Source organism: Suncus etruscus, chromosome 1, assembly GCF_024139225.1.
Source record: "Suncus etruscus isolate mSunEtr1 chromosome 1, mSunEtr1.pri.cur, whole genome shotgun sequence".
Taxonomy (NCBI): Eukaryota; Metazoa; Chordata; class Mammalia; order Eulipotyphla; family Soricidae; genus Suncus; species Suncus etruscus.
In genome coordinates, this window is record NC_064848.1 from 60,593,253 (window position 1) to 60,653,060 (window position 59,808).

Below are 59,808 nucleotides of genomic sequence, written 5' to 3' on the forward strand. Positions count from 1 at the left end.
TCCAGATGCTGTCAGGCCCTGAAGATGCCCAGGGAGCCTCCTCCCACTCCAGGAGAGCAGTAATGAAGGTCAGGAGAATGGCCGGCCGAGAGGGGGCAGCAGAAGCCAGGACAGCCCCAAAGTGGGGGCGCTGGGGTCTCGAGCAGGGTAGGACCCCTCGAAATCAAGACACAAAACAGAGACCGACTCTAACATAAAAATGAACACACAGAGATAAACAGGTAGTAAGACAGGAAAGAGGGAGCGAGGGGAACAGAGACAGAATTGGAGGAAGAGACAAAGCAATGAGCAGAGATGGAAGCAAGAAAACATACAAAACCACAAAGTTGGACCCAACACATGACAGGGACCTGCTCAGAGAGGAAGGGGGAGGAGAGAAGAAAATCGGGTTGGTGCAGAGACAAGCAGGAGGAGGAAGTGGGGACATCTCAGTTGCATCAGAGATTGCACAGAGAACTAGTGAAGACTGGGGATCCAAACCTTCCCAGGCGCCCATTGGAAGCCCAGACCAAATTCCCATCATAGATCAAATTCTCTGGGGTCTGATTTATCTGCCAGAACTGATCTGTGCTTGTTCCCAGCTCCTCAGAACCACCACGGGGGAATAACAGATGTGAGGACAGTCCTCAGGGAGGCAGCAGCAGCAGCAGCCAAGACCCTCGGAGGTGAGCAGCTTCCGGGAGGTCAAGCTCCAGGGCTCCAAGATTAGAGCCTTCCTTGGATGGCTCAGTATAAACCCTGAGTGAAAGATAGTATCCTCAACACATCCCCAAGCTCAGCCCCTCCTGGGGGTGGGGGCAGGGCTAGGCCCATCCTCTCTCCCTCAGCCTCTGAGGTTCCAGTAGGCCCCCTCCCCTTCTCCCCAGACCCCCGTAATTGCTTTCCTCTGTTGCTAATGGAGGCCAGATTGCTGATGCCCAAGCCCTGGGTGGGCGGCAGTGGGTCAGAGCTGACCAAGGCTCTCAAGGCAGTAAGGCGGCAGACAGGCCAGAGAGACACTCAACCCTTGCCCCCCAGCCCCAAGGGAGCTCAGATCTGTCCCAAAAGAAGTCCTGGGTGACCCCTCCAGGCCCTCCAGCCCTATTGGATCTAGTACATAAGGGTACAGGATGCAAGGGTGGATTCCCCAGCCATGTCTTGAGATGTGTAGAGGAGCCATACATTCCCCAAGCACAGCCAGCGGGTACAGCCATGCCCCCTCCACCCACCACCAGCCCTTTGCTTCATCATGAGGGAGCTCCTGCCTGGACTCCTTCTTGCTGGCAGAGCAGCAGCACTTTCCCTGGAGTCCCCCATTGCTCTGACTCCTGACCTTGGCTGGGCTCAGCAGTGGGGCCAGCACTGTGAGCCTCTGAGGAACTGCCACCTTCTGGAGCCCGAGAAGGAAAATCGGATGCAGGTGTGACTTTGGGGGATCAGGGGCTTTCTGAGGGTCATGTTTGCAAGATGCCCTCCCCATGCACAGGACATGTTCCTGGGTCATCTGGTCTACCTGTCGTCTTACTCTGGCCACCCAGAACAAGGCCAAGCCTGACCCCCTGGGTAGGGAGTCTCACCCTTGCCCCAGACCAGAGCTAGACATTGTAGGGCAGGGGTCTCAAACTCAATTTACCTGGGGGCCGCAGGACGCAAAGTCGGGGTGATCCTTGAGTGCAAAGTCAGTAGTAAGCCTTGAACATTGGGGGTGTGAACCAAACAACTAAAACAAAACAAAACAAAACAAAACAAAACAAAGATTCCTCTAGGGCAGGGCCACAAAATGTTGTACGGAGGGCCGCAAACGGCCCGCAGGCTGCGAGTTTGAGACTCCTGTTCTAGGGGTTTTCAGCTCAGGAGCCACTCAGAAGTGGTTGTAAAGGGGGGACTATATGCAAGCACGCTGGGATCTCAGCCTGATTTTGAGGGGGAAAGCAGGGCTCAGGATTGAGCAAAGAGCCCGTTCCCACCTGCACACACAGCCCTGTAACACACACCAAGCTGATGCCAGCTCTTCCTAGCACATTCCATCAGCCCAGGACTAATCTACTGGAACCCCTGGACTCTGCATTCTGAGTTACAGGGACCCCTCATTTCCCACATCTCCTCCCCAGGCTCCCAGGAAGCGCCCCCAACCAAAGTAGCCACATCCCAGACACATAGCAGAGTGCAGAAATATCTTTCCCCACCCACAGCCAGTTTCCTTCAGTTCTCAGATGGGATCCATGGAGGCATGGAGGAGCCTCTCCAAAAGTGTGTCTCTTTCAAGGAATCATGAAATGGTGACGTTTAATGAGAATCCCCTCCCCGACCCCCCCCCACCCCTGTATATACAATTATAAAAAATTCAAATACAGCAAGTTACCACTGAGTCGGACAGAGGGAATGGATGGGCATTAAATACTGTGGGGCGGGAGCTGAGAGAAGAGAAGGATGTACAAAACAGGGGCAGGGGCACTGAAAAGTGTGGGTACTGGGGGGAAGGGGTGGCTGGGCCCCCCCAGCATCAGGAGCTTATAATCTGATGGTGGCAACAGAGACCCTGGGGCAGATAGGAAGCTGGGGCAAGGGGAGAAACTAGATGGGGGGGCTCCCCTCAGGCCCCCCATGGGCTCCTTGGAGTCGCTGGCATTGGAGGGTCCAGCCCGAGAGGAATGGGAGGTGGTCTTTGGTGGGTGGGTTAGCTGCATGGTCCCCCTCTCCCGAGGGAGGGGTGAGGGCCCGTGGGGTAAGGAAAGGTGGGAATACGGCAGGCCCGGGCCCGCCGGGGTCTCTACAAATTGTGTCTGAAGAGATGCAGAAAGGCCCTCCTGCCCGTGTGCAAAATAGAAACGGGGTCTGTGGGCTCAGCTCCGACTTCAGCTCCTCCTCAGGTACGTTGGCCTCTGGCCTGTCCTGGTGGGGAAGCTGGCTCTGTGGAAACAGGGAGCCAGACATGAGGGAGGGTGAGGTAGGGATGATCTCTCTCTCTCTCTCTCTCTCTCTCTCTCTCTCTCTCTCTCTCTCTCTCTCTCTCTCTCTCTTTTGCTCTCTCTCTCTTGTTCTCTCTTGCTCTCTCTCTCTCTTGTTCTCTCTTGCTCGCTCTCTCTCTCTCTCTCTCCCCTTCTCTCTCTCTCTCTCTCTCTCTCTCACTCTCTCTCTCTCTCTCTCCCCCCTCCCTTCCTCTTTCCCCCCACCCATGTGACTACTGTCTCACTCCACTGACCAGATCAGGAGACTGCTGGCGGTGGTGATGGCAGCGGCGGCAGCAGCCAAAACCAGAGTGATCGGGATGCTCATGCCGATGGGCGCTGAGGGATCTCCACCGCTGCCCAGCTCCTTGGAATCACAGTTCTTCGTGGTGGGTGGGGGTGCCAGGGAGCTGCTGGTGCTGGTCGTGGTCTCTGGGGAGCATGGGGAAAACTCAGGGCAGGTCTGGGGCTGGATTCCCCACCCCCATCTGGAGGTATCTTTCTGCTGCCTCTCCTATTGCCCACCCCAGCTCCTCTCTCAGACCAATTTGGCCTCCCCCCTCAAACAGGCTCTGATTCCACCCCACCCAATTGCCTCTACCATCTGGAGAGGTACACTTCCTGCATCTAACCCTACTGCCTTTTCTCTTCCACCCCCCACCCCTCTTCTGCCTCATCTTTCAAATCAGCTTAGCCTCCCCCCTTGGACTAGCTTGCAGATGCTATTTCCATCCAGTTGCACAGAGTGTGTGGACAGCAGGGTCCACCCCTGAAACCTCCAAATCCCAGGCAATAGGAGGTGGGAGGAGAGCCCTGAGCACACAGGCCAGGGTAGGGAAGGGCTCACCGGGGGCCTGGGCCTCAGTGGTGAGGTGTCTTGGCTCCTCTGTCCAGGGAGTGGCATGAGCAGCCACGCTCCAGTCGCTCCACGTCCCAATCTCGTTGTCCTTGGCTGCCACTTGGATGATGTACTCCTTCCCCGCGTAGGCGTCCGTGATGGTGTGCGCTGTGCCGTCTGACAGCTCCACCTGCGGCCAGGGTGGGGGGGGGGGTAAGCAAGGACACCCCTGGGGAGCAGTAGCGTGGGGAAGTGCTGGGGAGAGTGAAGACAGCCTGGAGGGAGGAGACTTGCCTGGGACAGAGGGAGGCTGAATAATCCTGCTGGAGAGAGAACAGAAAAGAGACAACCAACCAACACACACACACACATATGACAGGTAGTGTAGCCTCTGAGGGAAAGCAAGTATATTTTATTTTTTGGAAGTTGTTTTGTTTATGTGTTTGGGGGCCACATCCAGCAATGCTCAGGGGTTACTCCTGGTACTGCACTCAAAATTTCTCCTGAAGGTGCTTGGGGACCATAGGGGATACTGGGGGATTGAACCCGGGTGAGCCATGTGCAAGGCAAGTACCCTACCCAGTCTACTATCACCCCCCCCCCAAGTAAGAACAACTTTAAGGAGTCTAGGAGCACCCTTGAAACAAGCAGAAGGACAGAAGGAAGGCTAAGTTCAGTCCTAAGCTCCAGGGAGACACATGAGTGGAGGTATACTATGGAAAGTGGGCTTGGAGCTGCTCTGCCCTCACCCCAGCTACAGGTTTGGAGGTTCTTCCAAGAAACAGAGCAAGCCCCTTTAGTCCTCTCTGGTTCCAGCCTCGCCTGAGCCAGGATACCAAGGCACTGAGCCCCCACATGCTGGCAGACTGCCCCATAAAATAGTGTTAACGATCCCTCTCTCGGGGCCATAACAAGGACACACGGTCAGCACCAAGGGGGTTTAGACCGCTCTACCCATGTCGGCCCACTCAAAGCCAGGGATCTCGACTGCCCAGGGCACTCCTCCACACGGCCCCAGCAGGGCCTTCCCAGGGTATCGTGGACTTGATACCCTGACTGAGGTAGAAAGGGGTGATGGGAGTGGGCAGCAGGACACCCAGACAGCTACTCTCTTTCTTCCTGGAGGTATCTCCAGCCCGCCCCCACCCTGGCCAGCCTCATCCTGCTGGTCTCCTTGCTCCAGGCTGGCTTGCCTGTCCGGCGCCCCTCCAGGCCCAAGCTGGGCTCTGGTTCATCTCAGCAGCACCCACTGCCTCATTAAGCCGCCTCGTAAACAGGGGCAGCCGGCAGGGGTGGAGTTGGTTCCCCCCCCCCATCTGCTCTGGGCCACGTCTGGCTTTGGGGCTTTTTTGGTCCCTGTTCCAATTCACCCTCCCCCCAGAAAAGCAGGATCTGGGTTACCTGATCGGACGGGTTTTGAGCACATGCACACTTGATTCCGGGTGCTCCTAATTGTGCAGCTGTGTCTGTGTGTGTGGCCCCTCCAGTTACCCCTGCATCAGAGCCCTGGGGTCATTCGCAAAGGTCAGCATCAAGGTCAGCATCAAGGCAAGAGTCACTGGGTTTGGTTGATCCTACTTCTGGGTGGACCCAGTGACCTCAAGGACCTCAAGGAATCGAATCCCAGTCCCACCTCTGGTGCCACCATTTGTTGGGGTATCCCCAGCATCTTTCCCTCCTTCTCCCTCTTGCCCCAGACCATTCCTTCTGGTCCCCAGACTCCACACCTGTCATTCTCTGGAGGGAAAGGGCTTTGGGGAGCAGAACCAAATACTACCTTATTGATAGGCTGTTGAGGGTCCCCAAATCTCTAGAAACATGACCTGGGAGCCTTGGATAGCTGCCCGAGGCCAGGCCTTTCTTGCTCATTTATCACTGATCCTTTAATCCCCCTCCTTGAGAGAAAGGCTCCTCTACTGGCAAGAATTGCCAGGTGGCTGGCATGCACCTCGCCGCAGTGCCATCCACTGGGCCTGCTGCGGCTAAAGCGCAGCACTCCCTAAGCAGGCACTCCCTAAGCAGGAAGGAGGAACAGAACAGAGTACAAGACACAGCAGGAAGCCCAAACTGGGTACCTGTACCTGCTTATCCCTTATCCAGATGAAGATAGTCCCTATCAGACCTCAGGGCAGCCATTCATGTACAATTCCTACCTCAGCTTCTCTCTCATTTTCTGAAACCAAATGGTCTTCCCCTGTCTTCCCTTTTGCCCCCTCACCTCCATAGAGTACCTGCCTCTCTTCAAGGTCAGGGCTCAGGGAGGCTGAGACTATTCCAGGCAAAAGCCAAACTCCAGAGAGCTTGAGTTGGAGCCAGCCACGATGCCCATGAAGCCAAGCAGGGCCTTGCTGCGAAGCCCGCAGATTCCCTTCAGTAGGGCGGAGTCAGACTGGCTGCGGTGGGTATGTGGCCCGCATGAAGAGAGCGTGGTTCCTGTGGGGAACCACATGTGTGCATGCATGTTCCATGTGGGCGGTGGGCCAGGCCCACGGCATGGCGTGTGCACGAGACTGCTGCCTGTAGCTCGTTAGCGGGGGAGGGGGGCTTATGAAACTAGACCCCAGTTATTAGCGATACATTAGGCGCGGGCAGCTGGCCAGGCAGGAGGGACTCCGGACTCTGTCAGAGAACATGTGAGCTTGAGAGCAGCCTTTGTGGGGGCCAGGCCTGCCAACCTGGACAGGCGCCCTGGAATCGAATTACGCACTTTAAAGGCCAGCCAGGGTGGGGGGCTGGAGTCTGGTGGATGTGGTGAGGGAGTCTCAGTGACCCCAGGGAGCCAGCCTTCTTTCCCCAGGGGGCTTTACTCCAGCCTGCTTTACCCCAAGGCTGAGACCTCCCCTAGCATCCACAGCTCTCAAGAAGAATTGCCCCTCAAACCTTCAGCTATGCCACAGAGCCCCTGTCTTGACCCCATCCTGACCTGTGACCTCAAGGTAACCCACTTGGTGAGATCTGTCTCTGATGGCTGACACCACCCACCTAAGCTCAAAGCCTACCCGGGATTTTTGATTCCACTGCCTGACCTCATGTGTGAGGCCCTGAGGACATGGACAGTCCTTCCCCTTCCCCTTGGGCCAGCACAGGCCCAGAGTCCAGGCAAGAGTGTGAAAGGAGTTTCCTGGGCTGGGGAGATGGTGCCAAGGGCATGAGTACAGACAGGCTTTGCATGCTCGAATCCCACATTCTATCTGTGGCATCATATGGTCCCGTGAGCACTGGTGGGAATAGTCACCCAGTACCACCAGGTTCATCTCAGAAATCAAAATCAAACACAGAGAAGAGATGCCTGGGAGGGTTGAAAGGCTCAGCCATTTGCTCTCTTCAGGTCTCCTCCCCACTAAACCCCAGTGCTCCCACTGCACCAACAGAAAAACCAACAGGGAACCTAAGGGACATGGAATAGGCCATACACACTGGCTCCACCTGTCACACCTGCCTCTCTCTTTCACACACACACATCAAGCCTCCCCGTCCCTCAGGCCTCCTTTAGGGGTAGCTACCACCCATAACTCATGGCTTGGGTTCCAGGTCTATCCATGGGCACACGGGAGAGCTGGGGCACTTACGTGCTGCCACTGGTCCAGGATGAGGGGTCGGTAGCGCAGAAAAAACTTGAGTGGGAAGGACTCGGGGTCGGGCCAGGTTGAGGGATTCTGCCATGTCACCTCTAGCCGTCGAGGGTTGCTAGGCACTGGCCGAGCCACCACGTTCTCTGGAGGATCCGGCTTTACTGTGGAGGGGATGGAGCTTTCTGACCATACATCCTCTGAGCTTGCTGCATCTCCTCAGCCCGACACCAGGGCTACCATCTCAGCTGAGACCCCTCACAGTGGCCAGCCCTCTCCATGAGCCACTTGGTGGCCACCACCAGGATCAAGTCTCACTGCCTCCCCCACCCCCAACCCATCGCTGCAGATGTCATCCCACCTCCACCCTAAGCACCTGCACCCCCCACTGTGAACCCTCTTAAGCCAGCCTCTCACACTCCCCCCCCCCAAGCCTGGCTTTCACTTCAGCCCTTAACTCGCTTCCTTTGGCAGAATCTGGGGTGAAAGCACAGTCCACAGTGAAGCAGAGGGAGCTGGGCTATGAGGTGCAGGAGGCTGGAGACCTGACGGGCATGTCAAAGGGTCCAGTTCGGAGAGAACAGGGTGGTGGGGGGCAGGAGGTTTGGGGCCTGGCTAGGATAGGGTGAGAGCAGGCTTCAGGCCTGGCTGGGGTGGGGCAGAGGCAGGCAGAGGGTCTGTGTGGGAGGGGGCTGGGTGAGGGCAGTCTCTGTCCCAGTCCTGTCTCCTGTTCTGACACCTCATTCATCACAGGCCGTAAGGAAGCCATTAACATGGGGGTGGGGGGTTGCAGCTGCATGGGGCCTGGTCCAGCCTGCTGCCTCCCCCTCCTGCGGGGCTCTGGGAGCCAGACAGATGACAGGAAGAGCTGCCGAAGTGTCCCCCGACCCCGCAGGTAAGGACTGCCTGCTTGCATGGGGTCAGGTATACATTTGCGGAATACATCTGAGCACCCACATCCTGAGCACCCAACCCCACCCACAGCTACACCTCATCCTGGGCTCAGTGGCTTATGTGTGCTCTGGAGAGGCCATGGGGAGCCCCAGCCCCCTGCCACGCACCAATGGTGAACTCGTCAAAGGTGATGGCTGTAGCATTGTGGCCCAGTGCGTTGCCAACACTGATGGAGACCTTGTACTTGACAGTGGAGAACAGGTGCACGTAGCGGATATGGCAGCGGTTCTTAAGGGTCGGGTCCTTCTCACAGGCCATAGTCTTGGAGCCATGCCTGGGAGAGGGAAGCCCATATATACCATTACTCACACCCTGGCATTAGGTGTGGCGAAGGTCAACCCACTTCCTGGTGCCCCCCCCAAACTTGGGTGACTGGGGGATCAGAGGTCAGGGTGGCTACTCACAGCACAGTCACGTTGAAGGCGCTGGGGATGTAGGTGGGTGCTGGCAAGTGCCAGCTGCAGTAGAAGCCCTTGGGGTAAGTGTTGGAACGGCAGCTGAGCACGGGTTCCCGTGGGGGTACTGTGGACAAGGATAGCTTGGTCATGTATACCCAGAGCCCTAGTCCGTGAGGCTCCTGTGGGGACAGGTGGGCCCCAGAACTTGTACTTTTCTCCCACCATAACCTATTAGCAATTCCAGAGACTGAGAAGTCGCTGTCAGTGAGGGTCTAGACTTCAGGCCACAGAGAACCAGATGTTTCATTAAGGGAAAAGGAGCCCTACAAGGAGCAGGACCGCCCCATGTGCACACCTGTTCCATTGAGGCAGGAACTTTGGGGAGCAAAGGGGCTGCAGGGCCCAGCTCATCTATCACAGGATGGGGGTGATGTAGGGGGAAGCAACCCTAACCCCACAGCTAATACCACATTGTGTCTGCTCCTGGCTGGGTACTGGATTGAGTGAAGTGGGACCATACCTGGTAGTAATTGAGGATAACTCATGGTCCAGTGTTCAGGGGGTGACTCCCTGTACTGCAAAGCCTGCATTTAGCCCATCTCCCCAAACACTGAAGAGGAATCAGTGTGCCCTCTTGGAGACGAGATACCTCAGGCCCCTGTCTATAGGTTGAGAAGTAAAAGAACAGGCCTAGAAGCTCCATAGCACTAAAATGCCTGCATGTGTGTGCATGTGCATGGCAGGTTACATGTATGTGTGGTGTGCAGTGTATGTGGCGTGTCACAAGTCTCTGTGTGGTCTGAACAAGGCCCTCAGGAGCTGTGACAGAGGCAGGAGGGCCCCCAGTGACTCTCAAGTGTGCATCTCCCTGCATGGCTGGAGGTTACTGCCTTTGCCCTGGTGTGGCCCAGTTCCAGCCCTCACCCTGCTTCTCCATTACAGCCCTCTGCAAAACCCTTCCCAGTATCTCCAGCAGCCATCTGCAATCCAGGTGGGTGCCAGAGGGCACTGTTCAGGGTCGCTCAGCAAAGCCTGCACTGGCACTGACCCCCCAAACTGGGATTATGACCTACATGATACTCCCACACACACACAAACACTCTGGAAGTCCTTCTGTTGTCTAACCGCACTTTTTGCTGTGGTGAGCACTTCTCCCAGCTGTCCCGTTCTCAGGCATGGGGTATGGTGTGAGGGCAGCCGGCTCAGGTTCCTGGAAGGAGGCAGATTCTGGGATCTGACCCAGGCAAGGAATGTCCATCCAGGGCTCCGGGGACACTGACACCTCCCTCCTGTTCCCGCCCCCCTCCACCCCCTGCCTGACAGGTGGACAGAAAACCAGAGGGAGGGGCACTCAAGAACCAGCCAAGGGCATGAAAGGATTGTGGGTCTATGCTTGCCAAGTGGCCATGGAGACAAGGGGGCCACTAACTGTGGGCTTGTACTCTGCAGCACCACGTCCTTCTGTCCTTGTTTGCCTTGTGTGTGGGGTGGGAGGCCCAGGGTTCTATCTGGCTTCACAGCAGGGGAGCAGATAGGGTCTGGATGTGCCACAGAGAATGGACTCTGTGGGGGCAGAAGTAATTCTAGAGCCTGAATCTAGAGAAGATGTCGAAGTGGGGGGGAAACTGAGTTCCCACCCCAGGGATAGTTGCCTTTTGCCTACAGCTACCTGTCCTCACAGGAAACATTTCCAAACTCATGCCTATCTGTTTCTCCGCCACACTCTTCCTGTGTGTCCCTCATCTCCCCTTCCCCATCTCTCAGGGGACACAGTGGTGTGGGGTGTTTCGGGTGGCGGCCGAGGACACAGGAAGTGCCTGTGGGGGCCTGTGGGCCAGGCCAGAGTTGGCAACAACCCCAGGAGAAAGGACACTCTGAGGACGGCCAGCCGAGAAGTCTCTACTACCCGTTCCTGCTGTTGCCAACCCTCCTTTACACCCAGCTTCAAAGGAGAAGGGTGCAGGCTGAGTCAGCGCCCTGCCACCTGGGTTCTTCCCGGGGCAGCGAGGGCCATGGCTTTCTCCCTGCCCTGGCCCTGCCATTCCTGCCTTCCCTCTTCCCCCTCCTCCTCATAGAGCCCCCCTCTCTCAGGTCACAGGGCAGGAGGACCAGGCAGGACTTTGTCATCTGGCTACTCCTGCCTGGCCCTGGGCCCTGAGCAGAGACGGGTTTGGGTTTCCTGACAGGGACCAGGTTTCTGCGAAGGAAAAGGAGGAAAGAAAAACAAAGAAGAGGGAAGTTAAGGAGAGACTCGCTGCAGCTGGAGCCCAGCTGAAGGGCTGGGTGGGCGGAGGTGGGGTGCAGTGAGAGAGCGCTCTAGGCTGAGGGACAGGGCAATGGGGGACCCCGTGGAAGGGGCGGCAGGCTGTGCTGAAGACCCTGTGTTTTGAGGCAGTGGGGTGGGAGGTTGTTGCATTTGCTGTTTGCATGTTTTTCGAAAACCATGCTGTTTTGTGACATAGTGGTGGAGGTGGTGGTGGTGTTTTATAAAGCCCAGGTGTTCTGACAGCCCGCAGATACACACAGCATCATGGCTGTGATACTACTCCATGGCTAGACCACAGTCAGCATCTCCAGGACTGAGGGTTCTCGGGGTACCCCACTTGTCACTGTTCAACCGGATGAGCTTGTGTTCCAGAGGAGCGCGAGTGTGGCGCCAATGAGGAGGCTCCTGGAGACCCCACTCTGGGCAGGCGGGCTGCCCCTCCATGCCCCGTTCCGGAGTCTCCTGTGGAAATGGGGGCTCTGGGATGTCCGGAGCAAGCTGCAGCAGCAGCGCCCCTGGACTCCATGCGGGGCTGTGCACGCAAGAGCCTCAGTGCGTGCATGCGCCCCCGCTGGCCCGGGTTTTGTTTGTTTTCCTCCTAATTGGCTTGTTTTTCCATGTCCAGCCCACCAAACCGCATGTTTTTCCTCTCATCTCGCCAGCCTGCCTGGGCTGGAGCCCCCGGCACGCAGGAGGCCTGCCTTCAGGCCCAGTGCAGAGGAGGGGCGGGCTGCCCACACCCCAGGGCTGGCCAGATCAGGCGGGGCGGGACGCAGTGACCCTTCCAACTCCAGCCCTGCCCAAACCCCACCCTCGTTCCTCCCGCAGCCTCTGGAGCGCTCAAAGCCCAGAGCAGCCCTTGTAATACCACTCAGGCACCCCCAGTTATTCAGACGTTCCCCCCCCCCCCACACACACACACAACTACTCTCCACGTTTTTCTCCTCAGACATCTTCAACTACACACTGTTCCTTCCTTCCCAGCTAAACAGGGCTGAGGGGAGAGTTGAGTGCTCCAAGTTTGGACTTGACCATCAAAGAAGACGAAGATGTAGAAATCAGACAATCAGCGGATTAAGGCCTGGCCCAGACTCAGCATTAGAGAACAGGCCTTGAATGTGTGAGGCCCTAGGTTCAACAGTGGCACTGCAAAGAGGAAAGGAAAAGGAGGAGATGGAAGAGAAGAAAGAAGGAGAATGGAAAAGAAGAGAAAAATAATAGCATCCATTTATCCGACTTGCTTTAGCTGGAATCAGAAGGGCCCTGGATAAAGCAGTGGATAAAGCGCAGCTGTGACCTACTTGCTCATGGGCTCCTGTCATGGCAGGGGGACCCCCTGAGAGGTGTGGCCCCCTCTCCAGCTGAGGCAGGAGGGTAAGTCAGGAGAAGGCAGGTCAGGGATTAATCTAAGGGAACTTTCAACAGAATAGTTTTGTGATTAGGTACCTTGGAAGCAGAGACAGGAAAATCTCTGATGTTCATGATAAATATTAATTGTTGGTTCGAAAGGTCCACACTCTGCCCTATTCTCTAAAGAGGGCAGGAAGGATAATTTGATGGTGCATGTTGAGAAGCTAGTCTTCTGTTACTAATATTGAGAGGGTGAAACCATTATGATGAATGCGCCTGCTCCCCAGGCCACATGTTAGAGGGCAATAATGCAACGAGAGGCGAGTACCTGTTACTTCTGACAACCAGAGCCTAGTCAACAGGGGCCGACAGGCAGGTGTCAGGGAGTGGGCTACATCTTAAAAAAGGTCTCTGAGCACCCCAGAGCAGCTGTGAGTCTATCCCAGGGGTACAAACTATTGATATATGGCAGGTTGGAGAGATTCTGAAGAGGAATTAAGCTGTTTGCCTTTCACATGTTTAACTCTGGTTCCATCCCCTGTGTTGCAGACGGTCCCCTGAGCATGCCAGAAGTGATTGAGCACAGAACCAGGAAAAGCCCTAAGGAACCTTGGATGTGACCCCAACTGCCCCCTCAACAAACAAACATACACATAACTTCAATGTGCAATTCCCCTGTAGGGCACTCTCAGAGTCAGACCTGCACATTCAGAAGTTTGCAGATTCAAAATTCAGTGCATGTGTACAATGGGTGTCAATCTGGCCTCATCCCTCATCCCTCATCCCTCCTTCTGTGGCACTTAGACCAAGGCTGGGGAGGGCATCAGTTAGCTGCTCCTGTGGGCTCACATTGCCCACAAAGGTCGTTCCAGCCTTTGGCTTGCAACTAAGACACTTGGCTAGAAGTTCCATCTCTTCCATTTAAATGCATACAAGGTATTTTATTTGGTTGGTTGGTTTGGGGGCCACACCTGGCAATGATCAAATACTTAGAAATCACTCCTGGCAGGCTCGAAGGACCATATGGGATGCTGAGGATCAAACCCCGGTCAGCCACATACGAATAAACACCCGCTGTACTACTACTCTGGCCCAACATACAAGATTTTTATGTGGGTAAAGGATCATCTTCACTAGACCATCAATTTTTCTTAGTGTACTTAGCAGTGTTCAGGGGCTACTTCCAGTTCAGAGTTCAGAAATCACTCGGGGGGAGAGGGACTGGAGAGATAGCATAGCAGCAGAGTGCTTCCCTTGCAAGCAACCAACCCAGTTTTGATCCTTGGCATCCTCTATGGTGCCCCAAGCTCCACTGGGAGTGATTCCTCAGTTCAGAAACAGGAGTAACCCCTGAGTATTATCAAGTGTGGCCCCAAAGCAAAATTAAGAAAAAAAATTAGAAAAAGAAAGAAAGAAAGGAGGAAGAAAGAAAAAAAGGAAAGGGAGGAAGGGAGGAAGAAGGGGTTGGAGAGATAGCACAATGGGTAGGACATTTGCCTTGCACGTGGCTGACCCAGGTTTGATCCTCAGCATCCCATATGATCCTTCATGCTTCCTAAGAGTAACGCCTGAGTGCCACCAGGTGTGGCCCAAACACAAACAAAAGGACATATGTGGTCAGGAATACATGTAAATGAAAGAAAGAAAAGAAAAAATAATTGTTCCTGGGATGGAGGGATAGTTTAGAAGTACTTGCCTTCCTTCTGGCTAGTAACCCCAGTTCAAAGTCCCTGAGTACCACCAGGGGTCACTCCTGAGCAGAGCCAAAAACAGCCCCTGAGCACTAACCAGTTGCCCCAAACCCTCCACTCCCCAAACACTTCTGGTGACGTGAGAAGGTGGGAGAATGCAAGCAGTGCTAGGGATCAAACCTGGGCCTCCAGCCTACAAAGCATGCTCTCCAGCCCTTTGAACTATCTCCCCAGATAAAATATATCCATATTTCAGGTGGGCTGTGTCAGCGGAGTGTGAATACAGTCTCACTGAGCAGGTTCCACCACTGCTCAATATTGTAACTCTGCCCCTATCAAATCCCACCTCTAACCCTCCTGAAGCACCAAAATCAGTGATTTCTTTTTTTTTTTTTTTAAAGTTTTTGGGCCACACCCAGTGATGCTCAGGGGCTACTCCTGTTGGTTATGCGCTCAGAAATACCTCCTGGCTCAGAGGACCATATGGGATGACAAAGACTGAACCCAGGTCCCTCCTGGGCCGACGCATGCAAGGCAAATGCTCTATCACTGTGCTATCGCTCCAGCCCCCAGAATCAATGATTTCTATAGGGAACACTGGACCAGAGCCTGCTCCCCTCCCCGGTGCTTTAAGTGTCCCTATTAGCAGTACCTGGGAATCAAAGAGCTTCATCAGCTGTTCAGTTCTCTACCTCTCAGAATGAGGCCAGAATCTCTGGCTCAAGGAGAGAAGTAAACTACTATCACTAATTTGGTCTTTGAGAATTTGCCTACTAATGCTGACTTCCCCACACCCATAATCTTACCATGTCCATGGGTGGACCCCCTTCCTGAAGCATGCCTCCCCCATACTCCCAACTCTCCCCCATTGCTCTTTCTTAATTCTTTCTTTGCAGGGGAAGTGACACCTAATGGTGCTTACTCCAGGATTCACTCCTGGCAGAGCTTGGGGACCTATATGTGGTGCTGGGGACCAAATCTCAGGTTGGCTGCGTGCAAGACAAGTGTCCTCCCTGCTGTACATTTTCTCTGTCAGTCCCTTATCTAGTGATATTCTCTGGAACATCACTGTCTTCTCAACCCCACAACCTCTCCTTCCACATCATCCCTCTTACCCCAGTATTGCTGCTGACAATCTCTCAGCTGAGTCTTTGAGTGCTCCATCTCCACCCCAGATCCATTGTCCCCGTCCCCCCAGCCAACCATCAATTCTCAGTTGTCTCCCAGGGCCCCTCCCAAGTCTGCTGCAGATGGGGGTGCCAGCGCTCTGGTCTGCACTGGCTGCCCACTCCTGCAGTTATCTATCTGCCTAAGAGCTTTGGCCACCAGAACCTGCATAGCTTGCCCAGGCACCAGGCCAAAGGCACTAGGGAATGTAAGTAGCCCCGCCCCCACTCAGACTGAATCCACGACCAGGCTCCAGCTCAATTCCTGAGGCACATGTTCAAGTGTTCTGCTGTGGCTTCTGGAATTCCCTCAGTGAGTTAAGCTCCATGTCCCATGGGAACTTCCACCTTCCCTTCCTTTTCTATCATTCCCCCCCCCCCCCCACTGCTTCAGCTGTATCTGTCACTAACCAAATGAATCCCTTGCATATGAATTCCCATCTTGGGCTCTAAATTCTTAGGAAATCCAAACTACATGAAATCCACTACATCTTTTGCCCCCCCCCCCCAAATTATGCTGCTGGGACAGCCCTTCCCACAGCCTGGATTCTCCCCTTCTCTCCTCCCTAAACCCAACCAGTTCTGAAGGTACCCTCTCAACCTTCCCCTAATTCTGTGCCCTGATCCCATGTCTTCACTATGTCCTCTGTATCCCTGCAAGAGATTCCTCCCTGCCTCTGTCCCTGTGCAAACTGCCACTCTTTTGGGGGGGGCTCAGGTGATATTCAGTGGCTAGTTTAGCCCTCTATATTAACGGGTCACAGGAACCTCCTGTATACAGCCTATGGGTCCCAGACTGCTGAGCTCTCTGCATAGGTGCTCCAACCTGCCTCTCTTATCTGCAGGGACGTGAGAAGGAACTTTTTTCCTTTTTCTTATGCAGTGCCAGGGATTGAACCTAGGGCTGTACTTCCCAGGTCTTTACTCTAGCACCAAGTAATTTCTAGGGCCCTGCTCCTAGAAATGTGTGACATTTTCTAGACTCAGTTTCTAGACTCATGAGCTAAGCAACCCCCTCCATGGCTGTTTACACCAATCCAAGGGGCCTTTTCCTGCCTTCCAGCTTTGAGGCCTAGAGTTACACTCAGTTTCTGCCCAATATGACTTTCTCAGTGTTATCCCTTAGCTCTTCCAAATGTCCACTTACCTGTCCCTCTTCCCTGCTTATCTGGAGCCTCCAAACCCGTTTTTTTTTTTTTTTTTTTGAAAGTCAGAGGACCAGTGCCCCACTTCCACCCACCATCCTCATCCCCCACCTATCCTGTCTGTTGGAGCTGGGGCCCTAGTATTCCTTCCCAGCTGGACTCTCTCATAGTCCCAGCTTGTAGAGGGAGTAAGATCAGAGACTCCTCCCCATCCCCCAGGGATCCTCCAGTAAAGCATCCCAGGGTCTGAGCTGAGGTGTCAAAAGAACGTCAGGACTGGGATCAGCAGACAAGACTCCTACACCCCAAAGGGAAGGGGAGAAGCTGGGGGTCGGTGTTGGGGTGATACTTACGGCCCACATGCAGCACAACCTGGTGGCGCAGGTGCCAGGAGTCTCGATGGAAGCAGGCATAGAGGCCACTGTGGCCCAGTTCCAGGCTTCGAAGCACCAGCTGGGAGCCGTTGAGCAGATCGGCCGCCAGGTCTGTCCCATTCACCCGCCAGGTCACAGCCGTGTCCCAGCTTGCTGTCCCGCAAGGTAGTGTCACATCGGAGCCCAGACGCTCATACTGCACATGGGGAGCTTCTGGAGGGGGTCAGCATAGGGCAGAAGTCATAGGTCACAGGTGTCCTGCTGGCACCTGTGAAACTGCATGTTTGCGGTGCATGGGGACCTGGAAATGATTCTGGACACTATGGACTGAATGTCAACCACACTGTGTGCAGGATGAGTGAGCTAAGGAGGAAAGAGGCAGCTGGGATTGGAGGCTGGAAGTTCAGGTTCTCTGGGGGAGCCTAGCCATCCTCCTGTCCGTCACATCTTCATCCCTGTGCCTCCAATCTCTAGACAGAAACAAGCCAGTCCCAGTCACTGACTTTAGCTATCTGTGCAGGCTGAGACTGAAGAACCCATTTGGGGATTTCTGTGTTCCAAACCCATCTCTTTCTCTTTTGTCTCTGTCCTGTTCTCTCCCTTCCCTACTCTGGCTCCCCTGAACATGCCTCCTCCCCCCAATGAGCCAGAGCTAGGGTAGTAGCAGGGAAAATGACCAGAACCCAGGATGGGGAACCCTAGGGATTTCCCAGCAGCTCTCAGTTCCACAAGGCAGGTACTTTGTGCAGGAATGCAGAGTCCTGAGACTCAGTCCTTTCCTGCCCCCACCCCTGCCCTGGGAGGAGATTGTCAGAACCAAAAGAACAAGTCAGCCCTGACCAAAGGAAACCAGGGGAGTTGAGGGAGCCCAGGAGGAATGGAGGGGTGGGAGAGAACACTGGGCCAGGCCCGCTGTGTTGGCTGGGGATAGTGCTACAGCCACCAGCCTGGGGACCAGAGTGCAGCAGAGCTGGGCGGGAACAAACCCACCCTCCTCCTCCACCACCCCTAGGCTGGAAGAAGGACAGATGCTTTCCCAGCCAGATCTGTGAGGGAGAGAGCGGGGTGGGGGCAGTGTTGGGGGGACTGTATTCCTCGTTAACACTCCCTGATAACTCCCCTTCAGAGCGCCACCCCGCTGAGTTGGGGGATTTTCAGAGGCAATTCCTGTTAACGAGCCAATTAAGTTGGGCCAGTGGCCTCTTAATTAGACTTGTTAACACCACCAGGACCGCAGGGGGTAGGGATCCCTCTGAGCCAGCAGCCCCTCCTTCCCCCCAAGCTGGGCCTTGTTTCTGCTGGCTGCTCTTCTGTCTTTCTGTCCCCTGTGGCCTGTGCCAGGCTCTACCCGGAGACCTATCTCCGTCTTACCCCTCTCTGAGCCTCTGTCCAAAGAGAGCAAAGCAGGGCGCCCTGCCAGCTCTGACCAATCGTATGTGGGGCCTAGGACCCACAGAGCAGGGGATGAATGGAGGACGGAAGGACAGTGGCTGGGGGCTTTGGAAGCCACAGCTGTGAGGCTGGACCAGAGGCTGGACGCAGGCTTCCCCTGACCAGAGGCCCAAGTGTCCACAAAGCTCAAGCCATAGAGCCCCCCCCCCAATCCACCAGCCCTAGCCATTGAGCCCCCTCCAACCTCCCTTCCAAAAACCTGGAGCTTCCAGGAAACGTGCCAAGCCCCTCTCTCAGCACCACCCCCCAACAGAGACTCTCTATCCAGCTGCAGAGGAGGAAGAGGAGGAGGAGGAGGAGGAGGCCTCGGCGGAGAGGAGGAAGACTGGGAAGCTGACTGTTGGGAGGGGGTGGGGCAATCATGGTTCCTGTGAACACATTAGTACCTCGATACCAAGTGACACAGCTCAGGGACTCCATCTTAGGGATGCTGGTGGACCCCTCTAGGCTCATTCATAGGCAAAGGGTGGGGGAAAATTAGGGCCTCAAGGTAAGGGAGCAACACAGCAATGTGAACCATGGGGACACTCTCCTGTACCTCACAAAGGATGTGGCCACATGAGCTGACAAGGCCACATATAGCCTAAGAGCAGAGCAGGAAGGAGATGGTGACAACACAGTGACAGCTGACAACCATAGGCCACACAGAGGGGCGGAGGAAGGAAGCAGATACACAACCTGCCACGACAATTGCACCCACCCATCAGAGTGTCACAGGCTCTAGTCACAGCGTACCACACAGCCTCGAGATGGCAGTGATTGAATCCTTTGTCTCTGGACAGCACCCCTTCCCCGCCCCAGGGGTGCCCCAGTGATGTGCTGTCCATTTCAGAAATTAAATCAGGCAGGAGGGGAGGATGGGGTTCTTGGCCCTGACGCGGTGACAAATGCTCCAAAGGAATCAGCTGTGAAAAGGTTGTGAGCAGCCAGGATGAGAGACAGAGACAGGATGAGGTCATGGACAGGGAGCGCTCCGAGGGACGGGGCTGAGGGCGCCCTCGCACCTGTGCATAGGCTCACACAGGGACTTCAAGCCGGAAACAGTCCCGGGGCAGACAGGCAACAGCACCCGCTTAGGAAGACTGACCAAAACATAAGGAAAACACAAGGAGACACAGTCACTCAGGGCCACATTCACCTCCAAGGGCCACCACATTCCTGTGTCTGTACAAGGAGGACCCCCCCCCCCACTCAGAGGCACAATGGGGCTTGGAGGTCCAGCTCCCACAAAGGAAGGAGAGACAAAACACACAGGACTCTTTCATGTGTGTGCAAGACTGGGGGGGGATACCAGATTCACACTCTAAGGGAGTACTAACTAACTCACAAGGGGTACAAGACTAACACACAGGGTACAGAACTCACACCCGCATGACAGATACATGGGTACAAAACACATACATGAGGTGCAGGCCATACATGGAGTACAGGATTTTCATACACAGAATCCAGGACTCACAAATGGGGTGCAGGACTCACATGGGATACAAGACTCACATAGTGTACAAGATCACACACATGGGATAAAGGATTCACACACTGGGGGAGATAGGACTCTCAGACACAAGGTACAGTACTCACACTCATATGGAGTATAGAACTCCCAGGGTACAGAACTCACACATAGAGAAAAGGTTCAACTCCTAGCACACAGCCATGCCCAGACACTGCTGAAAAGGGACAAGGGTACCCATGGGTGCATGACCCCAGGAGATGCCATCAACTAGGAGGTAATTCAGACATGACTCAGCCAAATTATGCCTGATGCACTAGGCCACCTCAGTCTCGGTGGCACACCGAGAGCCCACTTAAGTTTCGGTCCCCCACTTGGGAGCCCAGTGATTGCAGGGAAGACCACAGGTCTGGGCACCGAGAATGGTCAGGATCATGGATGGGGCTGCTCATCAGGGACAGCACTAGGGTTCTCAGAGCTGGTTTCACAGACAGACACCCATCTTCCCCACCAGCAACCGCTAGGATTAAAGGCCCCTGGGAAGGGAATCCTACCCTTGGAACTCTGGTCATGTTTCCAGACCAGACCTTGTCCTCTCCTGGTCATTCTAGGGACAGGATGGAGCACAAGTTCAGAGTGAGGGGGACAGCCACTCCTCACCCAACTACCTGCTCACAGACATGTCCCTTCCTTGGAGTAACTGCCCCAGTTACCTGTACTCTGCCCAGCCCTCTCTGGTTTTGTCCCACATCACTATTCCCATCTCCCTCTAGGACAGAGTTCCCAAACTTACCTGGTCTCCTGCCTCCTCCTCAGGGAAAAAAAATCACTCAGCACATCCCTGGAAATCCTCCTCCTTGAAAAGGAAAGGCCCCTCCCAGAGGCACCCCTGGACTTTAAGGACACTTTCCTGGATTGTTCCAGAGCTGGCAGGGGTGGCAGTACAACCAGTTTGGGGAAATAGTGCTCTAGACAAATGTTTCTCAACCGAGGCCACCAGGATTGTCCAAGGGATTGGCCACAGGTAAAGTGGTGCATATGTTGGGGACGGCACAGCTCAAGACTAGAAAGCCAACTTTCAGGACAGGGGTCCCACGTGAAGAGGTTGAGGAAACTACTCTGGAGTAAGGTTCAGCTCAAATAAAAATGTCTGCCATAGAGATGGGGATGGCAGCAGAAAGAAAATTGGACACTGGTGGTGGGAAATGTGCACTGGTGAAGGGATGGGTGTTGGATATTGTATAACTGAAGCTCAAACATGAACAACTTTGTAACTATCTTACGGTAATTCAATTAAAAAGTTTATTAAGGAGCTGGAGTGATAGCGCAGCAGTAAGGCATTTGCCTTGCAAGCATCTGACCCAGGACAGACCTCGGTTTGATCCCCGATGACCTATATGGTCCCCCAAGCCAGGAGTGATTTCTGAGCTCATAGCCTGGAGTAATCCCTGAGCATCACCGGGTGTGCACCAACACCCCCCAAAAGTTTATTAAAACATAAGGAGCAAAATAAAAATGAATAAAGACTCAGTTCAGATGGGACTACCTTGACACCACATTTCCCCCCACCCCGACACCCCACTCCACTGCATCTCCACAAGTGACTGAATATCACCTTGCTGATGGCTGTGGTGGGATCTCCTCCTCTGCAGATGTGATAGCCCCGTGAGTGCTAAGAGCCTCAACAGCATAGCTCTGCTCTGCAGAGGACTAATGTGGAGTCCATGCCTCCTCAACCCAAGCATGCCCCCATGCCCCAGCACTCACCCTGTGGGCTATGTCTCTGGGCGTAGACCATGGCAGTGGCCGCAGCTAGCATGGCACAGCAGGCCCAGGGCACCGGAGAGGCCATCTGTGGGAAGAAACAGGGGAGCTCTTTCAGCCCAGGCAGGAGGCTCCTGGGAAGCCCCCCACTTCTAAGGCAAGACTGGGATATCCCAGCCCTTGGGCCAGGGAACCTTGACCCCAATGTCCTTCTTAATGGGGCTCAGGATCCTCTTTCAAGCAACGGAAAGCAACATTATTGGCATCCGTGGCCCAAGCGAGGTTTGCTAAGATGGCAGGAGGCAACCGGCGGCGGTTTCCTGTTCGATAAGGCTGGGGCTGCAGGAGGGAGTCAATCACGGATGAGTTATGGGGCATTCTTAATGCAGGGGCCATTTTCTACCCAAAAAAAAAAAAGAGAGAAAGAAAAAAAGATAATAACTTCGCTGGTGAAATTGGGTAATTAGCTGCCACATTGCACCTGGCTGGGGTGATGTTTGTGCACTGTATCTGTCGGGGTGTCTGGACTCCTGAGAAAGCCTAAAAGCTAGGTGCTCCGGGAGTCCCTCAAGTCTGCCCCCAAGGGGTTTGGGACCCTGAGTTCTGGAGCTTTGTAACAGCAGAACAACAGGGAAGCAGTGGCTGGGAATGAAGACCAGCTGAGACTTCTGCTGAAGTGTACCCTGATGACTGAGAGAAAAAGAGCTGCTGACTTACATTCTTTTTGTTTGTTTTGTTTTGTTTTGGGGGGGTTACACTCGGCAGGGCTCAGGGGTTACTCCTGGCTCTACGTTCAGAAGTCACTTCTGGCAGGCTCAGGGGACCATATGGGATGCCGGGATTTGAACCACTGTCCTTCTGTATGCAAGGCAAATGCCTTACCTCCATGCTATCTCTCCGGCCCCTGCTGATTCACATTCTATCAGGGATCCTGGCTCTCTTTCACCCTGGTTTCGTGAACTTAGGGCCATAGAACCCATAATAAAAGGTGCATATCAGTGCTTACAGGTACCCCTAAGGGTGCCAGAACATGTCTTAGAAGCCACAGTATAGATCCCTCCTTCCTTCACTTGGGATATGTCCCTTTATCCCCTACTTTTGCCCCAGCAGATCCTCAAGAGTGAAAACAGGGAAATAACTTCTTGTACTCAAATATACACTCATTGGGGGGTGAGGGGTGGGAGCTGTCAGCCAGAGAGAAACAGAGGCCACAGGGGGCCACAGTTAAAGCCAGAGTCAGACACTAAGCAGAGACAAGGGCCAGAGATGCTTCCCCCAAACATCCAGACAAAACCCCAAAACAATTTCACACGGCTGGAACTGTCCCAGAGAGACATTTTGAGGCACAAAGCAAAAGAGAAAGGGCTTGAGTGATAGATAGTACAGTGGAAGCGTGCTTGTCTGGCATGTGACTGACCCGGGTTTGATCCCTGGCATCCCTGAGCACCGCCAGGAGTGATACCTGAGTATAGAACCATGAGTAAGCCCTGAGCATGGCAGGGTGTGGCCCCCAAATAAATAAAACCAGAGAGAAACAGGTAGACCGACAGTGAGCAAGCAGAGTAGCACAAACCAAAGTTCAGTCTGCAAGGCTCGAAATAAGTTAGCCAGATGGAAGCCGATACCCCACCAGAGAAAGAGCCAGAAAACTGAGCAGCTTTGACACAGCCAGAGTGAGAGATGGTGTCAGAAACTGTGCCCGAAGTGCACAGCCTGACGCACAAGCTGAGAACTGCCAGAGAAACAGACAGACACAAGAGCAGGCACCCACGCATAAAAACAGCCAGAGGAAGAGCCAGAGACACAGCCAGATGCTCGTCAGGAAACAGCGACAACAGCACAAGCGCTCGCTGCCTGAAAGTCTCAAGATACAGTCAGCCTGAGACATGCTACCAGCCACAGCTAGAAATGGGACAGATGGGCCCACATACCGGACACTGCAGACAACCACAGGGGTGTCAGCCTAGAGCCTTGTGGGAACTCCTCTACCAAAAAGGACTGCTGCCCACCTAAGGCTCCATGCCCCCTCACCAGGAGAGTCCCTTATCCGCACCCACAGCCCAGGGTCACTGTTCCTCCCTGATGGTCTGTCCCATGGGTCTCAGTGACCTGCATGGGCAGTGAGACTCCTAGGCCTCTTACCTCTCCCAGCTCTCACCGTACCTGGCAACCTCTGACCCTCCCCACTCTGCTTTTCAGCTACTTCTCAGGCCTTAGTGGGTAAGATGGGGGCAAAGTCAACAATAGCAAGTGGTAATGCCCAGGAATGAACCCCAGAGAGTCTCACTCAGAAACCAGTTGAGTCCTGTCTCACCTGTCCTGTCTGCCAGTGCCCTGAGCCCTCCACCTGAGTGACAGACCCACAACCTCCACATGGGGGCAGGAGCCCTGGACAGGGAAGAGGAAAAGCTGCAGAATGGGCTGTGGGGAGAGTTGGAGAAGAGCTCACAGTGGCTGCCCCTTCCTTATATCAGAGAGAGATGGCCTGGCATGGAATGTCTGTATCCCAGGGCGTGCACGCAGGCACACACACACACACACACACACACACACACCCCTACCTCCACACTCACCCTACCTTCACACTTTCACCCCTCTGACACACTCACCCACCTCAACACACACACCCACAGCCACCCGGTGGGGGAGGGGCAGCTTCCTCATCAAAGTCGCCTCCATCAGCCGATGAGTTACTGTAAGGGCCGGGCCCTGGGCCAACAGGGCTGCTGCCATGGGAGCCAAGATGGGCGCTGCTGCGGGCAAGCGCTGCGGAATGCTGGTGGGGGAGGAGGCACCAGGCACTGCAGAATTGGGGGCACCCAGAAGAGGGGAGAGAATCCAGAGACCAGAGAGGCAGGGAGAAAGGGCAAGTCTAGAATGGGAGAGAGCCAGGGAGAAGAGAGCAGAGACAAGACAGGAAAGGAGTTGGGGAGCATGAGGAATGGGAGGAGAGTTGGGTCAAAGAGAGAGACCCAAAAAGCAAGCCTGCAGGGTCTCTTTGCTCTCTATAGCATCTCTCTATGCTCCCAAATCCCCAAAAGGCTGGAGGGGCTTCTCTCCAGGCTAGAGGAGACAACCACTTCCTCCTACCCATCCAGAAAGCCCCAGAGAAACAAGTCTCACTTCTTCACTTTCTCTTCCCTCAGTGGCTCTTTCCCAGGCTGTGAGCAGCTCAGCTGCAGCCTAAGGCCTTCAGGCCACCCACCCTGCCCTAGCTCACCTCAGCTACCCAGCCCAGGGCAAAGAGAAGTTTCCCAGGAATGTTCTGATCCACACCCTCATGTGCAGCTCCACGGGTCTGATTCTTCCTGCACATGAGGGCTTCACTCACAGGCCAGGCTCCCCACAGGGCCCTTCTAGGGGACACCCTTGCCCCACAAGGAAGAGTGATTAGGGGACATCAACAATAAGGGAACATAATGGCTAGCAGCCCCAAACCCTGACAGGTACAGGAGCCCTCTCCTGTCACAGAACACTATAATGTCACCATTATAGACACATACACAAAGTTGACACAGACAGCAACCAGTTCTGGGGCCTAAAGGAGAACACAAGGAGCTAGAATACAGGTGTGCAGGAGCCCAAGGCTCAATCCTGGAACTGCCTGGTCTGAGAACCACCTGAAGTGACCCCAGTACACAGAGCTGAAAGTAGTCCCTAAGCATTACCAAGTATGTGGCCTCCTGTAGAGAAAGGGGAATTCTAGAGCCCCAACTTGATTTTTTCTGGTTCTTCTGAGGGGGTTTGTTTGTTTGTTGGGGGGACCACATCCAGCTGTGCTTAGAGCTTACTCCTGGGCTGGAGAGATAGCACAGTAGCATTTGCCTTGCAAGCAGCCGATCCAGGACCAAAGGTGGTTGGTTCGAACCCCGGTGTCCCATATGGTCCCCCATGCCTGCCAGGAGCTATTTCTGAGCAGACAGCCAGGAGTAACCTCTGAGCACCGCCGGGTGTGACCCCCCCAAAAAAAGAGCTTACTCCTGGCGCTGTGCTCAGGGAGCACTCCTTGATGGAGCATGAGGCGCCCTACGTAAAGTGCTGGGAACCAAACCCAAGCCAGGCATGTGCAATGCAAGCACCCTGTCACAATACAATTTTCCCAGTCCCATCCCAACTTTTTTTTTTTTTTTTTTTTTTTGAGGGGTAAAGAATTTGGGCCATACCTGGCGTTGCTTAGAACTCAGTCCTGGTCAAGATCAGCTGTGTGAATGGCCAGAGCCTTACCTCCCACACAATCTCTCCAGTAAAGGCTCCAGATTCTTGACACTGTTTCCCTATGATTCCTGCTGACATCAACAGTCATAAGGACAGTGACTTCAAAGTTACCACAAGACTAAGAGTCATAGACAGCAAGGCAGCTTAGAAATAAAGCATGTGCCTGGCATGTGTGTGTGAGGCCCAGGGTTTGATCCACAGCCCCCCTCACACACACTATCACCCCACCACCACCATACTGTGTCACACACACACTCACACACACACACACACACACACAGTCAGAGGAATACTGACAACCTCAGTGATGTGGCCAGTCACTGGGACTCACCAAGCCATGGTAATTGACATGATGAGAGCTGGTCACTGGCAACAATACCCACACAAAAGCTTGAGGTCAGGAACCAAAAACAAATGCCATTTTGAGTCTGACTGCAAGTCCAACCTGGATTCGGATGTGCCACATGCCCACCTTCACGCCTGCCCCAGGAGAAGAGTGGGTGAGAGGGGACAGTTCTGCTTGTCCAGGCACAGTTATGAGAACCCTCTGCCACTTCTAGGAGGAGAACGGGGGTTCTGAGCCTCACAGACTGCACCCAGCTCCAGCTCTGAATGTGTGTGCACGTGCATGCATGTGCTAGTCGTGCATCTGAGCTTCAGCAGGGTGAATGGTATGAGAGAGGTCAAGGCTTAGTGGGCTCAACTCAACATGGACCATGGATGGGCAGGTGGTCCCATGTGATGCCTCTGAAAAGCTGAGATCCAGCAAAGGTCCCTGCTCCCACCAGAGTCCCGCTAAAAGGTCAGCGTAGTCATCTGCCCTAGGCTGCCAGCACAGCGCCAGGCTCCAGTTCCAGGCCCTCGGCCACCCAATTGTCATAGGGTGAGGGAGAGTCTTTCCTGGGGCCTCATCCCTTCCCTATCCTGGGAAGAAGGCAAGAACTCAAGGATAGCACAAAGACTAACTGCCTCAAAGGGGGCGGGGGACACACTCATGTGTCTTCAGACCTGCAACGGAATGGAATTAGGGGTGATGGGGAAAGGAAGCTTTCCCTCAAGATGGAGGGGGAAAAAGGAGGCAGAGTGGGGCAGAGACTGTCCAGAGTGTGCGGTGGCCGAAGTGGGCAGGGAGAAACACACTGACCGAGGGAGAGCCTGGGAGAGACAGTCGTGGCGGGAGGGAAGCTCCAAGAGGGGAAGGAGGGGCTGAGGCCAGGAGGCCCCCAGATCCCACCAGGCCTAGGCAGCCTGGACAGCGTGGGCGGTGGGGGCGGGGGCAGAGGCCTGAGCGGCCAGAGGCTGGGGAGGTGGGGGGGCAGGCTGGGGAGGGAGGCCTGGCCCCTGGCAGCTGGCCCGGCAGGCCCCCCACAGGGGAGGGGGCGGACTGGGTCAGGGGCCAGCTCCTGGGCTGGGGCTGGCGGGGCGAAGGGCGCCTCTCCCTCTGGTGGCTGGGCTTGGGCCTCCAGCTTGTTGTTCTTCCCTGATTCTTCTCTGCTTGCGGTGCTCCCACCCCCCACAGCAAATAGCCAGACCTGGGTTCAGGATTCAAGCTTCATCTATCTCCTGTGGGCTGACCCGGGTGTCCACCCACTCTAGCAGCTAGCCCTGGGGGCTTGATGGCGGGTGTGGGTGGGCAGAGAACCTGACCCCCCCTCTGCAGGCCCCCTTCTCCCACCCACCAGAGAAGGGGGGCAGGAGAAGCTGCATAGGGAGGCCGGGAGGGAGGGAGGCGGTCCCCAGCTCCAGTGGCTGGCTGAGGTTGTAGAAAGGAGGCGGCCTAGTGTGAGTGAGTGGGGGGGTGGGTATCCGCACCTGCTGTTGTGACCTCCACAGCCGGAGATGGGGGCCTGGGGGGGACAAGATTCCAATGGATTTTGGCAGCAGCCTGGACTCTGAGTGCTCACCCCCTCCAGCCTCTTGCACCGTGGGGACCCTGAGATCAGCGTGTGCGTGCCCTACTGCACGTGTGTGCGGGCGTGTTGGGGAGGAGAGCCTGGGGCAGCTGGAAAATGTCCTGAGCAGGGGGCACCCCACCCGTAGTTCATTTCTTGGGGCCCCTGCACGATGCCTGGTGGCTGGGCAATGTGCAGGGCAGATGCTCAAGTCCGCCCTCTAGTGCAAATCTGTCTGGTCTTCTCCCGATAAAGCCCTCTGCTCCGGGTGCTCAGGTTGGCCACTAGGGAACAGGAAAGGGCAGAAAAGTTCACAGGACTCTTTGGGCATAGGGGGTTGTCTGGACAGCTTCACAGAGCCAAATCCCCCATCTCCCAGCCTTTGTCCAGCATTCCCAGGTTTCTGGAAATGTCAAGAAAGATGCCTCTACCCAGGCCTGCACACGGGCAGGTTGAGTGTATGAGGAAGAGGAAGGGACTTCAAGCAGGTTAGACAGAGAAGGAACCCTACAGGCAGGGGATGGGCAGAGTTAGCTGGGGGAGAGAAGTTAGGAGAGCAGGAAGGGGTGCAGGCCCTTCATGGAGACCCAGAGGACAGACAGCCCAGCTTCTCAGACTTTGGGGCTCAGACAAAACACTATTTGCCTTGGAAGCTCCCACTACGTTCTAACCTCTTCCTCCCATTCAAACCCCCCCCCCCCCACACACACACAGCACTGATTCGGTTAAGACACACCCTCGGATGCATACATAGAGGTCAACGCTTGCAAGCTGGTTGGCACACACACAGATGCACAGGGTAGGAGGTGAGGCAGTAGGGCCAACAGAGCACTTGGAAGTCCTGGTTGGTAATAAATAAAAAACACTGAAGGAGTCTGTCTTCCTGAAAGCCGGAGTGGTGAAGTGGGGGCATCCAAACCCTGTCTTTATGGCATAGAGTCCTGCTACCCTCCCCCTAACATACATGCATATTGCACACGCCACTGCTGAGGAAGCTTCTGGTCTGTGGGGCAAGAGCAAGCATCCTTCCTCCCCCTGCTCTTTCCTCACAGTGGGGAAACCAGAGCAATCTGTTCCTGATGGGTAAACACAGGCATGAGTACGTGTGCACATGCTCACACTCCACAGCCGCTCGGGGGGCACCCAGTGCCTGATGCGGCCTGGATCTGTGACACATGGGAGCCTTCACTACCTCTGAGCAGAGCTCCCCAACACCAGCCCACTTACAAACACACACACACACACACACACACACACACACACACACACAGCCCCGAGGAACAGATATACCTAGATGGCCCCTGGCAGATAGGGGTACCCAGAGTGGACCATTTCCGGACCTCTCAGTGGATATCCATTGCCACAGCCTTGCAAGGACCAGGAGCATTAGAGCCAGTCTCATATACACAAGGACTCTCGAGTTCGCTCTGAACAGTCATGGTCTCACATATGGATACCATCACACACTCTGAAAGGCTGATCTTCCACACAGATACCATCGCACCTCCAGAAACTAGAGCCCCCCATCACCCTCAGCCCCTCACACACCCCCAGGCCAGATACACTCAGAGAATCCTCAGTCCAGGCTGGGGAGGGGGGGAGACTGTGCTGGTGGAGGAGGGGAGGAGAATGAAGCTCGGGGTGGCCTGAGGCAGGAAGGGAAAGGGAAGGAGGAACTGTTGATTCATACAAATTTGAGGAAATAGAACTAGCCAGTCTCCCCTAGCAATTTGGTTCCAGGTTCCATCCCTAATCCTGCTCTCAATGGGGTCCCAGAACCAGAAGCTTAGGCCAGAAACGGGACTGAAAAATGCCTGCATGATAAAGATCCAGGGCACAGGAAGCAGCAGCATCAGAAAGCCCCACAGACCAGAGCAGCCACCACTTTCTTTGTCCCCTCCATCCCTTCTCCCTCCACAGCAGCGGCTTTTAGCTGAGCTACCTGCTATGAGACCCCAGGCCTCTCCAAACTTCTCTGCACCCACAGCTGCTGCGGGGCATCGGGTGGGGGCGGGCGGGGACAGGAAAGGAAGGAGATGGGGCCTCTTTCCCCTGCCAGAGCTCTGTCATCACCCATGTCAGGTCTGAAATAAGATGGGGACAGACGTCCAGCAGCAGGCAGGCACCCCTGACTCAGGAGTTTCAGAGTATCCATGCACCCCATGGCCCTGGAGAGAGGGGAGGGGAGGGAAGAGAGAGTGAGAGAGAGAAAGAGAGAGAGAGAGAGAGAGAGAGAGAGAGAGAGAGAGAGAGAGAGAGAGAGAGAGAGAGAGAGAGAGAGAGAGAGAGAGAGAGAGAGAGAGTCTTTGTCGCTGTAAGAGAGAAAAAGAGAGACAGAGATCCTTGTCGCTGTCCAGGCAGAAGGGAGCCAGGTGCAGCCGGCCAAACCCCATCCCTAACACACAACCGTGTCACTTGGGTCCCTGAGGAGTGTGACCGGGCTCCCTGGAGGTGGTGGGGAGGAAGGGGCAAGCCCCAGCCTTGGGCAGTCATCAAGCAGGGCAGTCAGTCCCCAAGGGCATCGGGAGAAAGCAGGCGGTCGCAAAGGCAGAAATCGGGCATCGGGGTGGGAGGTGGGAGGAGGCAGATGACAGGGCCCTGAAGGCGGCGGTGGGGGGACGGGGACCGACCCACCAAACCCGCGGAGGGGACTGGAGTGTCTCAGGGGGTGGGGACCAACAACAGGCCAGGCGGCCCGATCACATTCCATCAGGCCGGATGTGAGAGAGAGAACGAGAGATAGCGAGCAGGACGCATCCCCTCCGCGGCCCGGAGCCCCCGCCCAGCCTCCCCAGGCCCGGGACCCCCCTGGCTCGCTCGCTCGCTCGGAGGGGAGGCCTGGTCGGGTGCCGGCAGCCCAGGGCCCGGCCCCATCCCGGGGACCTCAGGAAGTCCCAGTCCCTCCCACCGGCTGCAGAGGCCGGGAGAGCGAAGCGGGGAGAGACAGCTTGGCAGGGGAGCGCGCCGAGCAGCCGCGGGGGGCGGGGGCCGGGGCCGGGCGCGGCGGCGAGGAGCGGGAAGCGCGGGGCCGGGCGGGCGGGCGAGCGGGGTGACAAGTTCCCACTGACCTGGTCCCCCGCGCAGACGCCCCGTCCGTGCCTCCGGCGCTCCGTGGAGCCGCGCGGCCGCCCGCAGGCATCGAGGGCCCCCCGGGACGGGACGGGAGGCTGGCGCGGGAGCCGGGGGTGCCCCTCGGAGCGCCCCGGAGCGCGCGGGGCGGCCGGCGGCAGCGAGCGGGCTGGGCGGAGGGAAGGGAAGGGAAGGGAAGGCAAGGCAAGGCAAGGCGAGGCGAGGCGAGGCAAGAGCGCGCGGAACGAGCGAGCGAGCGAGCGAGCGAGCGGAGGGAGCGAGTGAGGGACGGCAGGGAGTGAGGTCATCCTTTGAATCTAATTGTCTGAGTCAGGAGATGTGGCACTTGATGCGAGAGGGAGGGACAGAGGCGACCCTCCGGGCTGGGGTTCCCCCCCCCCCGGCCTTCCCAGTCCGCAGGCCGGGTCTGGGTCAAGGGGGCAACTGGGACCCACACGACACCCTCCCCAGCCCCATGCACCCGGCCAGTCTGTCTGGGCAGCCCTGGGGAGGAGGACTGGCCAGACCGGAGAGGTGACAGGAGAGGTGAGGGCCGAGCCACAGGGTGGCCCCTTTTCTACTAGGCAGAGGTAACCCAACCCCAACCCCAATACAGGTCACCTTCTATTTCTGCCGGCATGGGGGGACCCCCCTCGCTCCACCCCCAGGGTCACAGTCATGTCCTCTGAGAATACCTCCAGCTTCTGGGGTGGGGGAGACATGGAGCCCTGCCCCAACCTCTCTGCCTGGAGCTCTCAGCACCGAGGAGATGCTGGACGGACACGGTGCCCCAGCTCACCCTCCTGACACCTGAGGATGATGAAGCCTTGCACCCCAAGGCCCCATCACCACCCCTGGAAGGAGAAAGAGGCATGCCAGGAGCTGCCTGGGATCTCAGGGGTCACCCAGGGGAGTCCAAGAAGGGAGTGGGGGGCCAAGACGGATGTTAAGCCCGGGTCTGTCCTGTCCATCAGTCATAGGGGTACAGGAACACATGGGTGCACACGGTGGGGGCATCCCGCAGCTGGGGATGTGCGCGCCCAGGGCCACACACCTCTCCCCTCGTCCCCATGGGGGAAGGGTGATAAATATTTAAGGGGCTTTTAGCTCAGAAGGGGCCGAAGCTGGGGGAGGGAGGGAGATCCACGATGCCTGATTAATGGGGTTACGGGCTTGGATCAATCCGTCCGCCCGCTGCTCCCTCCTCCTCCCTCCCTCCGCCTAATGCGCTTTATCAGGAGACGCTTTTCTGACTTGGCAGCGCTGGGTGTTTTAAATAGACCCATTTAGAGCAGGGGTGGGGGGGGAGAGAGAAAGGGGGGAGGGAGACAGAGATTGAGACAGGCTGGGAGACAGAGACGAATCAGGAGAGGGAGAGGGAGAGAGAGAGAGAGAGAGAGAGAGAGAGAGAGAGAGAGAGAGAGAGAGAGAGAGAGAGAGAGAGAGAGAGAGAGAGAGAGAGAGAGAGGGAGAGGGAGAGGGAGAGAGAGAGAAGAGAGAGAGAGAGAGAGAGAGAGAGAGAGAGAGGGAGAGAGAGAGAGAGAGAGAGAGGGCCCCCGGAAGATAGAGAGCGGGAGAAGAGAGACCTGGAGATGCAGAGACGCATAAATAAGATCGAGGATAGGCCCACAGGAGGCTTCAATGAGGGGCTAGAGGGGCGATGGGAGGCCAAGGGGAAACTGAGGGGGGGGGCTGAGGAGCAAAAACAACCAAATGAAAGACACACACACACACACACATAACACACACAGGAGTCGCCCTTAGCTGGAAGAAGCCAGGAGAGAGATTCAGCAAAGGCTGAACACCAGACGAGCCTGAGAGACAGCAGATAGCTTTTATTTCCAAAAACAGTTTTTCATCCACTTTGTTAAATTAAAAAGCCATTTTTGAAGTGGGGCTGGAGGTGCTCTGCAGGTGTGGGGGGAGGGTGGCCAGAACTGCCAAGTCTTCCCTCCTGGCCTCTTCCTCAGCCCCACAGAAGCTGCCTGGGCCTGAACCCCATGGGATATTCTCCAACTCCCTCACTCTGGGGTCCCTGGAGACAGGGTCAGGGTATCCGAGCTACTGTCCACCGGCAGAATGTCCATCCTGTAGCAGCCCCTGCAGCCCCACCACCTCCAGCCCCTGCTGCCTTCCAGTGTCCTGACTTGGGGCAGCCCCACCTCTTAGCTCCGCATGTCACTTTTCCAACAAGTCACAGGGATTCCTCCTGCCTGGGGGGGTTTGAGGGGGCACAAGCGACCTCCGACACCTAGACAGCATCTGTGACTGGAAATCTGGACTCTCCATCCCCCACCCCAATTCTGGGCCCTCGGGGGCAACAGGGAGAGTGAAGAATTTCCCACAGCCATCTGGAGCTACCATTCTCCTCCGAACCCTGGTTCCATTCTAACCCTCTTCGCTGGCACCCTGGGAAATCCCACCCCACCCTCAACAACAGCACCCAAGTTCCCAATTCTGGAGGGACAGGTTCCCCCCCCACACACACACACATACTCCTAGGCCGGGAAAATGGCCAATCTGTTTAGGAGCTGAGATGAAAAGCCAGTGGCCTTTGTGGGCCTCTGGCGGGCTTTGGACAATAGGCCCTTCCGTTCCGCTCCAGCGCCTCAATTCCTTGGACGCCCCCACCCCCGGGCTGCCAATCCAGGGGCCTTCACTGGGTTGAATGAAAGGCAAGGAGAGTCAGGCCCAGCCCCATGGCTGGCCCCAGAAGATTCGGGACTTTCTACCCTCCCCCCACCACCACTCCTATCCCCTCTGCTCCCCTCAAACCAGGGACTCTTTGGTGGGGGGCAGAAAGGGAACCTGGCAGTGAAAACCACAGGGTATTCTGCACACCCTGAATCCTCCCCCCAACACAGAGCCCTGTTTTCTGACCTGGCTCTGTCTGTGTGACAAAGGCTGTCTCTTCCTTTTCATGGATCCATGAAAGTGTTCCTGGGCAGTGTTCCCTAAAGTGAGCCACATCGCCCTCAAGGGGGTACTGGATGGAAGGGGAAGGATAGCCCCACTCTTTGCAACAAGTAAGCTATGGATGAGAAGTACCAACTAGATGCTGCAGGAACCAGACTTCTCCATGACAGGCTCCTTAACCCCTGCTGCATTTATAGTGCGGGGGGCGGGGGGGAAACCCTGCTCTCTGAGGAAGGAAGGGCCTCTTCTGGGACCCCTGCACCTACCTCTTCACCTCTGGCCGCACAGCACTGAGCACATCAACGTCTGCCTCCTCCACACCAGACTTTGCCTGGGACTTCCAAAACCAAGGGGGCGGGATGAAGTGACAAGGCTGGAGTCTAGAAGGGCAAAGGGCACATGTCAGAGGTCTCAGGGGAGCCATCGGCCTTCGTGGTCTCTCTCTATTCATAAGTCCACTCTGAGAAGAGGGAGACAGAGGCAGACAGGCCGCTCACAGTATCTGGAAGAGGAAAAGTTGGGACAAGACTGACATCCTCCAGCAAGTGCCACTTAAGGATATAAAGTGCCTCGGGGACAAAAGCAGGCCAGAGTCAGTGGCCTACCCCACCACCACCACCATCACCACACCCCAACCCTCATACACAATTTTCACACACATACAGATTTGCCCAAATTCCCACCTGGGCAGCTGACAGACACAAATACCTCCAGATCCCATGCATTCACACAAGCACACTCACACAGAGACATATGGCCACCGGCAGGGCAGAACTCCTCCCACCCCACACACCATCCTCTTCCTCTGCCTCATCCACACAATGATTTATTGAGCATCTGTTATGTGTCATAAACTATGCCAGGCACTCTGTGTGCATTATCTCATTTAATCCTCATGACTTCGCCATGAGGCAGGTTCTATTATTATCCCTATGGATGGCTGAAGGAGCTGAGATTGAGGAAGGTTAATTAACTGGCCCTGGAGCACAGGGCTGATGAGTTCCAGAAGAGATTTGAGTTCAAGTCCAGCTCCAAAGTCTTTCTGCCCTACACCAGTTTCCTTTCTTTTCTCTTTCCTTCCTGCAGTTTCTATGAAGCAGAAAGATGTTTTCTATGAAGATGATTTCTATGAAGCAGAAAAATGTTTTCCACCTACATTTTTGTCCTAAAGCAGTGGTCCTCAAACTATGGCCCACGGGCCACATATTGTATTTGTATCTGTTTTGTTTCTTCATTGCAAAATAAGATATATGCAGTGTGCATAAGAATTTGTTCATAAGTTTTGTTTTTACTATAGTCAAACCCTCCAATGGTCTGAGGGACAGTGAACTGGGCCCTTGTTTAAAAAGTTTGAGGACCCCTGTCCTAAAGCATCAGAACTACCTTCAGAGGCAATCCTGTTTCCATTTTATGGATATGTATGAGGATAACCAAAGCTCAAACCAAAAAAGCACTTTGCAGACTCAAACAACTGATAAAAAGTCAGACGACACCCATCGTTTCTTCAGACTCCATGATCCTCACTTTCTCTAAGATCCCAGGAGACCCTTAGGTCCAGCTGCCCATCTCCACCAGAGGGATATGCTGAGATGCCTAAACTTTCATACACTCTCCATCATCCAACTCTACCTAGAGAGGCAGACACACACAGACACAGACACAGACACACAGACACACAGACACACACAGACAATGGAGATGGCCAAAACAACATGTGGAACACAGGCTAGCTAGAAGTAACTGAGATAAAGACATAGCATAGAGAGAGTGAATCTAGGAGCACAGACACACATAGGGTCCTCTGTTTTATCTGAGAGACTGTCAGAAAAGGAATCTATAGGAGGCCAGAGAGATAGGACAGGAGGTAGGGCACTTACTTTCGTCCACAGTACCACATGTGAGTCCCCTGAGCACAAAGCCAGGAATGATCCTGGAGCACTAGTGGCTGTGCCCCCCAAACCAAGTACATGAATTTTGTGGGGGACCCATTCAGGGATGGTCAAGGCTGACTCCTGGCCCTATGCTCAGGAATCACTCCAGGATAGCTCAGGAGACCATACCAGGGATGAAACCCAGGTTGGCTGAGTACAAAGCAGTCCCTACATGAAAGCAAAGCCTACCCTACTATCACTCTCAAGAAAACTAATTTAAAGAAATACTATCATTATTTAAAAAAAAAAAAAAAAGTGGAAGACAGAGGCTGGCATGAAGAAACACAAACATACAAACATCCCCCAACTTCCATAGCAAGCCAGTTGTGAAATGAAAGGAGGCCCAGGCTACATGCGGTGTGCTTGCATGTGCACTGGGGGGGGGGGGCATGGAGGCTGTATCACCACGCACATTACACCAGCTGCTTCCAGCAATTTCATCTGATTAATAATAAATGCCCTGTAATTACAGCCTCTCCCCCAGCCCTTCTTCCTGTTTTTTGTCAGCTGCCGCCAGGCCAGCCCCCCCATGGACTCCAAGGACCCCTCCACCCTCACCTGCTGCTTTCTAGGAGGTGAAATGGATATGGGCTGACAGAGGAGGCCAGAGTCCTGAGTTGAGGGGGAAATACACTGGGATTGATGCCCTCTGCCTCCAAACCAAAGGTCACCTCCTTAGGTCTGACTTGCAACTTCCCCCATCCTGGTTCTAAAATTTAGAACCCTGAAAATGGATTATTAGGTCTGGGATGCAAAGATGAACTCAGAATTCCCTTTATCTGTTCTTCCTTTTCTTTTTATCTTTTTTGGAGGGGAACACATCTAGCAGTGCTCAGGGCTTACTTCTGGCTCTCTGAGCTCAGGAATCACTTTTGGCAGGGTTCAGAGATTGAACTCAGGTCAGTCAACTGCAAGGCAAGAGCCCTACCCGCTGTACTATAAGTTAGGGCCCGCCTGTTTTCTTTTTGGTGGGCATTTGGCCATACCCAGTGATGCTCAGAGGCTACTCCTGGCTCTGGGAGTTATTCCTGATCAGGGGACCACATGACACCAAAGCTAGAATTGGGGCTCATGCATGCAGAGCATGTACACCAACCCTTTGAGTTAAGGAGAAGCACTCTTCAAGCACGTCTTACTCATTCTTTATCTCTCCCTGGCTAAAAGAAGGCGCCACTCACCAACTCCCCCTTGCTGGGCACCCCACAGGCTTAATGGAGCAAAGGATCAGGACACAGCCCCCACCCATAGCACATTGTCCCAGCCCAGACAGGCCCAAAGTCTGCCCACTGAGTCCCCATGCTCTGGACACTGGGCGGTCCCGCCTCCCACCCTAACCCCCTACCCAGGTCCACCTCCCTCCAGGCCTCCCACCCTCGCTCTCCAAGGCAGCTCTATCAGAATCAGCTGCGGGCTTGTGCTGATCTGTTTCTAATCGCTGGGGCCTGGTTCACGCTTGCCCCCCCACCCCAATATTGATTCCATTATTTGGAGAGTCATTGACGTCAGGGGCCTGGATGGGCGCCAAAACCGCCTTCTCTCCAGGCCTGGGCTGGGGCCCAGCCCCCCATCCCACAATTTCATGGAGGGGCCCCAAAAGGTCAACTCACGGGCCGAGGTCAATATCTTACACCCTCAGAGGCTGGGCATATTTTACCTTCTCCTAGGTCCCTAGAAGCCTGGGGATCCAAAGCAAGGTGGGGGTCTAGGAAAGAGGAATGTGCCAGAGTTTTACTGGGACTCAGACTGCTAGGCAGCACTGGGTTGGGACACGGGAGCTCAGAAAATGCTTCTTGGTGAAGATGTGTGTTTCTATACCACACACCTATTTAGAGCATCCTAGAAAGGAACTTAGAACAGTTATAACTGACCCACTGATGTTTGCATCTAATCAGACATGTTTTGAGCCTGACTGGAAGGTTCTCAGTGTCCCAAGTCTTAGCCATCATTTACTTACATGGCACCTCACCCAACCTCTTTGATCCCTGTAAAACAAAAACAGCCATGTCTCCTGTATCTCAACCCCACATGCTAGCTCTGTTTCCCCATATTCTCACATTCTCTCAGTAGCTCTGGGAGAGGGGTGTGTGTGTGTGTGTGTGTGTGTGTGTGTGTGTGTGTGTGTGTGTGTGTGTCCCTCTCTCTTAGCGTCTCTCTGACCAAGAAAAAGCTGCAGCTACACCCGTCCCATTGGCACTGCCTAGACTCTGGTTGGGTAGGGATTTCTCTCTCTCTCTCTCTCTCTCTCTCTCTCTCTCTCTCTCTCTCTCTCTCTCTCTCTCTCTCTCTCTCTCTCTTTTATTTTTTAGGAGCTAAGCTCTGTTTTCAGACATGACTAACCCATTGGGATAGTGGGTGAATCTCACAGTAATGTCCTGGCTCTAGCTTTAAGTTTCAACAATGGCACCCACCATCTTGGCTCGGGTCCGAGAAAGCAAAACCCAGAGACAGCAAGAGACACTTGACTACAGCAGGAGAAAGGGGCCTTCAAACCTCGTAAAAGATCTGAAAGTACAAGAGAACAGAGTTGTGGTCTGTGCTCTGTGCCCTGTCCCCCTACTAAGACCATCTGCTCTCTTCAGTGTTCTTTCCCTGTCCTTGAGTTGCTGTAGCCTACAAACCACTCAGGTCCTTCAAGCCAACCAGGTGTGAATAAGATCTTTGGGCCCCAAGTTACAAACCCTGTAAGAACTGTCTGGGGCATGAACACTATGGTGATCATGAATAATCATTGTGCTATCCCACTGAGTATGGTGATGAACAAGCATTGGGGCTTGGGGCTGGAGAAATCGCGCAGGGGGTAAGGCTTGCTTTGCATACACCTGACCTGGGTTTAATCCCCAGTACCACCAGAAGTGATTCCTGAACACAGACCCAGAATTCAATTCAGAGCACTACCTGGAATAGCTAAAAAACAAACAAAAATGTACTAGGGAGTGGAACTGGAGCATAATGACACCCTTGCTTTGCAAAATGCACACACCCCAGCAGTAGGAATTGCTTTCCTTGCATTCCCAAAGCATAGACCTGGCCCTGATGCTGCCCAGAGGTCACTGGCAGCAGCTCATCTCCCTTCCAGCACAGTGCTAGTTCCTAGCTCCTGGGTTTGGCTTGGCTGTCCCCACAACTCCGCCCTCCACCCAGAACCCTAGAGGACTCTGCTCCATGACCCCCAGAACAGGGCTCTGTACCTCAGGGACTCCTATGCCCTCTGCAGAGTACAGAGGGTGATGACCTCAGCGCTCTGGGCCCACTTGCCTCGCCAATCCCTCCCCACAGGAAACCCGGAGCCCCCCCCTTGGTGGGTGTGGTCACCCAGGGCCACAGGAGTTTACACAGCTGAAGTCCCCCCACCCCATGGAGGAGGGGTCAGCTCTCCTCAGCCTCTGTGCTCTCTAGGACCCCCCCCCCCACTAGGCACACATGGTCCCCCCCAACCCATCTGCATTTCAAAGAAAATTCACTCCATATGTTTCCGATTCATTTACACTTCAACTCTCCATGGGGGGGGGGGCAGAAAGCAGGGCGCCTCTACTCCAAGCCCCCCACCCCAGAGGGGGGCTGGAGAGCACGTGTCCCCTTCTGGGGAAGAGCAATTCCACCAGAGCCCAGGGCCTGCTAAGCCCCAACTGTGAGGGGCTCACTCTGGGGGGTGCAGGGATGGTGGGCCTCAAGCAGCCCCTCCCCTGAGCCTCTGGAATCAGGGAGGGGATACCTAGTAAAGACTCTCCTCTACTCCCCCCACAGTCTCCAAAACAGGTGCCATTGGCACCTACAATAGCCCCCCCATTCACACCCTTCCCCCTTGCTAGGAAAGAATCCTACTCCTTAGGGGAGGCCTGGGTAGGAGGTTGGGCACACTCAGGGTGAGGGTCAGGGCTCAATAGGCATTCCAGAGGAAGGAGGGGACACCAGGACTCAGCCTCTAAGCTTTGTTCCAGTCAGGTGGAGGGGAGAATTGGGTGGATCCAGTGTAGACCCCTCTGCCATAGGACGCCCACCCCACATTCTACATTCTATAAGGGTCTTGGGAGCCAGTGGTCCAAGAGGAGAGATTATGAGTCTTTTCTTGACCCTGTCAACCACAGAAGGGGATCCAAAATGACTTAGGGGGATGTGTATAGCCCAGGCACAAGTACTCTAGGGCACACACCCCTCCCCTGCCCACCCCGAAGTCTATCCATCAAAGCTTCCCAAACTTCCTGCCAAGAGCCTGATGGTGAAGGAAAGGCTGAGGTCTGAGTGAGCCCCAAATGCTTCATGCAATGATCCAACTTATATTTATTCCCTTCCCATCCACCCCTGGACTAGGCATCTCTTCCTTGGCCAATGAATCCTCCCCAATCAGTGTTGCTAGAATTCTGAGCACAGCAATCCTAGTTGGTCTGAAGGGGAGTTCTGGGCTGCCAGGGTGTCCCCACCATTGCCCCCCAACTATTTCTCCAGACCAGGTGGCAAAGTGTCCCCCTCTCTGTAAGCATGAAAGCAGTAGGCTCCTGAAAAAAGCATGAGGTACTCTCTTGCACTCCTGTGAGGCTCACTCTATGGATTGGGGTGCCTGTTAGTCCGGGTGAAAATACATCTCAGAGTGACACGGGGATGGATTACTTGTGGGGAGCACCATGGTTCTGTGGGGGACTCCCAAACCTGTCTGTCAACCTATGTAGGATCTCAGGTGACTGTGAGGGAAGTCTGCATGTGAAAGCAAGTAACCCCCTGGGCATCCTATGAATCTGAGGGTGAAACCAAGGAGGAGAGAGGCAGGTCACTAACCTAGGAGTCCATGCCATCCTCAGGCTCTTAACATGATTCTAAGAGCGAGAACCCCGGAATGTTCTGGTGAATCTGAGGAAGCTCCAGGATCTTTGTGCAAGCTCAACTGTCAGCACTGGGACCCCAGTGAGTTCTGAGAGAGGCACAAGGTCTCAGGCAGGGAAATGTGGGTCTAAAGGTAAGCCTCCAAACTGGGTTCTCGCAGCAACAGGCACCCCAGAACATAAGTATACATTCGAGTCCCTTTGTCCCCAGGTAAATCTAAGAAAATCCCAAGACCTCCAAATGAAGATAAATGCCTCTACAAATCTGAGTATAAATACCAGGTCCCAGGAGTCTTGCTTGAGTGTGAAAATTTGTTTTTGGACCACACGGGCAGTCTCACTCCCAGCTGTGCTTAAGGGACCATGCAGTGCCAGGGTTGAAACCAGGGCCTCCTGCATGCAAAACACACACTCGGCCCCTTAGATCATCACTCCAGCTTGTAAGTGTGAATTGGAAACTCCTAGTCTTTGTAGGAGGTACCGAGACCCAAAGGAAGCATTAGCTCTGTGAAGAGTGAACTCAGCACTGTGTCACCAGCCCAGAGCTTTGTGTGGGTTTTGACAGTGGGGGGGACACATAGGTCCCTGCAGCCCACCAAATCCTGATTAGTCCCTCAATCCTAAGACTGTGAGCTCTCCAAGCCCCATCTTCACCCACACAATGGCCCACCATCACCCCTAGAGCAGAACGCAAAAAGACACCCCTAGATGCATGGTAATTCATGCCCCCAGATGCACCCACACACCCCGCATTTCAGATCTCCCTCCCATCCACGGCCACACAAAACATCCCCCGTGGCACAGACACCCAACACAGATGCCCCAGGCAAAACAACTATATAGTGAGGCGGCTGGCAGTTCCACACCCAGCGTTGCAGCCCAGCTGCCAGCCACTCAGCCGCTTCTCCACGAGAAAGAGAGAGGGGATGGAAGGAGAAAGAAAATCCAGAATTTGCAACAAGGCGTGAAATAGTCCTGCCCGCCTGATGCTACCGAAGGGGAGGGGGCGGCGGGCGGGCGGGCGCGAGGGCGAGAGGCCAGAGGAGGAACCGCGGGGAAGCGGGGAGCGAGCTCGAGGACTGTCCGTCTGCTGACCTCCCCGCGCGCGGCCCAGCACCCACCCCGGACCCGGAGAGCCACTACTCGGAGTCGCGCCGCTGCCCTCCCCGAGGCCACTATCAGCATCGGCGCGCCAGGCACACACACGGCGGACCCACAAAGCGCCACTCGGGGGGCACAGCACGGGCGAGCGGACTCACCGGACACACAAGGCAGAACTTACAAAGAGACGTGGAGAAGGGCCACTCCGTGGAGCAGACACACACACACAGACACACAAAGACACACACACACACAAACACACACACCTGGATCTACATGGACTCGTGTGTTGGAGAAGGGCCACTTCACGGAGCAGGCACACACACACACACACAGAGACACAGAGACGCACACAGCGACAACAGAGACTCACACACAACACACACACAGAGACAGAGAGACACAGAGACTCACACACACACACACATATACACCCTAAATTCACACGAGTCCGTGTAACTCCATCCATCCATCCACCCATCCCGACGTCCATCCACCGCCTGGAGCCCAGCCGTCAGTCAGTTCACACCCGAAGGCGCTTTGAAGTGCAGATTTGTACCGGGGAAGGAAGCCTCTCCGGCCGGCCAGGCGTGCGGGGGGTCCCAGAAGCCCCCCAGCTCCGCGGTTTTCCACAGCGGAGAGCCGGGGTGAGAGGGGCCTGGGCCGCCCCGGACACCCCACCCCAGGCCGGTGGTCCACCCCACCACCACGCCCAACCCCGGGCGCGCCGGACGTGGGGAGCCGCTGCCCGACACGACGCGACGCGCTCCCTGGCCCCCGAGGGCGGCCGTGGGCAAAGTTTCCGGCCAACTTTGCTCGCGACCCCCGGCCCCACGCGCGTCCCCTTCCCGTCCCTCCGCGCTTCCCGCGCGCACCTTCCCGGGCTGCCGGCTCGAGGGTCCACCGGCCCCGCGCGAGGGCCACTCACCGCGCCTTCGGGCCGCCGGGGCTCCGCGCCGCGCCTCGGGTTCCGAACGGGCCGGACCGTCCGCTCCTCCGCGAGCCCCACGCCGCGCGGGTGCAGCCGCCCTCCGCCTCCCGCCGCCGCCCGCTCTGCACCGGCTCCTCGGCGCTCGGCGGCTTTAACCCCCCCATCCTCCGCCCTCCCGGCCGCCCTCCCTCCTTCCCTCGCCCATGTGACCGCGGGCGCCCGCTCGGCCGCGCGCGCCCTCCTCCCCTGCGCTCCCCTCCTCCTCCTGCCCCGGCTCCCCGCGCCGCCCCGGCCGCGCGCCGCGACCCCCGCCCGCGCCCAGCCCCGCACACTCGCGCTCCGTCCCCTTGCGCCCTGCGCCCTACACCAGGGGTTCCCTCGCCCGGCCCTTCCCCGAGGACGGTGGCCCCCTCCCCGGGCTCGAGCTTCACGCGCGGCCCGAGGAGGCGCGGGGCTCAGCAGCGCGCACGCACATCCATCCACACCCACCCCGCCGGTCCGGTCCCCGCGGGCCCGCCGGGGTCGCCTATGCTGCGCCTCTCGGCCGCGAGCGCAGACTCCACGCCACGCACGCTCAGGCTCCAGCTGGCTGGCTGGCAAGCGCCTCCTCGGGCATCCTGGCTCGCCGAGCCAGGGCCCACTCGCGGGTCCTCTCTCCTCGCGTCTCCTCCGCCGAGAGCCCTCAGGCCTCGCTTGAGGCGCAGATGGCCGGTGTGTCCCCATCTCGCCCCTAATGCTACGGCTCCCATCAATAAACCCGTACCCTCCCTCCTTCTGAATCACAGACAGCAAACGCACACACCCTCCCCGGAAAGTGCGCCCAGCAGGATCCCCTGGGGGAAGAGGCTTCGAAATCCAAGCCTTGGACTCCCAACCCTCTCTGCTGACACACTGCCCTCTGCTTCCTCGCCTCCTCACCCTCTGCAAGTGGTCTGGATAGAAATTTCCACCAGAATGAAAGGGGGCAAGAAGGAGTGAACCTCCTGGAGGTTAACCCCCCCCCCCGCAGTCTTTCTTAGGCAGCCTGGACCTCTGGGGAGTGGGGGTGCTCCTGGGCCTCTGGTCTCACTACCACGTGGGAAGTTAAGTTTAGATCATCCAACCAACCGGGTTGTAGGCCCTCTGAGCACACGGAAAGGGTACATAGGAAAGGTGGGGGACATGGGTCACCCTTAGCCTGATCCTCCTGACTTTGACTCCTAGTGCCTGAGTTTTGCCCCTCAAGGGAAATGCTGGAGGTTGGGGGACCCGAGGCGAGAAGAAAGGAAAGAAGAAAAATTCTTGCTCTTTCCCCCACACCCTTCCACAGAGAACTGCCCAGAGCAGAGTGCCTGGGCCTTTTCCCAACAAATGCCTGAGGGACTCCCACTGCAGAGGAAAAACCTTTCTGCTGCTACCAGGTTTTCACTTTCACTTCCCTGGCAGCAAAATCCCCTCTGTGCCACGGAATGGAGCCGGCAGGGCTGAAGCACAGAGAGGGCTGGTACTGAACTTGAGGACACACAGTGAATCCTGGCTTCCGCAGTGTCCAGCAAGATGCCACACAGCTTTCCTTCCCCCCACAGCATCCTGAGGCCTGGGCTATGGACCAAATCCAGGTATGGATGCCAGAAAAGGACTGGGGTGTGGTCAGCATGCATCTGCAGAGAAAGTGGTAAGAGAGCGAGGAAGGGACAAAGTGGAATTGTTCAGTCCTGGGCCACGTTTAGTCCTGGCCAGGTTTGGCAATCCTGGAGCACCCTCCCTCCCCTCTAGGGGAGGACGGCAGTGGAGATCCAAGGGCGACCTGACTGAGTTCTTCCGTGTCCGATCCATCCTCTTTCTGCCAGTTTGAGAAGAGGGTAAGAGTGAATGTGGCCCAGACCAACACGCCCCTTTCACCCCTGTCTGAAGACACGGGGGTCTGTGGCACTCAGAGCTGTGTAGTTCGGGGGTGCTGGGATAGGGTTCACACAGGACAACCAAAGTCCTGGAGCCGGACTATCTGTGTGTCGAAGGATGAATTAGGAGGGACGCCTGCCGGACCCCTTAGGGGCGCGATTCGGTCCGCGGCTCCTCCGGGCGCTTGGAAGCGGCTGAGGCGCCCGCTTCTCCGGGGCCGCAGCGACACCTGGCGGGTGAGACGAGTCACACGCTTCCCCTCTGGCAGCGGCTCCCACCGACTCGACAATCCCGCTCAGCCCCTTTCCCTTTCTCCCCTCACCTCTGTACCACTGTCCTGCTCAGAATAGATCTATCCCTCCGGATGACCTGGATCAACGGATTCTCGCCGGCTTCTACTCTGACCTCTTCTAGAGAGAACCTTCTGTCTGCTACAGAACAGAACTTTGAGTTTCCTGAGTCTGGAGGGTGACTCTTAGAGGGTCTTCACACTGGAATGGGGGTCTGTCTGAGGCAGGTATTTCCAGACAGGCTGCAAAACCCTGGAGGATTTTTTTTTTTATCTCCATCAAGCTGTATTAAGTGCCCTCATGGCTGGATCTCCCCAGTACTCAACCAGAATTATCCTTCAGCCAAACCCTGTTTCCTGAGACACTCTCCTCTCAAGCCCACCCAATCTTCCCTTCCTGGAAGTAATGCCCCAGTATAGAAGCCATAGTGTCCTGCAAATGATGGCACTCCAGGATTTCAGTACCCTGGAATTGGGGGAGAGTTCCTTGATTTTGAGTCTGTCCTTTTAGTGGTGTTTTGGAGTTTGCTTTGTTTATTGCCACATCCAGAGGTGCTCAAGGCTTACTCTGGGCTCTCTCGGCTCTGGGCTCAGGGGATCATATGCAATGCCTGAGATTGCACTGAGGTCGGCAATCCTCTGCTTTTACACCCAAAAATAAAACTACTCTGGATCTGTAGCAAGATTTTGGGCTTCATCCTGCTCCTGGCAGGTGACAACTTGACCCACCTCCCACTGTCTACATCAGGAGTCAACTTCTGAATAGCAAGGACCCGTCCCCCTCAGCTGCTGGTTTCTTCAGAGGACAGAGAGCCCCACTCCCACTTCCTGAGTTCTGCCTTTGTGGTGGGGTCTTTCAGGTACCACGATTTGGGGGTGGGTGAGAGGGGGGTCAGGCCACACCGCAGGGGCTATTCATGGCTCTGCACTTAGGAATCAATCTGGCAGACTCAGCGAACCATCACTAGGGATGGGCCTAAGTCAGCTGCTTGCAAGGCAAGGGCCCTACCCACCCGCGTTATTTTTCTCAACTGCTACATCAAAAAGTTCTACCTGGCAACACCTGCCTAGTGGAAATTCAACGGCACATACACACATCCAGGTCTGACCTCCCCAAACATGTAGGCAGACCCAGATGCAAGTAGACACCAAGTCCATCCCTCTCCCCATCCAGCTTCACCAGGCAGCATAGAGGTCAGGGTCCCCCACAGGGGTTTGGGAAGCAACGTGGCCCAGAAGGGCGCTCCCTTCCCCCAATCACACACTTCCACGCCACACAGGCAGGCGCACACACTAAGTACACACTGTGTCACCCAGGCGCATACTCAGAGTATTAAGTGCTCGCAGTCACACCAAGTCCCACTTTAGGGTTTGGCGGGTCGCGGCGGGCTCCGGGAGGCAGTTACGTAAAAGTCCTCACCGGCTCCTCTCGCTCCCCCTCTCCGCCCCCCCTGCTTCCTAGCGCAGTGCCAGCGCCCGGGGCGGCTTGGCCGGGACCCGGGAACAGCTCGGCCTCGGAGGCTCCAGGCGCCGAGAAACCCGATCCCGACATAGCCCCAGGCCGAGCCAGGGAGGGGAGGGGGCAGAGCTTGTGCGCACACCCCCACTCAGGCCCAGCCTCCCCGGGATGGTTCACCCCCTTCACCCCCATCCTCAGACTGCTCCTTCAGCCCACAGGGAACCACCGCACTCATCACACACACACACACACACACACACACACACACACACACACACACACACACACACACACACACACTCTTCCTTCTCTCCTCTCTCCTCTCTCCCTCTCCTCTCTCTCCCTCTCCTCTCTCTCCCTCTCCTCTCTCCTCCTCCTCTCTCCTCCCCCCCTCCTCTACTGGAATCCCATGATCATTCCTAAATGCTCCCTGACTCTGTCCACTTCTAGTACCAGAAATAGGGTAACCATTCCCTAAAGGCAAATAGAAAAGGGGAGAAAGATACATTTACAATTAAAACACCCCAGTTTTTTCCCTAGTTTGCCTCTAATTCTTCTGGAGAGATGCTGAGAAGTGAACGGGGGTGCTAGGAGCAACCTCAGTTTTGCTTGGTACAACCTGTAGGATATTAATTAGCCTTGCAATTGGTGAAAGCAGGATTAATCCCTGGTACCTTATATAGTTCTCTGAGTATGCCAAGAGTGATCCCTGAGTACAACCCCTTATGGGCCTTTTCCCACCTCAGTCTTTGTCAGAATCCCAGAGGATCTTCTAGGATGTCCACTGCTTCCCTTCTCCTAACCCATTCACCTTCACCTCCACCTTCCTTAAGGAAGTTCTAACTTCCCTCTAACCCCAGCTCCTCCAGTTTCACTGAAAAGGAAGTTTGAGAGCAATCTGACACATTGAAAATTAAATCCCTGAAGGGAAAATTCAGAGATTAGGAAACACCACCAAATCAGGAATCCGAGAAGAGGAAGAGGCAGAGAGCCTGGCTGTCCCTTACCACACACCACCCCCCTCTACACAACCTCCACCCCACTTCACAGCCCAGACTTGATTTTTCACAATAATTCTTGAGAATCTGCCTGGGCTGCCCAGAACCAGGCAGGAAGGGAATTTCCTCCTATGTTCTTGTTAATGAACAAAATATTTCATGTTGGAATTCCTTCTCTGCCCCCAGCCCTGCTTCTCTAGAACCCCCCTAGCCTGACTAGGCAGGAACACTGCTCAGAGACAGTCACAGGGAAGGGGAAGCCCCCCACAAGGGGAAGCATGATGCGCATTGGGGTCATCCTTTTAAATAAATAATTAGGGTGGTTTTTTTTTTCTTTTAAGTTTTGGCTAAAACTACCCACTCTGGTGGCTGCTTCCCAGAATGGGCGGCAGGCGGCCGGCGGAGCTGTCCCGAGGCCCAGGACATGCCCCCCCACCTCCCCACCCCCCGGGCAAGGAGCCTTCCCCAAGTTGTTTTCCTGGTCTCTTCCTCTTGGATGTTGTGATTATTAATCACATTTTCCATTCACAGGCTCAGTCCAGACCCCCTCCCCCTGGGGTCAGGGCTGGACAGAGGAAAGAGGACCAAGCTTCACAGGATGAGTTGGGGACAAGATGGGCAATGACCCTGATCTTGGCTGCTCCAAAAGATGCTGTCAGCAGCCGTCACAGATGGTTCCCACCCCATGCTTGTGCACAGCAGAACCATACTCCACACAAGCAGAGGAGAAAAAAATGGACAGGTGGCCAGTTTGCACAATACTCAGCTTCTCTGGGTGCCTGATTTTATAGATAGGGAAGTGACTCAGAAAGGGGGAGTCATTTGCTCAGAGTCACACAGCATTTAGTAGTGATAGGGCCAAAGCAGGATTCCTGGAATGTGGGTGGTCCTTCTACTTCAGGTTTTTTTGGGCCACACCCATTTGATGCTCAGGAGTTACTCCTGGCTAAGCGCTCAGAAACTGTCCCTGGCTTGGGGGGACCATATGGGACACCGGGGGATCGAACCACGGTCCTTCCTTGGCTAGCGCTTGCAAGGAAGACACCTTACCTCTAGCACCACCTCACCGGCCCCCCCTTCTACTTCTAAGGTAAGAAGATGCATATGAGTATTGATCACAACTATATGCCAAGCACCTGACAAATTCTATCTAATTGGTTTATGATCTGCATAAACCAGATAAACAAGAATCCCTGTCTTCTCAAAGAGACAGACCAGGAGCCAGAGAGATAGCATAGCAGTAGGGCGTTTGCCTTGCACATGGCCAACCCAGAAAGGAGATGGTGATTCGATTCCTGGCATTCCATATGGTCCCTCGAGCCTGCTGAGGCAATTTCTAAATTCAGAGCCAGGAGTACCCCTGAGCGCCCCCGGTGTGACCCAAAAATCAAAAACAAAAAACAAATCAAAGAGAAGGACCAGCTAAAACTCTAATCACTGCTAGACAGTATTGTGCAAGATCTGCTAAACTGTATAGATATCTAGTCTATCTGTCCATAGCATGTGGTGCTGCATTCCGCTCCTAAATATATAATCCAATGAAATTGTTATGCATATATTCAGTAAGACTACTTAGCAATTTTATTGATAATGGTCTTAAACTGGAAACAGTCCAAATGAAAAGAGTTTGATATAGTTAAGCAATGGAAAAGAGCCAACAATATAGCAATACACAACAAAAATGAATAAAACTCAGAGACAAATGTTGAGGCAAAGAAAAACAGTAAACACAAAAGCACATATTAAAAAAAAGCACATATGAAATAAATTATTTTATTTATAAAAGATTCAAGTATAGGAAAAACTCATTTATTGAGATAGAAATTAGATTGCAGCTATCTTCACTGGGAGTAGGGAGTACAAAACACTATATATATTCATATATGTATATATTCAATATGTATGTTCTATATATGCTTAAAAATTGTTTTTGCTTTTTGGGCCACAACCAGTGACATTCAGGGATTACTCCTAGCTCGGCACTCAGAAATTACTCCTGGCTTGGGACACCATATGGGATGCTGGAAGATGGAACCGCAGTCCATCCTAGGTCAGCTGTGTTCAAGGCAAAAGCCCTACTGCTGTGCCACTGCTCAGGCCCCTATATGTTCAATTTTTACCTACATTGGGACCAGCGAGATAGTATAGCATATAGGGCATTTGACTTACACATAGCCAATTCAAAATCTTTTATTTTGTTTTTGCCTTTTTGGGGGACTGCACAGATGGTGCTCAGGAGTTACTCCTGGTTCTGTACTTATGAATTACTTCTGGTGGTACCTAGGTGTTCATTTGGAAAGCTGCAGATTGAACCAGGGATGGCAGCATGCAAGGCAATACCCTATCTGCTGTACTACTCCTATCCCAACAACACAAGTTGTTTTTTTTTGGGGGGGGTCACACCCGGCAGCGCTCAGGGGTTAATCCTGGCTCTATGCTCAGAAATCGCCACTGGCAGGCACAGGGGACCATATGGGGTGCCGAGATTCAAACCACCGTCCTTCTGCATGGAAGGCAAATGCCTTACCTCCATGCTATCTCTCTGACACCAGCCAACAACACAAGTTCTATCCTCAGCATCCCATATGGTCTCCATGCTTACTAGAAGTAATTTCTAAGTATAGAGCCAATGAGCATAACCAGGTGCTCTCCCCCCTTAAAAAGAATATAAATCGGTGGAGAGGAGGAAGACTTGGGACATTGGTGATGGGAATGTTGCACTGGTGATGGGTGGCGTTCTTTACATGACTGAAACCCAAACACAATCATGTATGTAATCAAGGTGTTTAAATAAAAAAAAAAAGATTTAAAAAAAAGGATATAAATCAACCCTAAAGTTTACATAGTTTATTGGTTTATTTATTGTTTATTTACTTATTTTTGGATTAGAGTCCATACCAATTGATGCTCAGGGATTACTCAAGGATGCTCAGGGATACTCAAGGATTACTCTTTTTTTTTTTTTTTTTTTTGGTTTTTGGGTCACACCCGGCAGCTCTCAGGGGTTACTCCTGGCTCCATGCTCAGAAATCGCTCCTGGCAGGCTCAGGGGACCATATGGGTAGCCGGGATTCGAACCAATGACCTTCTGCATGAAAGGCAAACACCTTACCTCCATGCTATCTCTCCGGTCCCAAGGATTACTCTTGACATTGCTCAGGTGACCAATATGGGATGCTGAGACTCTAACCCTGGTTGGTTGCATGTAAGGCAAGCCCACCATTCTATTCTGGTTCCACTCTTTACTTTTTGCCCAAAAAGAAAACAAAGTCTGAACTGCAAAGTTGAAAAATCCCCTGGGTGTGAGAACCAGAAAGCTAGTACAGCACTTAAGTCAATTGCTCCAGCACCCCTCATAGTCCCCTAAGTACCAGCAAAAGTGATCCCAATCGACAGAGCTAGGCATAATCCAAAACACCACCAGTTGTGGCCTTAAAATGAAATTAAAACACCCTGGGACCAGAGAGATAGTACAGAGATGAAGTCATTTGCCCTTCATGCCCCACCAGTTTAAACCCCTGAGGTCACTCCCAAGTACAGAGCCAGCAGTACCTCTGAGCCTCACTGGGTGTGGCCCTAAGCCCCTTCAAAAAAGAAACTTGGGGGCCAGAGAGATAGCACTGCAGTAGGGCATTTGCCTTTCACACAGCCAACCCAGGATGAATCTGGGTTTGATTCCTGGCATCCCATATGGTCCCCTGAGCCTGCCAGGAGTGATTCTGAGCCCAGAGCTAGAAGTAACCCCTGAGCGCCACAGGGTGTGGCCCAAAAGTCCAAAAAAAAAAAAAAAATAAAGGAACATCTGTATTAGGAGAGTGATCATTCTGTCTAACATCACATCACATGATGCTCTCCAGACAATGGGGGAGGGGGAAAGTCCCTGCTGGGAAAGAATCAGGCTATGGTGGGGTAGGGGCAGGAGGGAAACTGGGTAGACGACAGAAGTGGACACTGGTGAAGGGATGGGCGTTAGAACATTGTATGCCTGAAACTTATTAATGAATAACTTTGTAACTCTGTAATCAATGTGATTTATTTAAAAAAGGTAATAATGGGGCCGGCGAGGTGGCACTAGAGGTAAGGTGTCTGCCTTGCAAGCACTAGCCAAGGAAGGACCACAGTTCAATCCCCCATCTTGATCCCCGGCGTCCCATATGGTCCCCCCAAGCCAGGGGCAATTTCTGAGTGCTTAGCCAGGAGTAACCCCTGAGCATCAAACGGGTGTGGCCCAAAAAAACAAAACAAAACAAAAAAAGTATTAATAACAATAAGGAAAAGCTCCTGGAGGATCAGGGAAATAAAAGGCTGCAAGGGACTAGGTTTCAATTCCCTCAGGGACCAGAGGATCCTGAGCATTTCAGGGAATGAGCCTTGAGCATGAAACCAGGAGAAGGCCCTGAGCATGACTGGTATAGGCTAAACCTCTCTCCATAATTAAAACAACAACAACAACACAAAAAAATCTGGTCAAAAAAAAAAATCTGGTCAGATAGTACAGCAGGTAAACTGCTTGCCTTGTACAGGGCTGAACTAGATTCTATCCCTGGCATCCCATATTGTCCCCTGAGCAGCACTAAAAGTGATTTCTGAGTGGGAGTCAAGAAAAAACCCTGACCACCACTGGCTATGGCTCAAAAATTAAACAAGCAAACATAAAGACCAAAATTTAAAAAGAATATATTTTAAATAATAATTCTGGGGTTGAAGCAATAGTACTGTGAGTAGGGCATTTGCCTTGCACACTTGCACAGGTTTAATCCTCGGCATCCCATATGGTCCCCTGAGCCTACCAGGAATGATTCCTGAGCACAGAGCCAGGAATAACCCCTGAAGCACCACGCCCCAAAACTAATAATAATAATAATATTTAATTATTGTTATTCCTTGAAGAGGCCAGAGAGCTAGTATAGGGGTTATCTTGTCTTCAATTTGGCCGACCTGGAATTGATCCCTAGCACCCCATATGGTCCCCTGAGCACTCCCCGGGAGTGGATCCCAGAACACAGAGCCAGAAGTAAGCCCTGAGCCCAGCTGGGTGTGGCCTAAAACAAAACAAACAAACAGACCAAAAAAAAAAAAAAATCCCCTGAATAACCGGGAAATAGCTCAGTGGCAGAGTGTTTGCTATGCATGTGTACAGCCCTGGGTTTGATTCCCAGCACACCAAAAATCAGTCTAGTCAATAAACAAAGTTCCCTGGAACTGAGCCTGTGGTTGCAGAGCGCTCAAAGCCCTTGGTCAGATTCCAATCTCCTGCACCACTTGCTTTCCCCAGTACCACTAGGGTTGCCTCAGCCCAAGCACCACAGTGAGTGTCCTCCGCAACAACAATAAAATTAATAATTTTTCATAAAAAGAGAACACTATACAAGTAGGTATACAATTTATCCCCCAGCCCCCTCAGGCAAGAGGTGACAACCTAACATCTAAAAGAGCCTAGATTGAGCCCCTTTGTTCTTTCTCATGGCACCCTGTTTTTTCTGTTCTATGTGCTCTGTGTTTGGCAGGTACTAGTGAAGTCCTTGAGCTCTTTCTCTGACCCCAGGTAGCCAGGGCTGGATGTGGCACAGAACAGGTGCCCTAACATTTGAAAAAAGAAATGGAGGACCCGGAGAGATAGCACAGCGGTGTTTGCCTTGCAAGCAGCCGATCCAGGACCTAAGGTGGGTTGGTTCAAATCCCGGCATCCCATATGGTTCCCAGTGCCTGCCAGGAGCTATTTCTGAGCAGATAGCCAGAAGTAACCCCTGAGCACCGCCGGGTGTGGCCCAAAAACCAAAAAAAAAAAAAAAAAAAAAAAAAAGAAAAGAAAAGAAATGGAGGCCATACCTATAGTACTCAGGGTTTACTCTTTTTTTTTGTTTGTTTGTTTTTTGGGCCACACCCGGCGGTGCTCAGGGGTTACTCCTGGCTGTCTGCTCAGAAATAGCTCCTAGCAGGCACGGGGAACCATATGGGACACCGAGATTCGAACCAACCACCTTTGGTCCTGGATCGATTGCTTGCAAGGCAAACACTGTTGTGCTATCTCTCCGGGCCCAGGGTTTACTCTTGGTTCTTTGTTCAGGGATTACTCCTGGTCACATTCAGGAGAGCATATGTGATGCCAGGGGTCAAACCAGAGTCAGTCAAATGCAAGACAATCTCCTAAACCCCTGTATGATTTCTTCAGTCCTGAAAAAAAAATGTCTAAATTAATGATAAATGAGTGAATGAATAAATGATACCAACCAGCAAGGTAGTCAGCATTGGCCTACACCCCTGTAACAGGTAAAGGAGCCTAGTTGAATCAGTCACTAACTCAATTGACAGAAAAGAAGGCAAGTTATGGGATTAATCATGGACAGAGTGAGACAACCTTTAGGGCCTCAGATATCACATCATGAAGGGCTTTTAGTGACAAGGTCACGCAGGACTGGAGAGACATAAAGTAGGTAAAGATAGAGGCTGCCTCTGGGCTGCTGAGCCTTGAGCAAGGTAGCAACTGGAGGTAGGGGAGCCAAGGAGGAGGTATTGCAGTACCCTCAGAGACAGACTTCTGCCATATCTTCCTTGGGCATGGCTGTGGGGTTTGAGAGAGGATAGGGGATCTGGAGATAGCATAGGGGTTAAGCTACTCACCTCACATGCAGCTGGCCCTGATTCAATCTCTGGCACCACATATGGTCCTTCAAGCACCAACAGGAGCAATCTCTGAGCACAAAGCCAGAAGGAAGCCCTGAGCACAACCGGATAGGGACCAAATTTCCTCAACAAAAGAGAAAGATAAGACCGGAACTCATGGACCAGCGGGGAGGTGCTCAGATATCTGAAGGAACTCCCAAGTTCCCCTATATACAAGCTTCCTTGACTTAGTCCTGTGTCTTAGTCCTGTGTCTCCACTCCCAAAAATATCCCCACCCAGGTGATCCTGGGATTTGAGCTAAGTTTGGAAAGAGAAGCAGGGAAGGTGCAGAGCAGGCCTGAGGGCATCTTAACACCCAGAAAATCCTATGCTCTGGGCCTTGTCCATGACAGGGACAAATACTTCTTGGCAGCCTGCAGTCTCAGATTCTACTGTCTATGATGGGAATGGCGTTTTAATATTCACACAGCCCTTGGTACATCCAAGCTTCCCATCCCTGGGGCAAGGAGCAGGAAGGACCAGAAAATAAGGGCCCAAGGTCTGTGTGGGAAAGTGGGAGAGGGGTTTGAGATTTGCAAATCACAGCTGCAGTTTTCCTTCTGTGTCACAAAAAATTACATAAAATGAATCCCCAAAGCACCAGGTCCCCCCAGAAAGCTCTGCACCCCCAGAAAGCTCTGATCTCCCTCTCTGTTGATTCTGTCTTCAAAGGTGCCTCCTCCTGGCCCACCCAGAATCTGACCCAGACTCCAGCAACAGGGCCCAAGGTCTGATGTCCTGATAACAGGACTGAGGATTTTAGCAGGTCTAATGGGGACCTGTTGCTTCTGAGATTGGCTCCTTGCCAGCCAGCATTTTCCCAGGGAAAGAGGAGAGGGAAGAAAAGAGGCCCCAACTTCCTCTCCCTTCATTCCACTCCCTCCACTCCAGTTGTGCTGATTGCAGAAGACAGAAAACACAGAGACTGGCAGAGGATTGACAGTCACCAAGTCCCCATGGAGACCTACAGAGGCAGAGGAGAAGTTGAAGAGGGAAAATTGAATTAAATTCCATTCAACAGACATTTATTAGCACCTACTGTGTGCCAGGCCCAGAGGGAACATTGTGTCCAAGAGCACAGCCAACTCCTGGGGTTTGGCACCAGCTGCTTGGGGGGGTGATAGTGTCATTCACTGGGGTGGAGGGAGTGACATGTTCAGTTGAAGACACTGTGGGGTGGTGGCCAGGGGAACACATGCGTCCTCCAGGCATTGAGAGAAAGCTGCTGACAGGCTGGGGTGTGAAGCTCCCATTCCACAGCTGCTGGGGCACTGGGAATTGGGACCCCTCAGGTGGCCGCACATTGGTCAGTTTCTCAGATTGATTTGGCCCCTGGGAGAGATAGAGATGGAAAGACTCAAAGGAGATATCTCAGGGAGCCAGCCAAGCATATCTGCACATGTGCACATGGGGGAGCCCTGGGGTCAACCCAGCCCTGCACAATATCCTGGAATACCACGTGTGTGATCCCACCCCCCCAAAAAAAAAAGAAACAGTTAAAAGACTGAGAGGAAGAGGAGGAAAGTGAGCCAGGGGTCTGGGTGCACAGGAGAGGAGCGTGGGGAGGTCAAGAATGATCTGCAGGGCTGAGCATCTGAGAGGACCTGGCAGGCACGGGGATGGCTTCAGGGACCCTCTTATGCTGTGGTGTCAAGTGTCCATCAGCACTTCCCAGAGTGGGTCATACACCAGGCCCCCCTCCACACACACACATGTTGCGGACATATGCATCCAAACCAGGTTTGGTCCCCAGCATCCCATATGATTCCGAATCAGCCTGGAGTGATCCCTGAGCCAAGAGCATGCCCCCGTGTGACTCAAAACCAAATAAATAAATAAAACAGTGGGGGAAAAAAGGTATATGCATTTCCAGGGAGTTGCTAAAAAATTTTTTTGGGGGGTCTGGAAAGGGAGGCACTATGCCAAGAAGTGCGAGAATCTCTGGCTTTCCCCACTGTGTCCTGGGCCCTGCTAACTCTAGGAACCTAGAACAGCCAGGCACAAGGGCAGAAGTATATGAACCAGAGCCCTTGTCCCCAACTTCCATTCCTGCACCCTGATTTCTGGTCTCCTCAGGGTTTCTGCATCTTTCTCGAGCCCATAAGCCCATAGCGGCTGGCTGTGAAACTAGGGGGTAATTGAAAGCAGGGCCAAGACATTAGGAACCATAACGCTGACGCCCCAGCTCCCCAGGATAGCTCCTGGTTTTCTTCTTATCCCCATTCTCCCCGCTGCTGACAGCACAGTTCCCTTCAGCCCCCACCAGCTGGGCTAATGACCCTCCTCCCCAAATCCAGCAGAAGGCCCTCCCACCAGAAAAAGCACCCAGAGCGAGCCGCTGGGCCCCTGAGGACCTGTTTCCTGTGTTCAGACCTCCTTAGTGTATGCTCTACTACCCCCCACATCGAAGGGTCCCTAAATTCTAATCTAATTTTTTTTTTATGGCAGAGCCTCTCCTGAGGATTGAACAACACGAAGAATTGCTCAATAGTAAAAGGGAAACGGGTGGGGGGGGGGAGATAGGAAGTGGGGGGTGGGGACTGGGGTATCCCTCCAACAAGCAGATACTCAGTAAGTGTGCAAAGAAAACAAGGATTTGAAAATCCAGGACTAGAGTAGGTGCTAAGGGCTGAGTGCTGTCTCAAGCTTCATCCCTGGTAGCACACAAGCTCCTGGACGCAGAGCTGGTGGTAGCCTCTTCCAAGTGTGACCCCCAAATCAAACCCTAGGACCAAAAGTTGGCCACAGCCCTGAAGCTGATCCAAGGTTTTGGGAATATCTTCAGCATCTATCCTGCTTTTAAGCAAGGGCACAAAGCTGGTGTTTGCTGATCATATGCAGGGTGCCCTGGACAGATACCTAATTATTTCAGGACCCCTACCCCATGGGGACATTTCTGACAACTTTGTCTCAGTCAATCTCTCTTCTCAGCTCTTTGATGAGGTTGTGGGGTGCAGCTCCTAGTTTGGTGTTTACTGGCTGCATAGCCTCAGGCTAGTGACCTCACGTCTAGGCCCCCATCATCCCATTAGGAGTGAAATGGGCTTATAATAGCGCCTATTTTCTGGGGCTGTGGTGTAGATGCTATGCAATGAGATAATCCAATCACGTGCTTAGTGGCAGCATGCTTTTGGGGGGCGAGCCCCCTTTCTCCTGGCTTTGCCTTGTGTCACTTTGCAGCTGGGTTTCCTCCTCTATCCTCCCCTATCCATGCCCCCCCCATTCCCCTCTTTCCTGATTTCTCAGCCTCTACTGCCTTTGGCTCTGCAAGCAACCCCCACCACAAGCCCTATTTGACCCTGCTCCAACCCCCTTGGCACTACTGGCCCAGGTGGGGTGTCCAGAGACGTTTTGAATACAAACACCAAATTCCTGACAGGAGCTCATGCCCAGGCCTGACAAGGGTGAATCACAGTCAGTTGGTGGGAAACGCAATGGCGTCTGTGTCCTATTCTGGCTGGGCAGGAGCGCGGGGGGCTCAGCTGGCACCTTCTTCAAGGAGGGGGGACTTGCCCTGACGCCTCTGGCCGCCTCCACACCTGGGCCTAAGCCAGATCCCCCAATGTGTGGAGCCTGCCTGAAAGTATGCAGCATGGGGACAGAGGCTTCCACCCCACCCAGGGTGGCTTCCTTGGCCTACCTGCACCCCCAGGTTTGAACTGCGCCTCCTGGACTCAGGCCCAAACTGTAGCCCTCCAGTTGGTGTTTTCTCTGCCACTGGTCTGTGAGTTTTTGTCCCTTTCTGGCTCTGAGACTCAATTCTACTCCTGCATGTCCCATCTCTGTGTCTTTAGTTCTATGGCTGCCTCTCTACAACATCTCTCTCTCTCTCTCTCTCTCTGCAACATCTCCCCCCCCCCCCTCTGACTCACCCCCCTCTCTAATATTTAAGCATTTATTTGAAAAGGAAAGGAGGCAGAACCCCTCTGGGGTTGAAGCTAAGTGTTTATTCAAAGCAAAGAGAAAGTAGCAAAGACACAGCTGTGAGCACAAGTAGGGGGTGTCCAAGGGGGAACGCTCTGTCCCTTCTCGCTTGGAACCTTGGTCCCTGACTTTGGCACAGAGCTGTCCTTCCCTGTCACCCCCCCCCCAGGAGCTGTTGGGGACAGGAAACGAGGGTGTCATCTCTTGAACAAAAGAGGAGAAAGGAATGGTAGGGAGGACTCAAAGACCTGAGCATTTCCATGTCACTATGGGTGTGTGGAGGCAGAAAGAAAAAAGATGAGGTGCTCAATAAATATAAGAAAAGGGGGGCTGACAGGACCCCCAAGACAGAAACTGAAACTGGAGCAGGCAGGAGCATGGGGAGCCTATGGAAAGGCTGTGACTTGGCTCTGGGGCCCAACAAGGAGTCTTCCCTGGGGGCCAGGATTGGTCTCAACTAGCCCTCAACACCCCCACACCTGGGCTCCAGCCAGGCCCCTCACGTCAGCCCTCGGGCAGAGGGCCAGAGGCTGAACCACCAGGATCCCCTCTGCTCCTGCTTCCCAGCACACCCATGCCCGCAGGAGCCCACCAGCTTTGAAGAGCAGACTTGGGGTCCACAGAATTGGAGAGAGCCGTCTGCAGGGCCAGGCCCCCAGCAAGCAAAGGCAGGGTCAAGGGCCCTGGTGTTCTGAGGCAGGCAGGAGGTCAGCCTAGGCCTGCCAAGGTGATCTTGTGCCACTGTGCCAGTTGTGTGGCAGGAGCCAGGCCTGAAACTTGAAACTGGACTGTGTGTGTGTGTGTGTGTGTGTGTGTGTGTGTGTGTGTGTGTGTGTGTGTGTGTGTGTGTGTGTGTGTGTGTGTGTGTGTGGAGAGAGCACCCAAGAGCCCTGTGCATGGGGACAGCCAGCTGGGGCAAGTCACCCCATGGGCCAGAGACAGATGTGTAGCTGGAACAAAAGTTTCAGCAGCAGAGAGATAGAGACAAAGAGACAGAGAGACAGAGAGAGGGAAGTGTGTCAAAAGAGGCAGAAACCAGATGACCATAGAACTAAAGACACAGATGGGACGTGCAAGAGAAGAACCGAGTCTCAGAGCCAGAAAGGGACAAAAACTTGCAGAGAAAACACCAGCTGGAGGGGTGAACAGACATGGAGAAAAGTGAGGGAGTCCGAGGGAGGGGTTAAAAAAAAAAAGCCGAGGCCTAGAGATGGCGGGAGCACTAGCACGGAGCGGGTCGAAGAAAGAGATCAAAACAGCGGGAGTGGAGAAAATCGGGCAGAAAAGAGAATTCTCCGGCTTGCCCGGCTCCCCAGCCCGCACTCCCCAGGGTTTGGGCCCCCCTCGCTATTCTTTTCGTTTCCACGGCAACGGGGAGGACAGCCGAGTATTTGCATATACATTTACATCCATTCTGTCTGCATAATTCAACAGGTTCCTGCATATTCATGAGCCTGTCGGCCAAAGTGACTTTCCCATTCCCGGTTCTGAACCTGCCGGCTGTGGGCACGCCCTCAGCACAGTGGCCCCCCCCCCCCATGCTTTGCTCCCCAAACACTCCTTTGTAGCCTGCTTTGCTCTTCCAGGTCATTCTGTTTTCCCACCAGCAGGTCACACGTGTGTGTGCACCCCAACTCATGGCGTAGTGACCTTGGTGGAAGGGACTCCTGGCTGGAGGTTTTTGTCAAGAGCAAAAGGCTGAAAGGATTCTGCTGAGAGAAGCAGGGGAGTAGGCTGAGCTGAGAGCTTCCCACAAGAGAGAGTTTGTGACTCCCTGCCAGGGCCAGGAACCCAGGAGTCAGGAGAGCCAGAGGGGAGGTGCCTGGAGTACCATCAGGGACCTACGTGACTCAACCCAGGACCTAGGTCCTTCCAGAAATGCCAGACTGGGCCAGGGAGATGGAATGTTGGTTTAAATGCCAGCCTTGCAGGTTCAATCCTTGACACCACATAACCCCCTGAGCACCACCATCTGTGTCCCTGGTGGTCTCAGGCACCTCAGGACCTAAGTAGCAGATTTGGACCCTCATATTGAGCTGTCAGACTGGTTAGCCCAGGATTGTAAGCAATGGACCTTGGGTCCTCTGAGTACCTCTTGGGAGTTCCTCCCTAGGGACAGAATAGTCAGAACTTGCAGTATAAAGAAATAAGAGAATTCTTGTTTTGTTTTTGGGACACACCCAGCAGTGTGTAGGATTTACTCCAGGCTCTGTGTTTACTACTGATGTTCCTTAGGGGACCATATAGGGTGCCAGGGATCAAACCTGGGTTAGCCACATGCAAGGCAAGCGCCGGACCCGCTGTGCTCTCTCTTCAGCCCCAATAAAAAGATCAGAAAGAGTAGTAACAGCATCACTCCTTGCAGATGTTATGATAG

General features: G+C 54.2%; 1 protein-coding gene across 3 annotated transcripts; it reads right to left on the bottom strand.

Moving 5' to 3' along the window:
- Nucleotides 1–2,245: 2,245 nt before the first annotated feature.
- Nucleotides 2,246–42,345, bottom strand: CNTFR (ciliary neurotrophic factor receptor). 3 transcript variants are annotated; one of them, XM_049773711.1, is made up of 10 exons: nucleotides 42,214–42,345; nucleotides 33,706–33,819; nucleotides 21,351–21,435; nucleotides 16,658–16,891; nucleotides 8,693–8,810; nucleotides 8,396–8,562; nucleotides 7,335–7,498; nucleotides 3,775–3,955; nucleotides 3,182–3,359; nucleotides 2,246–2,889 (listed from the first exon to the last, which is right to left on the bottom strand). In XM_049773711.1, coding segments are annotated over exons 3-10 (1,128 nt in total). In that variant the 5' UTR covers nucleotides 33,706–33,819; nucleotides 42,214–42,345; the 3' UTR covers nucleotides 2,246–2,888. The 3 variants fall into 3 exon arrangements, with proteins under 3 accessions (XP_049629668.1, XP_049629676.1, XP_049629682.1); XM_049773719.1 differs by lacking the exon at nucleotides 33,706–33,819; XM_049773725.1 differs by lacking the exons at nucleotides 33,706–33,819; nucleotides 42,214–42,345 and adding an exon at nucleotides 30,523–30,636.
- Between the last annotated feature and the right edge of the window lie 17,463 nt (nucleotides 42,346–59,808).

Bases quoted from the DNA above. Each gene is read 5' to 3' on its own strand.
- CNTFR (XM_049773719.1), bottom strand. From the start codon at position 21,435: ATGGCCTCTCCGGTGCCCTGGGCCTGCTGTGCCATGCTAGCTGCGGCC. The intron at 16,892-21,350 runs GTGAGTGCTGGG...GACCCCCTCCAG, and splicing joins CCAGAGACATAGCCCACAGG to AAGCTCCCCATGTGCAGTAT. The intron at 8,811-16,657 runs GTAAGTATCACC...CCTTGTCCACAG, and splicing joins GGTTGTGCTGCATGTGGGCC to TACCCCCACGGGAACCCGTG.